We start from the raw sequence: 72089 nt of genomic DNA, 5'->3' as shown, positions 1-72089 counted from the left end.
GAAGATGGGCATAAGAGGTGGGCTGAGGAGGGCACAACCCACCAGGGGGTGCCTGGGGGCCCAGGCGCGCCCTGGTGTCTTGTGCTCACTAGGGTGGCTGCTACTTCTTGAGATTGCGTTGGTTTTTCTCTTGAAGAGGTAAGGGTGATGCTGCAAAGTAGAGATAAGTATTTCCCTCAGTTAGAGAACCAAGGTATCAATCATGTAGGAGGTACAAGCAAGTCCCCAATCGATGCACCTACACAAACAATCAAACATTTTCACCCAATGCGATAAAGGGGTTGTCAATCCCTTCACGGTCAATTGCAAAGGTGAGATCTAATAGAGATAGATAGAACTAAGAGGTAACTAAATATTTTTAGGTTTTTTGGTTTATAGATCTGAAAATAAAAGATTGCAAAATAGTAGATCGGAAACAAGTATGATGGAAAATAGACCCGGGGGCCATAGGTTTCACTAGAGGCTTCTCTCATGAAGGCAAATAATACGGTGGGTGAACAAATTACTGTCGAGCAATTGATAGAAAAGCGCAAAGTTATGACGATATCCAAGGCAATGATTATGAAATATAGGCATCACGTCCGTGTCAAGTAGACAGACTCCTACCTGCATCTACTACTATTACTCCACACATCGACCGCTATCCAGCATGCATCTAGAGTATTAAGTTCATAAAGAACGGAGTAACGCCTTAAGTAAGATGACATGATGTAGAGGAATTAACTCAAGCAATATGATGAAAACCCCATCTTTTTATCCTCGATGGCAACAATTCAATACGTGTCTTGCTACCCCTACTTTGTCACTGGGTGAAATCACGCAAGATTGAACCCAAAGCTAAGCACCTCTCCCATTGCAAGAAAAACCAATCTAGTTGGCCAAACCAAACCGATAATTCGAAGAGAAATACAAAGATACCAAATCATGCATATAAGAATTCAGAGAAGATTCAAATAATATTCATAGATAAGCTGATCATAAATCCATATTTCATCGGATCTCAACAAACACACCGCAAAAGAAGATTACATCGGATAGATCTCCAAGAACATCGAGGAGAACATGGTATTGAGAATCAAAGAGAGGGAAGAAGTCATCTAGCTACTAGCTATGGACCCGTAGGTCTAAGGTAAACTACTCACGCTTCATCGGAAGGGCAATAGGGTTGATGTAGAAGCCCTCCGTGACCGAATCCCCCTCCGGAAGAGTACCGGAAAAGGCCTCTAGATGGGATCTAACGAGGTCAGAGACCTGTGCGGTGGAAAGGTATTTTCGTGCCTCTCTCTGAGGGTTCTGGAATATACGTGAATATATAGGACGAAGAAGTAGGTCAGGGGATCCTCGAGGGGGCCACAAGGCAGGGGCGCCCCCCCTAGGGCGCACCCTCCACCCTTGCCGCCGCCTTGTGGCTCTTCTGGCTTGGACTCCAAGTCCTCTAGGTGTCTTCGGGTCCAAGAAAAATCATCGTGAAGTTTTATTCCATTTGGACTCCGTTTGATATTCCTTTTCTGTTAAACTTAAAAACAAGAAAAAAAAACAGAAACTGGCACTGGGCTCTAGGTTAATAGGTTAGTCCCAAAAATAATATAAAATAGCATAATAATGCATATAAAACATCTAAAACAGATAATATAATAGCATGGAAGAATAAAAAATTATAGATACCTTGGAGACGTATCAAGCATCCCCAAGCTTAATTCATGCTCGTCCTCGAGTAGGTAAATGATGAAAAGAGAATTTTTGATGTGGAATGCTACCTAACATATTTATCTGTGTAATTTTCTTCATTGTGGCATGAATGTTCAGATCCATATGATTCAAAACAAAAGTTTAATATTGACATAAAAAAATAATACTTCAAGCATACTAATAAAGCAATCATGTCTTCTCAAATTAACATGGCCAAAGAAAGTTATCCCTACAAAATCATATAGTCTGGCTATGCTCCATCTTCATCACACAAAGTATTAAATCATGCACAACCCCGGTTTTAGCCAAGCAATTGTTTCATACTTTAGTATTCTCAAACTTTTGCAACTTTCACGCAATACATGAGCGTGAGCAATGGACATAGCACTATTGGTGGAACAGAATATCGTGGTTGTGGAGAAGACAAAAAGAAGGAGATAGTCTCACATCAACTAGGCGTATCAACGGGCTATGGAGATGCCCATCAATAGATATCAACATGAGTACGCATCGGTCCTAAACAAACGGTTTTTAACCCCTTTTCGTGATGACATTTGGAACCGTCGCCAAGTGAGCGTGAGCGATAGGGGGGTCCTTCCCACACGACCCAGAAACCGCCGGGGATAGGGCCCCTACAGTACTCCTACTCGTTTCTGCTCGCATTGCCATCGCAGCCGGTATTCTGTGGTGCTACGTTTACGACACGCGGCCCATCACAAACGGTTTACTATTATATAATGTGTATGATGCGCGGCCCATCACAAATGGTTCACTGTTAAGAAGATTAGCTAATCGTCGTACGAGTGTCGGACAGGATTACGAAACGTCGGACCGTCGTACACGACAACTATCGCACATGCTATTCTATGGTGCAACGTTTACGATGCATACTTCATCAGAAACATTTCATGGTGGCGAATCGTGTACGATAAGGCAACTAACACAAACGTTTAGTTTGCCTGCACCGTTTGTGATATTGTCTGACATCGCACGCGCTTTGCAAACGACAACTGTGTGCATGCTTACACATGTTTCCTCTCTGTGAACTGTCTCGGACTATGGTGTATATCGCAAACGTTTGTGTTTTACCAACCGCGTGTGCCATAACAACCTGGAGAGCATAATTTCACCGTAATTTAATTGCTGCTATTTCAAATTGTACCGGATTTGAATTTGAATTTGAATGTATGCTACAGCTTTATTCATATCCATCAGGTTCAAACAACCAATGCATTATCCGATTCATAGGTACATATGTTCAAGAATTACATAAGAACCAAATAAAGAATGATGAACCACAGTTGTATACTTGTACTATTAAAGGCGGTAAATAAAGAGGTGGAATATATCTGGTTGCTGAACAAGGTGAAGCGGAATGCCCATATTGTGCCCTCCTCCATGCAGAAGGCACGCACGACGCAAGTCCAGCCCCTTGTGATGGCCGACTGCCCATCCTTCACGGTCTTCATGTGTGACGCCCGGATAATTAGGCTACAGTAATCCCACGTTAATGTCGCCATGTCACCTCGGTTACTATTGCTAATCTCGCGTTAGTTCGAATTCAAATTCAAATTCAAATTCAAAGTCAAACAAACCATAAAAGTTCTTCAAAAAATAAAACTAAAATGTTCGGAATGAACCAAATATTGCATAGGTAATTTTGGTGAAGAAGCCACACTTTTATGAAAGTGTAAAATACTCTAAAATGTTTTAAAAAGTAGCAAAAACAATTAGTTGAATGCCTTTTACAATAAATTAAATATTAAACTATGTTAATTAGTTGCCCAAACTTATGTGGAAGTAGCCTATTTATTAACACTAAAGTAGGGACTACTTTTATAGTTTATAAAACTAAGATAAAGTGAAACTAAAAATAAAACAGTAATAGAAAGATTAAGAAAAACAAAATAACAAAAAAAAGATAAAAAGGGAACCCCCCCTACTAGGCCACAGCTGGCCGCCCACTAGGCCGGCCCAGCTCCCCCTCCCTGGCCTATAACCCCCCAGCCAAACCCTAACCTAACCCGAACCCCACCCACTCTCCCCGATCCCCTCTCTCTCTCTCGCTCGCCCCCCGATCTGGATCGAGGGCGCACGCCGCTCGCCATCGACATCTTCACCGGACCGCCCCGCCTCACGCCCGCGCCCCGCCGCCACATTGACGTCGCCGCCACCGGATCGCCCTCGATGTCGTTTGCCGGGTCGCCCGCGACCTTGCCGGCGCCGCCTCCCCGCCGGACTGCGTCGTCCTCACCCCTGCCGCGCCGGACTGCCCCGTCCCCGCCTCTCCTTCGCCGGTCCTCCCCGCGCCTCGCCGCCCTCTTCTCTTCAACAGGGTGAGCTCCCCGTCGGGCCCCGTCCGTCTCCCCCCCTTCGAACATTGCGCCCCCACGCCGCCCCGTCGCCGCGCCTGCCTCTGCGTGGCGGCGCCATGTCGCGGCTTTCGCACGCCCGCGCGCGCCCAGGGCGCGCCTCGCCCCTCTGCACCCGCCGCATGGGCCGGCTCCCACCAGGTGCTGCTCTGTCGCTATGCTGCTACTGCTGCTTTCGCCGTCGCCGCATGACTCGTCTTGGCCATCGTCTCCGGCCCCCCACGACCCCCACGGGCTTGCCTAGATGTGAGCGAGCAAGGGCAACCTTCTGGTGCCCTTGACTCATCCCACTGCTGCCTCCAGCACTGCTCCGGCGAGCCTCCACCGCACATGGTGGCCATTGCCGTTTAGCCGCCGGCTAATCCACTGATTAGCCACTAATAACCCTGCTAATTACCACCCTGTGCCTATGACTAATGGAGCCCACGGTTAATTAATCTGGACGTTCATAGATAAATAAAACTGGTTTATAAACTACAGTCAATGCCATGTGGGGCCCCTGTTACTGTTCAAACCGATAAGATGAGTCCAGTCAGCAGCCTGCTGACTAAGCTCCCTTGCCCCACCAGTCAGCCTCTGCTGACTGGGTAGTTGACCCAGTCAACTGGGTCCACATGTCAGCCTGTGTTGTGCATTTCTGGGTGCACTTCTGTGTACCCACAACATTTAGTATTTAATATAATTTTGAATATAGTAAATTCCAGAAATTCAGAAAATGATTTAAAACTTTAAAAATTAATATAAAATAATCCATAGCTCAGATGAAAATACTTTGTACATGAAAGTTGCTCAGAACGATGAGACGAATCCGAATACGCAGCCCGTTCTCTCGCCACACATTCCTAACATAGCGAACACGCAACTTTCCCCCTCCGGTTCATCTGTCCGAAGACGCGAAACACCGGGGATACTTTCCCGGATGTTTTCCCCCTTCGCTAGTATCGCCTAGTACTGCGTTAGGTCACCCCTTGCACCGCGTATTGTCATGTTATGCTTTGTGATGCTTTGATTGCTCTGTTATTTATTGTGTTCCCCCTCCGTTACTTCTTTCCGGTAGACCCCGAGACCGCTGTCGGTACCCCTGTGATCGACAACATCAACGGCGAACCTTTCTTGCCAGAGCAACCAGGCAAGCCCCCCCCCCCCCGATCACCAGATATCGCCTACTCTTCTCTATACTGCTTGCATTAGAGTAGTGTAGCATGTTACTGCTTTCCGTTAATCCTATTCTGCTGCATAGCCTGTCATTGTTGCTACAGTTGTTACTCTTACCTGCAATCCTAAATGCTTAGTACAGGATGCTAGTATTCCATCAGTGGCCCTACACTCTTGTCCGTCTGCCATGCTATACTACTGGGCCGTGATCACTTCGGGGGTGATCACGGGCATATGCTATATACTTTATACTATTACATTACTTATGATACTGTTCGGAGATGGGGGCTGAAGGGGCAGGTGGCTCCATCCCGGTAGAGGTGGGCCTGGGTTCCCGACGGCCCCCGACTGTTACTTTGAGGCGGAGCGACAGGGCAGGTTGAGACCACCTAGGAGAGAGGTGCGCCTGGGCCTGGTCGGCATCCGCGGTTACTTCAAAATAACACGCTTAACGAGTTCTTGGTATTTGATCTGAGTCTGGCCATTTGGTCTATACGCACTAACCAACTACGCGGGAACAGTTATGGGCACTCGACGTCGTGGTATCAGCCGAAGCCCTCGTGACATCAGCGACTGAGCGGCGCGCGCCGGATTGGACTGGAACGCCTGCTAGGCTAGGTCTGCTTCCGGCCGCCCACGCAACATGCAGGTGTGCAATGGGCGATGGACCCAGACCCCTGCGCCATAGGATTTAGACCGGCGTGCTGACCTCTCTGTTGTGCCTAGGTAGGGCTGCGACGTGTTGATCTTCCGAGGCCGGGCATGACCCAGGAAAGTGTGTCCGGCCAAATGGGATCGAGCGTGTTGGGTTATGTGGTGCACCCCTGCAGGGAAGTTTATCTATTCGAATAGCTGTGTCCCTCGGTAAAAGGACGACCCGGAGTTGTACCTTGACCTTATGACAACTAGAACCGGATACTTAATAAAACACACCCTTCCAAGTGCCAGATATAACCCGGTGATCGCTCTCTAACAGGGCGACGAGGAGGGGATCGCCGGGTAGGTTTATGCTATGCGATGCTACTTGGTGAACTTACCATCTACTCTCTTCTACATGCTGCAAGATGGAGGTGGCCTGAAGCGTAGTCTTCGACAGGATTAGCTAACCCCCTCTTATTCTGGCATTCTGCAGTTCAGTCCATCGATATGGCCCTTTACACATATACCCATGCATATGTAGTGTAGATCCTTGCTTGCGAGTACTTTGGATGAGTACTCACGGTTGCTTTTCTCCCTCTTTTCCCCCTTTCCTTTCTCTCGGTTGTCGCAACCGGATGCTGGAGCCCAGGAGCCAGACGCCACCGTCGACGACGACTCCTACTACACCGGAGGTGCCTACTACTACGTGCAGCACGCTGACGATGACCAGGAGTAGTTAGGAGGATCCCAGGCAGGAGGCTTGCGCCTCTTTCGATCGGTATCCTAGTTTGTGCTAGCCATCTTATGGCAACTTGTTTAACTTATGTCTGTACTCAGATATTGTTGCTTCCGCTGACTCGTCTATGATCGAGCACTTGTATTCGAGCCCTCGAGACCCCTGGCTTGTATTATGATGCTTGTATGACTTATTTTATTTTTAGAGTTGTGTTGTGATATCTTCCCGTGAGTCCCTGATCTCGATCGTACACATTTGCGTGTATGATTAGTGTACGATTGAATCGGGGGCGTCACAAGTTGGTATCAGAGCCGACTACCTGTAGGAATCCCCCTTCCAAACTCCTTGGCCGAAGTTGAGTCTAGACATTGAAAAACCTTTTACTAACATGGTTGTGCGGCTTACGAGCCCACGTCGCCATTGGGTGGTATTAGGATCTTTTACTCCTCGTCTATACTCTGGGACTCTGATCTCTCTTCTATTCGGGTTAAATGATTTCACTAAATCTGACTCTAGGTTCTCGTAACTACTTTCTCCTGGAGAGCCCCTAATCACAGATGATCGCCTACTGCGTCAGAAGATTTCGAAGATACTCTAGGATGTTCTCCCGAGACACTTGTGCCCATCGCCTTTGCAAATTCCCTACCACTGTTATATCCTTATGGATAACTGCATGCACCTGCCATTCTTACATTCGATCCCATTGAGCTTGTTATTACAAGGTGCAACGAACTGCTCTTCGTTGTTCCGAGAATCCTTTGAGCTTTCTGCCTTACAACTCTTTGCCACAAGAATACCCATACGGATAATTCCTTGCACTTATCGAGTATCCGCTCCTTCTCAGTTGTTCAGGTGTTTCACATAAGTCTTCGAAATACCATTCGATCTTCCGAAAATCCTCAGTAGCCTATTGATCTTGATCTTCTTTACCTGCTTGCATAATGGTTACTTCCATATGTCTAGCAATATTCATTAAAATACTTTGTGATCGACATTCTGATCTTGTTGATTCAACATGTGTGGGAATGCACACAATCATCAGTTATTCCCTGAAAATTATCCTTCCAGCTCGGACATCATTTTGAACATGAGCTGGTTCTCGGCCAATCAAATTACCATCGATTGTACCCCTAAGTCTATTCAACTTATCCATCCTTGATCAGAGCGTTTGCTCCTGATCCCTTGATTTGAAAATCATAATTCCTTTGTTATTTAAACATTGAATTATTCAGATGTTCTATAAACCGATGCATTTGCATTCTTTCTTCCTCTGATTGGGTATCGATACTCACATCAGCTCCATTGTGGATCGCCATATCCACTGTTGGATTATTATCCGACAGTGTCCTTCATAATTAATCGCCTTGTGAGTTCTTTCTCTGATACATAATGCCTTTGGTAAATTGTATCCTCTCCTTTTGCCAACCATGCTCTGCTTTCGAGCTGGTGATATTTACTCTTGAAGCTTGTGGTATATGTTCCTAAGAAGCCCCGTTGGGTTGAACCTATGCCTTCACTAATCTGTGTGAACCCGAAAGTTATACGGGTTATACACTATTGCCGCTTTGTCAGATAACTTTCCAACACTACAACTTCAATAACGAGAAGTGAATGGATGGTCATGCATTGGAGAAGTGGGAGTCGACCTTGAACTTTGTCTTCATGCCCATGGACACGATGTAGAACTTATCATGAAAGCTTCTCTTAAATTAAGTATTCCCTTGGTATAAGTTCATCTTATATCTGGGATCTGACCTTTTGCAATCGTGGTTCTGACCATGTTCTCCTTTAAATACCATTTCTCGTGCAAGTTTAAGCACTTGTCTTCTGCAGAGCAATACCCAATCCAACCTCTATTTTGATCTGTCGTCGAGTATTACCCCTAGTATCTCTCGAGATTATCTTGGAACTGCATAACTTCTTATGAGTTCTTCATCAAGTACTACATTCTCACCGATTACAATTTTTGATGGGCTCTGAGTTATTAAACACTCAAAGACACCGATAACTGAACCGAGTCCGCACTACGGTTCAACAACTCTTAGTAATCTTCTTTAAGTACGAGTTTGTACCCGATCACGCCATTCCTGGCCTGTTTGGCTCTACCTTTATCGTGCAAAATTTTAACTGTGCCACATGGTCCTTCTTCCCGGAGCACAATTTTTTACGCTGAGCTAAGCTTACGTCGATCTTCCTCATCATACCATTTCGCTTTGGACAACGAGCTTTGTTTGGAGTTTGTGTCATACCCTTGGTTCCAATAACCTTTCGCTTCGTCATTCCTTTGACTTGATGTCATCGCCGATCGATTACATCTTCATGAAATCTCTTGACAAAGGTGTCGTGATCATCATCAACATTCTGGGATCTTCCGAGATATCTATCGAATTCATGATGAGAAATACCATCCTTGCCCCTCGATGATTTGTGTTATCATCGGCCACTTTATTGCCTTCCCTCCAACACAAACTTGTTCGTGTTTTGTGTTATACCTTGAGTTCCTTGCTATCCAGCGTATGTTATGTTTTACCTTGGAGTATTGCTATCTTTTATGTCAACACTGTCATGGGAAATTCACCGCCCTTAAGAATTCTTGATACAAGTGATACTTATTAACATCACCATTCTTTTCTTGGTCCCCGTGTTGTTTCTAACCGGAATACCGACAAATGGTCTGTGATGTGTAAATTCTAAACTTATAGCAACCCTATTGCTTTGAAGTTATTGGTCTATAGTTTCATTCTACGTCTATGGCTTATTGAATCATCATTCGGACATTGATTGTGCTACCTAGCCCATATTTCAGGTGCACATTTCAACAAATGTTTAATTGTGGAGGTTTTCCTCGAGCATACATCATTATACCATTTGATCTGGCAAATGTTATCTCCTTGTTCACATAATTGTGGAAATCCATCCTTTGGAAATCTTGATGGTTTGTCGCTGAGTCCATCAGCCACCTCCTCATCCTCTCCTTGGTTTACTGATGAACTCTTGTTTCGGAACTCACTTCCATAGTTCATTTCCGAGAATCTTATGATGTCTTCTCGTCAATTCGTGTCGCACCTTTTTGTCTCGGGATCCTGAGTCTGAGATATCCTAACACCAATCAGATATGAATCCCGGTCAGATATGATGGTTGGGACATATTTCCAAGAGTTATAACATTGGTCTTCACATGACCCGGTAAGGTGATGTCATGCCCGGTACACCTGGGCGGAGGACCTATCGTTATAGTTTCCTTTTCTGCAAGGTTATCCATTCTTTCATGAGGAAATTGTAAGACTTATTCTAAAATGGATCCTTTGTTTATCCAAGTCAGACCTTTGCTTGAAGACCATATCAATGCTATCTCGAAGCATGTCTGTGGTACTCCGATCTTCAATAAAAAAACATTTGAAGCACAATGCTAAATTTTCGTTATCAATTATTCAAACACCGTTGTATGGGTAATATCATGAAATTTCTCTCCTCTTACCTAAAGGGTTTTCTATGTTATATCCTGTCATGGAAATCATGCTCTGGTTGTCCTTGGGAAGGATATGGCCCTGAAATATGTGTTTAAACACATTTTCCTTTCCATTGATTTGTTTAACCTTTCTGGTGAACTATATGATCTAAACAGTAATATTCTTGTGCTTATGTAAACACCTAGGTGTACAGTCGTGTCGGTAAGACCCTGTTACTATTGTTGATGACATTCCGGTAGCCACCGATGGACGAGAACTTTGCCTATTGGTCCGCCTCGTTCAACGAGCATGAAAATGGTTCTCTTCGTCCCTCGCCCTTGGTACCGATGTTGTTGCCGACATAACTGACAGGCTATCCTCTGACATGCCTTGCTTACATGATCGTGCAAGACGTAACCCACAGTTCAACAGGATCGAAACCTGACTCTCCTGTACACCCTGTTGTCAAAGTTATTCCTCGCGCTTGACTTTGTAAGTAATTCACAGGCCACCTACCTAGTGATCTATTCTGGTATCTGATGCAATGCTTATTCACATTGCTCTAAACCCCTTCAACACTTCGTTTCAGGCAACGAATGATTGCCTATGCGATTGAAACTTCTATTTTGCACCTTCTTACTTTGCTCTCGATAATTTCTTAAGTTTCAATTCGAGAGTTACTTCCGCCACCTTCCCCGATGTTATCGATCAGATAGTCAACCTTACAAAGGTCCGTTCTCCCGGAATACCCACCCTTTATTCTTTCGTAAGTACGATGGAGTTCCCGAAGGAATGATGATGACTTCATTAGGATGACCTGAATCAGAGAAATGAAGCCATCAACGAAAGAGATGAACGTCTTCGGGAAGAGCAACCAAGACCGACAACACTCGTTAGAATTCATAACCAATTCTTTCCCCTTAACTCTACCTCTTAAATCTCGGGACGAGATTTCTTGTAGTGGAGGAGAATTGTGACGCTCGGATAATTAGGCTACAGTAATCCCACGTTAATGTCGCCACGTCAACTCGGTTACTATTGCTCATCTCGCGTTAGTTCGAAACTGATTCAAATTCAAATTCAAATTCAAAGTCAAACAAACCATAAAAGTTTTTCAAATAATAAAACTAAAATGTTCGGAGTGAACCAAATATTGCATAAGTAATTTTGGTGAAGAAGCCACACTTTTGTGAAAGTGTAAAATACTCTAAAATGTTTTAAAAAGTAGCAAAAACAATTAGCTGAATGCCTTTTACAATAAATTAAATATTAAACTATGTTAATTAGTTGCCCAAACTTATGTGGAAGTAGCCTATTTATTAACACTAAAGTAGGGACTACTTTTATAGTTTATAAAACTAAGATAAAGTGAAACTAAAAATAAAATAGTAATAGAAAGATTAAGAAAAACAAAATAACAAAAAAAATGGATAAAAAGGGAACCCCCCCTACTGGGCCACAGCTGGCCGCCCACTAGGCCGGCCCAGCTCCCCCTCCCTGGCCTATAACCCCCCAGCCAAACCCTAACCTAACCCGAACCCCACCCACTCTCCTCGATCCCCTCTCTCTCTCGCTCGCCCCCCCCCCCCCCCGATCTGGATCGGGGGCGCATGCCGCTCGCCACCGACATCGTCACCGGACCGCCCCGCCTCACGCCCGTGCCCCGCCGCCGCATCGACGTCGCCGCCACCGGATCGCCCTCGCTGTCGTTCGCCGGGTCGCCCGCGACCTTGCCGGCGCCGCCTCCCCGCCGGACTGCGTCGTCCTCACCCCTGCCGTGCCGGACTGCCCCGTCCCCGCCTCTCCTTCGCCGGTCCTCCCCGCGCCTCGCCGCCCTCTTCTCTTCAACGGGGGTGAGCTCCCTGTCGGGCCCCGTCCGTCTCCCCCCTTCGAACGCTACGCCCCCCACGCCGCCCCGTCGCCGCGCCTGCCTATGCGTGGCGGCGCCACGTCGCAGCTTCCGCACGCCCGCGCGCGCCCAGGGCGCGCCTCGCCCCTCTGCACCCGCCGCATGGGCCGCCTCCCACCAGCTGCTGCTCCGCCGCTATGCTGCTACTGCTGCTTTCGCCGTCGCCGCACGACTCGTCTTGGCCATCGTCTCCGGCCCCCCACGACCCCCACGGGCTTGCCTAGATGCGAGCGAGCAAGGGCAACCTTCTGGTGCCCTTGACTCATCCCACTGCTGCCTCCAGCACTGCTCCGGCAAGCCTCCACCGCACATGGTGGCCGTTGCCGTTTAGCCGCCGGCTAATCTACTGATTAGCCACTAATAAAACTGCTAATTACCCTCCTGTGCCTATTACTAATGGAGCCCACGGTTAATTAATCTGGACGTTCATAGATAAAGAAAACTGGTTTATAAACTACAGTCAATGCCATGTGGGGCCCCCTGTTACTGTTCAAACCGATAAGATGAGTCCAGTCAGCAGCCTGCTGACTAAGCTCCCTGGCCCCACCAATCAGCCTCTGCTGACTGGGTAGTTGACCCAGTCAACTGGGTCCACATGTCAGCCTGTGTTGTGCATTTCTGGGTACACTTCTGTGTACCCACAACATTTAGTATTTAATATAATTTCGAATTTAGTAAATTCCAGAAATTCAGAAAATGATTTAAAACTTTAAAAATTAATATAAAATAATCCATAGCTCGGATGAAAAACTTTGTACATGAAAGTTGCTCAGAACGATGAGACGAATCCGAATACGCAGCCCGTTCGCCCGCCACACATCCCTAACATAGCGAACACACAACTTTCCCCCTCCGGTTCATCTGTCCGAAAACGCGAAACACCGGGGATACTTTCCCGGATATTTTCCCCCTTCGCCAGTATCGCCTAGTACTGCGTTAGGTCACCCCTAGCACCGCGTATTGCCATGTTATGCTTTGTGATGCTTTGATTGCTCTGTTATTTATTGTGTTCCCCTCCGTTACTTCTTTCCGGTAGACCCCGAGACCGCTGCCGGTACCCCTGTGATCGACTACATCAACGGCGAACCTTGCTTGCCAGAGCAACCAGGCAAGCCCCCCCCCCTTGATCACCATATATCGCCTACTCTTCTCTATACTGCTTGCATTAGAGTAGTGTAGAATGTTACTGCTTTCCGTTAATCCTATTCTGCTGCATAGCCTGTCATTGTTGAAGTTGACGTTGGTGGAGCCTCAGGGGGCCCACGAGACAGGGGGCGCGCCCAGGAGGGTAGGCGCGCTCCCCACCCTCGTGGACAGGGTGTGGGCCCCCTGGTGTTGATTCTTTCGCTAGTATTTTTTATTAATTCCAAAAATATTCTCCGTGAAGTTTCAGGTCATTCCGAGAACTTTTATTTCTGCACAAAAATAACACCATGGCAATTCTGCTGAAAACAACGTCAGTCCAGGTTAGTTCCATTGAAATCATGCAAGTTAGAGTCCAAAACAAGGGCAAAAGTGTTTCGAAAAGTAGATACGATGGAGACGTATCAAACACTCTTTTATAATATGTATATATACATCCGTATGTGGTAGTCCATTTGAAATATCTAAAAAGACAAATATTTAGGAATGGATGGAGTATCTTATAACATCCAATATACTCACATATTAGATGAATTAACATCTTATATTATGGGCCGGAAGGAGTTTAGTGCATTCTTACAAATTATCGGCTGATTAACGGTTGCTGTATCCATGGGTTACAGTTAGTTTGACCTAGTTCGGGCTCAAATAACCCTAAAGTATATCTAAACATGAGGGCTAGTTTGAGCTAGTTGCATCTATAACCCACCCAAACAAACTATCCAACCCAAGAGGTGCTAATTGGAGCTAGTTCTCCTAGTGCATTTATTGTCAATCTAACCCTGCCATCCAAACAACTCTTTGGATGGAGTTAGTTCAGGGTTAGTAATGAGCTAGAAACTAACTCTAACCTCTAGCTAAGTTGAGTATCCAAACAGGGTTGTGTTGTTGTTGTTGCTGCTGCTCTTCTATGTATATCTAGACATCATTAGAACATTAATGTAACACTCTTCCTTGTTGCTATGTAGCCTAGGATTGCATATTTAGACATTAAGTACAGTGCATGTTGCTATGTAGCCTCAGATATATTACATATGGCCCTAGTAAACCTAACGATAAATGGGTTGTAGATATATTCAGTTAAAAGTCCGATTAACTGATTAGTCCCTTATCAGCCGCCGGCCTATATGGTACCAGCTACCGATATCCTAAACAGTGAGCAGATATAAGCCATGGGATGAAGCTAACCTCGATGGAAAACAGCAGTGGTTCCCAAAATTGTCCTCTGTAGGTACATCAAGAAGCATGTTAAGCACAACAGGCTAAACATCAACCAAAATTATACATGGCAGACAAAATAATCTCCAAAAGATAGCTTCAGTGTGCAGGTTTAAGCATGCTAGTAAAGCAAAACAAGTGGAAAGGTGTGCTAACTGCAACAGGCCTAACATTTAACAACAAGCAAACATAGTCATTCAAACTGGTATTGTGCCGGTCTAAGTACACTGGTTATTGTTAAATAAAAATGGAAAGGCGTGTTAACTACAAGATGCAGCAACCAAATGTAGTCATTCATAGTGGTATTGTTGAAACTGGTACTGATGAAATTGAACTGCACAGTTCATACTTGCACATATAGAACATCAAATTGTGAATAACTGGGATAACATTTGAAACTGGACATATGCTAACTACAAACAACCGAACAATCAAAAAACTTTAAAAGAGGCATATGCTAGCTATAACAGGCTTAACAGCAAGCAAATATATGCATTCCTATCGGTATGTTTAAAACTGGATTGATGAAATGTACTGCACAGTAAATAATTGCACATATAGAGCATCACATTGTGAACAACTGAAATAAACAAGGCATACTGCAAACAACCAGATATAGCAATTAAAACTGGACATATTCTCACTACACTACAAAAGGGACTCGACAAAACAAATCATGGGTTTCCCCCTGTGAAGAGGCACGGCAAAACAAATCATGGGTTTCCTCACTTGTCACAGATGGGCTCATTCCCGTGGGAAGAGCATGGACCCTGGATGCGCTCCATGTTGTTGCAGATGGGCTCCTTCCCCTTGGAAGAGCACGGCTGTAGGGTGCCCTCCCTGATGTCGCAGACGGGCGCTTTCCCCTTGGAAGAGCAGATGGGCTCTTTCCCCTTGGAAGAGCCGGAGAGGGTGCCCTCCTCGTGGTTGCCGTCGACGAGGTCTGACTTGGAAGATGTGGATCCCAAGCCAGCGTCGCAGACCGTGTCCTTCAGAAATGACAAAAGGGGCTCGATGGCGATGTAGAATGGAAAATTGTTGACAGCGAGCCAGAGGAGATCAGCGGTGGGGCCATGGAAGAGATCGACGGTGGTTGAACCCGAGGGGTTCGGGGTAGGCCACTTAACCTATGACATAGCCCGCCTCAGGCCGACGCTGTCGATGACCTCGATGTCATAGCCGGCGGCCGAGACATGCCCGCTGCTTGAGTGCCTGACGTCGGGCGAAGAGACCACTATAAGAATCTTTTGGGCCAGTCGCTCCTCGAGCTTCACGGGTAGCGTAGCCGGGCTTAGGCTGTGACGCTCTGGAGTGGGGGATGGGGATCTGTGGGAAAGGGGGCGTTTGGCAGGCGTCATCTAAGAAACTCAGGGCGGCCTGGGTATGGAGATCGGTGGGTAAGCTGCACGGGCAAACCGGCAGATGTTGACAATGGAGGCCTTGCGGCGGCGGCAGCGGCAGCGGCGGCGGGGACCTTGCTAGGGTTTCGAGCGAGGGAGGGGGTGTGTGTGTGCGCGCATGCCCGAGGAGGTTTTGGTGTGTGTCTTGTGTGTGTGTGTGTGTGTGTGTGTGTGTGTGGAGGGGGCGTGGGTTGTTTGAGGAAATGACGCGGGTACTGAAAATTTTACTACGTGGGAGTCAAACGCGAGAGTGAAATGCCGGGCTATTGAAAATTTTACCCAAAACATGAAAACTTCACAACACAAAACTCAACAGAAAAGTCATGAGATCCATTAGTATAAGAAAATAAATAACCATTTTTGGTACTGTTGTGAACTCATTCTTTATTTATATTGGTGTAATATCTAAAAAATTCAGATCAAAAGCACACTTCTGTGTATTATGAAAATTATTTTACTGGGCACAAAAGTTTCTGTTTTTCAGCAAGATCAAATCAACTATCACCGTAAGCCATCCCAAAGTTCGTACTTGGTTCAAACACTAATTAAAACACCAAAACACATCTAACCAGAGGCAAGATGATAAATTCATTGAAAAACAGGAACGAAAAAAGCAAGAACGAAAATAAAATTGGGTTGCCTCCCAACAAGTGCTATTGTTTAACGCCCCTAGCTAGGCATATTGCAATAGATCTAGGTATTAGCATAATATTAAGGGAGATCATCCATGCTCATCTCATACTCCCTTCTCTCAGTGGCAAGTTTCCTTTGCAGCAAGCAAAAATAATCAAAAGGGCTAAATTTAATAGGATAAGGATCCCTAAGATCGAGTGCGGGAGGAATAGGTTCCTCCTTCGGCCCCTTGTAGTTTATAATCAACTCATCATTATAGGCTTTCCTATGGTGAAACATCATAAGCTTATCTCCTAGCATGAACCCTAGCCCGTTGTTTTGTATAGCAAAATTATCATTAAGTTCAGAGATCTTATCAACCAAAACCTCGGTAGGGACTCTTTTTCTCAAGTTTTCATTATAGGCAGCATAATCAGGAGATTGCAATCTCATTATTTCCTGATTAAAAAGGATCTCCTATATGGGAGGACCAGGATTAATTTTGTAATGAGCAAAAATTTCGCTAGCTCTTTCATGATAAATTTAAACTCGTGAGCTAAAAATATAGTGGCGGCACGCTTAACATGAGAATGCTGAATATTAGAGAACTCTGGGAAAATCCTGTGTATGCAAGGGTGCATATGAACAAATTGTCTTTCAAGTTCAATTATGAGCAAAGTTATAGCATCCGCAAGACTATTAGTCTTATTAAGAATAGATCCTCCTAACGTAGGTAGTATGCCAGCACAAGTAAAGAAATCCTGAATAACACCTTTTCCAATAATATTACCGCTACCTATGCGGAATTTTTTTGTATGCATCATAGTAGGTTCCTCGTGAGGATCATTATTAGCAAGTCATCAAAATTTTCCTCAAGATTACTACTATCTTTTTTGATGAAAATCCCCTCAGATTCACACATGGTGGCAAAAACCAATCTAGCAAACGAGCAAACAAAAAGAAAACGAAAAGACGAACGGAAAAAGGGCGAATAAAAAGGCAAATCTTTTGTATTTTTCTAAAAATCATTTTAGAAGTGGGGGAGAGGAAAACGGGAGGCAAATGGCAAATAATGTAATGCAAGAGAGGAGATTTTATGATGGGTACTTGGTAGGTTGATGTAGACCTCCCCGACAACGGCGCTAGAAATTCTTCCTGCTACTTCTTGAGCTTGTGTTGGTTTTTCCCTTGAAGAGGAAAGGGTGATGCAGCAAAGTAGAGATAAGTATTTCCCTCAGTTAGAGAACCAAGGTATCAATCCAGTATGAGGTACAAGCAAGTCCCCAATCGATGTGCCTGCACAAACAATCAAACATTTGCACCCAACGCGATAAAGGGGTTGTCAATCCCTTCACGGTCAATTGCAAAGGTGAGATCTGATACAGATAGATAGAACTAAAAGGTAACTAAATAATTTTGGGTTTTTTGGTTTATAGATCTGAAAATAAAAGATTGCAAAATAGTAGATCGGAAACAAGTATGATGGAAAATAGACCCGGGGGCCATAGGTTTCACTAGAGGCTTCTCTCATGAAGGCAAATAATACGGTGGGTGAACAAATTACTGTCGAGCAATTGATAGAAAAGCGCAAAGTTATGACGATATCCAAGGCAATGATTATGAAATATAGGCATCACGTCCGTGTCAAGTAGACAGACTCCTACCTGCATCTACTACTATTACTCCACACATCGACCGCTATCCAGCATGCATCTAGAGTATTAAGTTCATAAAGAACGGAGTAACGCCTTAAGTAAGATGACATGATGTAGAGGAATTAACTCAAGCAATATGATGAAAACCCCATCTTTTTATCCTCGATGGCAACAATTCAATACGTGTCTTGCTACCCCTACTTTGTCACTGGGTGAAATCACGCAAGATTGAACCCAAAGCTAAGCACCTCTCCCATTGCAAGAAAAACCAATCTAGTTGGCCAAACCAAACCGATAATTCGAAGAGAAATACAAAGATACCAAATCATGCATATAAGAATTCAGAGAAGATTCAAATAATATTCATAGATAAGCTGATCATAAATCCATATTTCATCGGATCTCAACAAACACACCGCAAAAGAAGATTACATCGGATAGATCTCCAAGAACATCGAGGAGAACATGGTATTGAGAATCAAAGAGAGGGAAGAAGTCATCTAGCTACTAGCTATGGACCCGTAGGTCTAAGGTAAACTACTCACGCTTCATCGGAAGGGCAATAGGGTTGATGTAGAAGCCCTCCGTGACCGAATCCCCCTCCGGAAGAGTACCGGAAAAGGCCTCTAGATGGGATCTAACGAGGTCAGAGACCTGTGCGGTGGAAAGGTATTTTCGTGCCTCTCTCTGAGGGTTCTGGAATATACGTGAATATATAGGACGAAGAAGTAGGTCAGGGGATCCTCGAGGGGGCCACAAGGCAGGGGCGCCCCCCCTAGGGCGCACCCTCCACCCTTGCCGCCGCCTTGTGGCTCTTCTGGTTTTGACTCCAAGTCCTCTGGGTGTCTTCGGGTCCAAGAAAAATCATCGTGAAGTTTTATTCTGTTTGGACTCCGTTTGATATTCCTTTTCTGCGAAACTCAAAAACAAGGAAAAAACAAAAACTGGCATTGGGCTCTAGTTAATAGGTTAGTCCCAAAAATAATATAAAATAGCATAATAATGCATATAAAACATCCAAAACAGATAATATAATAGCATGGAACAATCAAAAATTATAGTTACGTTGGAGACGTATAAGTGGCCCCCTCCGGTACTTATTTGCTCCATTATTTTTCATATATTCCAAAACAATTCTCCGTAAATTTTCAGCTCATTTGGAGATGTGCAGAGTTGGTAACTTTGACGTAGCTTTTTCAGGTCCATAATTCCAGCTGCCGGCATGCTCCCTCTTTGTGTAAACCTTGCATATTATGAGAGAAAAGGCATTAGAATTACTCCAAAAAGCATTATTATGCATTAAAACATTGTAAATAACAGTAGGAAATCATGTTGCAAAATGGACGTATCAGTGAGGCCAGTGTAGATCCCAAGTGATAGCCAGGTGTCAGTCGTGGATGAAGCATTACACTGGTTATGTTCTATGTTCGCGAGTATGCTAGCCGACCGATTCTACCATTGTTGGCGAGGATGATAGAGCAAGAGGATGGTGCGACATTGCCGGAGCATTCCAAATTTGGATTTTGGCAGTGCTAGTGACCTTCCTCCTTCGTCAATCTTCATCGCATCCATGACTACAACCTTCGACGTTGACCTTCCTCCCTCGTTAAACTTCATCAGATGTGTGACAATGACCTTCGTCGTTCGCAGGCTTTGGTGGCCACCAGCTCTTGTGGTGGCTTGGCTATTTGCTTGTGCAAGCATTGTTTTCACCCGCGTGACATCTCACATCAAGACTATGCTACATATGTAGTTGGTCGGAGCGCAGAAAGTGGTGACAAAAACACATGATGACTTTGATTTCGTGGTGCTTTCTCGAGTACCTGGTCTTAATTTATAGGGTAAAACCATAGGTATGATCCTAACTTGTTATACTTGGCAGTATCAGTGTTTTCCCGTCGTTACCTTGTTGAGGGCACTGCGCAGATCTGAGCTTCAGGGTGAAAACTCAGGAACTGGCCTTTGGTGGTTGGATTCGGCGATGGTAGAGCTTGAGCGTCGTTCCCTTATTGAGATATTGATAGAGTAGCTTTCTCGTTGTTCTTGTGATGTCAAGAGATGGTTGGTGCGGATAGTCATTGTTGTTGTTTATCGATCACTATTTTGATCATTTTGGAGTTCTATTTTTGACCTACACATATATAGCTTCAATCTTACATGATTGCTCCTGTGTGATTTTTTGTGTATGTGTGCCTTATTTTTGCTTATGTGCATGGTGGTCATAAAGAGACCATGGCATGTGCTCATTATGTTTTGTATCCTTGATGTTTCATTTTAAGCCACTAACATGCATCCTTTTCCGAAAAAAGACAACAAGAACAATGAAGTCTTTAGTCCCAAACAAGTTGGGGTAGGCTAAAGCTGAAACCTATAAGATATCGCAACTGGTTCTGGTACATGGATAGCTAGCTTCCACGCACCCTCGTACATGACTAGTTCTTTGGTGATACTCCAGTCCTATAGATCTCTGTTTACGGAGTCCTCACATGTCAAGTTCGATCTACCTCGATCACTCTTGACATTATCACCACACTTTAGCATCTGCTATGCACTGAAGCTTTTGGAGGTCTGTGTAGAATATGCCCAATCCATCTCAGACGATGTTGGACAAGCTTCATTTCAATCGGTGCTACCCCAACTTTATCTTGTATATCATCATTCCGGGCCTGGTCCTTCCTTGTGTAACCTCACATCCATCTCACTCCTCTACACCTAACTGTTGAACATGCCGGCTTTTAGTCGGCCAATACTCAGCGCCATACAACATTGCGGGTCGAATCGATGTCCTATAGAACGTGCCTTTTAGCTTTTGTGGTACTCTCTTATCACGGAGAACATCAGAAGCTTTGCGCCACTTCCTCCATCAGACTTTGATTCGATGGTTCACATCTTCATTGATATCCTTTTGAAGCACCACCTGCCCATCAAGGCTAACATCCTCCTCCTCGTGCCTAGTGGTACCGAAGCCTCACCTCATGTACTTGGTTTTAGTTCCACTAAGACTAAAACCTTTAGATTCCAATGTTTGTCTCCATAGCTCTAACTTTCTATTAACTTCGTTCGACTATCATCGACTAGCACCACATCATCCGCAAAGAGCATACACCATGAGATATCTCCTTGCATATCCCTTGTGACCTCATCCATCGCCAAAGCAAAACAAATCAGGGCTCAACTGACTGATTTCCAATGATCACACACCCCCAATGATCAAAATCCTAGTGCTCAACTGACTGATTTTCGCTACGTCATCTGCCGTCCCGCGCACGTGTCCATGTGGGAGCTCAGCCTGGGATTGCAACATGGTCCATGTTGCAATCGCAACACGGGTCATGTTGTAATCACAGGATGAGCCCCAAATAGTCGGTTGATCACGGGGCTTCATTAGTTGTCTCTTCTATGTGACGCATATCCCATGCAGGCCTACCCACCATGCGGTGGCCTTATATCTTTCAAACGAAGCTTGTCCACAAGTTGTATCTCTAAAGCTTGTTCTTTCCCATGTTTTTCTCCAGTTTTCTCACATATCGCTCGCCGCCGAATGTTTTGGCGCCGCCCCCGTCACCGATGATGCCTGCTTCACCCGTCTCCACTGCCAGAGCTCTGCTACGAGTACCGCGCTGCAAGGGCTCCACTGCCACCACTCCCCACTAGTGCAAAGTCAAAGGCCGGCCACCACTCAGACAGCCCCTGCAAAGAGCGACGGCTTTGCAAGTGACGAACACCGATGCAGGGGAAATCCATCGGCATGGCAACCAGAGGTGTGTGCCAGTGTTGCAGTGGAGTTCGCCAGGGCTTTGTCGGTATGTGCTCGGCCAGTGTTGTAACGTCGCCATTGTTGAAGGTGGCCGGATTGCAACATCGCCAACATTTCTGAAACATCACCGGTGTGTCGGGAGCGGGTGTTGCAAGCTCGCTGAGTTTTCAATGTCCCCCGTGTTTTCAAAACATGGCCAGTGTTGCGGCGACGTTGTATTTTAGAAGCGGGGGAGGATCGCAACATCCTCGATGTTTCTGGAACATCTGCAGTGTTGTGATGCTTTGGATGCGAGGGGGGTGCTGCGCCGCTGGATTGTGACGCCTGTGAGGACGGCGGATAACTAGCACACCTGTCATCCGCCCGACTCGCGTGACACGGCGAAACCATGACCCCCTCGTCACTCCGCCGTACGGTACGCGCTTCTGCATGATGGGAAAGCAACCCGGCCACGTTTTCATCTCTCGCCATCAGATGATCTTTCAAAAAGAAACAGAAAAATCTCCCGCCCGGAGCAGCGCGCCTCGTGGCCTCGTTCAACGCCGGCCACGCACGCACGCACGCATGCCCGATCGACCCAAGAGCCGTCGTGACAGTGGCGCACGCGCGAGGCGTTGCCGGAAAGCCGGTGGGCGGCTTACCCGGAAGCAGCGGCGGCGCCTCCCATCTCGGCGCCGAGGAGCCACGTGGGCTGAGCGGCGGCAGGGCATATATAGGAGCGGCTCGGGGAGGTCCTCCTCAGGCCGCCGCGTGTTCCTTCGCTAGCTATCGCCGTCTTCCTCCCAATTCCCACTCCTCCAGCTCAAGCCAAGTGCAGCGGTACCGCGTACGGCCTATTCAGATCTGATGCTTCGTCAGGTGAGTGACCGAGCGAGCACACCGAGCGGGAGATTCTCTCCACCTCCTCAGTTTTTTCTTTCTACTTTCGTGAAGCGTATATAGCTCTGCTAATTCAGAAAAGAGCATTGGACAAATTCAGTATCACACACTTAAGTTAGGGTGAGGATAAAAACCTGGGATGGAAACAGAGACTATATTACCATGGAAAAGGTCAAGCTCACACAAGACCTGGCAACACCGTTGAGGGCGTAAAAAAGTTGTAAACATTTTTTTTGTTATGCTTCCATAATTCTCAAAAATGTTTTACAATTTCCTCAAAAAAAAAATGTTTTATAAAAGGAGATATACCCGCGATGCATGCAACCGTTTTATTAATTATTCACAAAGACCTTACAAAGTAATACACCAGTAAGCTTGAAGTCACCATCTTGGCAACACATATCGCTACTCCTAGCCACTCGATGAAGGGATGCCGAATGTCTGAGCCGAATACCAAGTAGACATCGCACCAAAGCCTAACATCTAAAGCCGGATGCCCCAGCCAAGCCACAATGTTGGGACCGGGTCACACACCGGTCCGCGCACTCTCAGAGGCTGCCGCTGCCGTCTTCCACCGATCCATCTCCAGAAGAGGTACTGACGCACCGACCTTGCCTGGACTGCCGTCGACGCCACCACGACGTCAGACAACGCCACCATCCTGCATTTAGCACCACTCCTCCTCTTGTCCCCTCCAGCCAGCACTTGTTTCAAAACGATGCTCCTGAAGGGAGAACGACACCAAAGGCGCCGCCATCGTGGGTTTCCCCCGGTACATCCTGACTGAGTTGACGTGACCTGCAACGACAATGCCTCGAGAAGTAAACGATGTCAGAGACGCCGCCATCGACCGCCAAGACCGCAGTCAGGCACGGTTTTCACCAGAAGTCACCCCGTCCTGATCTCGCAGCTGTCTGGAAGCGCGCGGAGCTTTGCCATAAAGACGTACGCCGCCGCCGGTACTACGGCGGAGATCCTCCATCCCTTCACCGGAGCCCTCATCGTGCCGCAACATCCACGTGAAGAATCGACAACGGATCTAGGTGGGATCCAGATCCGTGACTTCCACCATGCCCACCATCGCCAACACCACCAGCCATGGGGTCGTCGGTTGCCGATGCACAACGAGGGAGCCGCACTGGCCCCAGCGCGAAGCCCCCAGCCTGAGGTGCCCCAGCCGCCTCGAGGGGTTGTCGCCGCCTACTCCTGCCTCAACGCCTTAGCACCGGGCGCCGCCGCCACCGCGGCCAACGCCGGCGGCAGTGCCTTTCATTGTGGGTTGTGGAGCCGGCGGCACCGGGATCTGATCCCCCTGGCGTTGCCCTAGGGTGGCGGCGCGAGGGGGGCGGGAGGGTGAGGGGGAGGGGGCGATTCAAGAATTTCCTACCACGAAAGACTCTACATCCCATCATTCTCAATTATGGAATTGTAACTCTATATTTCCTTCTCTTGGTAGAAACAAAAACATAAAATGGCGAAGATGGTAGATCCTCCGAAGGGCAAGGGAAACCATGGGAAGCATTACTACATAATGTGCGAGACGATGTTTGAGATCGACACCAAGTACGTGCCGATCAAGCCCATCGGAAAGAGGAGCTTACGGGGTAGTTTGCTCATCCATGAACAAGGATACGAACGAGAAGGTCGTGATAAAAAAGATTAACAATGTCTTTGACACAACCACGAGGATGCACTGAGGACGCTGCGCGAGCTGAAGCTCCTTTGGCACTTGAGTCACGAGAATGTCATTGCTTTGAAGGATGTAATGATGCCAATACAAAGGAGGAACTTCAAGGATGTCTACCCGGTGTCCACTAGTAGGAAACTGGGCTTTGGTCACAGGGCAATATTCATATTAGTCCCGGTTCAGTCACGAACCGAGACTAATGTGAGCATTGGTCCTGGTTCGTGCGGCCAGGGGCCTGCCGAGCCTCGTGGGGGCATTGGTCCCGGTTCGTCCGGCCCCTTTGGTCCCGGTTGGTGGGACAAACCGGGACCAATGGGCCTCGCTCCTGGCCAACCACCATTGGTCCCGGTTGGTGGCTTGAACCGGGACCAGAGGCTCACCCTTTAGTCCCGGTTCATACCACAAATCGGGACTAAAGGGTTGGTCCTAGTTGCAGTCAAAGTTTAGTCCCACCTCGCCAACCGAAGGGCGCTCACACCAGTTTATAAGCCCGTCCCTCTCTGCCTTGCTGAGCTCCTCTCAAAGTGAAAATAGATGCCCTTATACAGGGAATTTGACCTAAATTCAGAGTAAATTTCTTTGAATTTCATAGAAATTTATTATGAATTTAGGTTGAATTTTCTCTATAGGCACATCTATGTTCATTTTTTATAGTAAATAAAATAAATAAACCTTAATAAACTAAATAAAATAAACTATAGTAAATAAAATAAATAAACCTTGAATAAAATAAATAAAAATAGCAGCAATAAAATAAATAAAAATAGCAGCAGTAAAATAAATATAAATAAAATAAATAAAGTAAAATACATAAGTAATTAGAAACAAAATGGAATAAAATAAATAAGTTTTTTGTTGTAAGTAGAAACAAAACAAAATAAATAAAGCAAAAGAGAAAACAAAAAACAGGGAAAAATTATGCCACCTACTGGGCCACCACGGCCTGAATACGACTTGAAACCCATCCATGGGCCAGGATTCAGGCCCGCAGAAGGCCCAGTAGGCCCCACTGGCAAAGAGAACGGTTAGGCCCGAAAGCCTGCAGTTGAGAGGAGCTCGAGAGGGTGGGCGCAGCAGCGCTTATAAACCACTCTCGAGCTCTCTCAATTAGCGAGGTGGGACTAAACTTTTGACGCGGGGCAGCACAAGGCCTTTGGTCCCGGTTGGTGCCACCAACCGGGACTAAAGGGGGCATTGGTCCCGGTTCGTGGCACAAACCGGGACCAGTCCCGGTTTGTGCCACGAACCGGGACCAATGAGTTGCCTATATATACCCCATCGCTACAGCAGAGCACTCCACAGTGCTCTGTTTTTTCTGGCCGGCGAGGGGAGGGCATTTGGGTGCTCTAGCTCACCTCCTATGCACACGAGGTGTTCGATGAAATGTCTGAGCCACACTAGTTAATCTTTCTCCTCTCGAAACTCGACCTCCGAGCTCCATTTTCCCCGAGATTTGTCTAGGTTTAGCAGTCCGTCACGTCCCGTCCCCATCTTCACCGCCGTCGATCGCCCACGCCGATCTCGTCGCCAGCACCACCGTGGTGAGCCTCTTGTTCTTATCTTCTTTCTGAAAGAAAAAAATTCTTACTTTAGATAGATACTTGTCTAATTTTGTTACTTTTATTATTCCTTCTTATTACATAGTGCGATGGTTTTGGTATCCGCCCCCGTCGGCCCTCGTCCTGTCTATGATTCGGATGTGGTATATATTATCTTTTTATAACTATTTGGTTCATTTATTGTTTATGACAAATATGCCGACCAACGTGACATAGATTTTATTTATCTAGGAGGTGGTTGACCGGAAATTCTAACCGACCCTATTGTCGAGAGGTTAAATTTAGTTGAAGAAGAAAACAATTACTTGAAGGAAAAAATAAAAAAAATTGAGGAGGAGAAGATGATATTGGAGTTGCATGTTGCGGATGTCGTCGATGATCACAAGATCAAGATGGATGCAATGCGCTTGAAGATTAGAAAGATTAGAAAATATGCCATTCATACCGAGGCTTGGTATCATTATGCCGTTGGATCAATTGTTACCTTGGCTGCGATTATGATCGCATTTGTTTTCGCATTGAAATGTTTTACATAGTTTCAGTGTATGGTTTAATTAATTAGATGCTCTGGAGAGCTATATATATATGTTGTTAGATGAAAACTATGTATGTACTTTGGTTTTAATGTGATGATGAACTTCTATTAATTTGGTCACTTAATTATCTATTCATGATGTTCTGTAATGGTTTTTGACACACTTAATTATATATAATGCACGCAGATGAACCGGCAATGGATGTACGGTGACAGACACACCTCCGAGTACATTAAGGGCGTGCATGATTTTCTCGAAGTGGCTGAGGCAAACAAGCAAAATGGTTTTATGTGTTGTCCATGCCCTATATGTGGGAATACGAAGTCTTACTCTGACCGGAAAATCCTTCACACCCACCTGCTTTACAAGGGTTTCATGCCACACTATAATGTTTGGACGAGGCATGGAGAAATAGGGGTTATGATGGAAGACGGCGAAGAAGAAGAGGACGATGACAACTATGTGCCCCCTGAATATGGTGATGCTGCAACGGGGGAAGCTGCTGAAGATCAAGAGGAACCAGACGATGTGCCCAATGATGCTGCAAGGGGGGAAGCTGCTGAAGATCAAGAGGAACCAGTGCCCGATGATGATGATCTCCGCCGGGTCATTGTCGATGCAAGGACGCAATGCGAAAGTCAAAAGGAGAAGCTGAAGTTCGGTCGCATGTTAGAGGATCACAAAAAAGGGTTGTACCCCAATTGCGAAGATGGCAACACAAAGCTCGGTACCGTACTGGAATTGCTGCAGTGGAAGGCAGATAATGCTGTGCCTGACAAAGGATTTGAGAAGCTATTGAAAATATTGAAGAAGAAGCTTCCAAAGGATAACGAATTGCCCGACAGTACATACGCAGCAAAGAAGGTCGTATGCCCTCTAGGATTGGAGGTGCAGAAGATACATGCATGCCCTAATGACTGCATCATCTACCGCGGTGCGTACAAGGATCTGAACGCATGCCCGGTATGCGGTGCATTGCAGTATAAGATCAGATGAGATGACCCTGGTGATGTTGACGGCGAGCCCCCCAGGAAGAGGGTTCCTGCGAAGGTGATGTGGTATGCTCCTATAATACCACGGTTGAAACGTCTGTTCAGAAACGAAGAGCATGCCAAGTTGATGCGATGGCACAGTGAGGACCGTAAGAAAGACGGGAAGTTGAGAGCACCCGCTGACGGGTCGCAGTGGAGAAAAATCAAGAGAAAGTACTGGGCTGAGTTTGCAGCTAACCCAAGGAACGTATGGTTTGGTTTAAGCGTGGATGGCATTAATCCTTTCGGGGAGCAGAGCAGCAATCACAGCACCTGGCCCGTGACTCTATGTATGTATAACCTTCCTCCTTGGATGTGCATGAAGCGGAAGTTCATTATGATGCCAATTCTCTTCCAAGGCCCTAAGCAACCCGGCAACGACATTGATGTGTACCTAAGGCCATTAGTTGAAGAACTTTTACAACTGTGGAATGGAAACGGTGTACGTACGTGGGATGAGCACAAACAGGAGGAATTTAACCTGCACGCGTTGCTATTTGTAACCATCAACGATTGGCCCGCTCTCAGTAACCTTTCAGGACATACAAACAAGCGATACCACACATGCACACACTATTTAGATGACACTGAAAGTATATACCTGAACAAATGCAGGAAGAATGTGTACCTGGGCCATCGTCGATTTCTTCTGACCAACCATCAATGTCGAAAGAAAGGCAAGCATTTCAAAGGCGAGGCAGATCACCGGAAGAAGCCCGCCATGCGTACCGGTGATCACGTACTTGCTATGGTCAATGATTTACACGTAATCTTTGGAAAGGGTCCCGGCGGACTAGCTGTTCCGAATGACGCTGAGGGACACGCACCCATGTGGAAGAAGAAATCTATATTTTGGGACCTACCCTACTGGAAAGAGCTAGAGGTCCGCTCTTCAATCGACGTGATGCACGTGACGAAGAACCTTTGCGTGAACCTGCTAGGCTTCTTGGGCGTGTATGGGAAGACAAAAGATACACCTGAGGCACGGGAGGACCTGCAACGTTTGCACGAAAAAGACGGCATGCCTCCGAAGCAGTATGAAGGTCCTGCCAGCTACGCTCTTACGAAAGAAGAGAAAGAAATCTTCTTTGAATGCCTGCTCAGTATGAAGGTCCCGACTGGCTTCTCGTCGAATATAAAGGGAATAATAAATATGCCAGAGAAAAAGTTCCAGAACCTAAAGTCTCATGACTGCCACGTGATTATGACGCAACTGCTTCCGGTTGCATTGAGGGGGCTTCTACCGGAAAACGTCCGATCAGCCATTGTGAAGCTATGTGCATTCCTCAATGCAATCTCTCAGAAGGTGATCGATCCAGAAATCATACCAAGGCTAAGGAGTGATGTGGCGCAATGTCTTGTCAGTTTCGAGCTGGTGTTCCCACCATCCTTCTTCAATATTATGACGCACGTCCTAGTTCATCTAGTCGACGAGATTGTCATTCTGGGGCCCGTATTTCTACACAATATGTTCCCCTTTGAGAGGTTCATGGGAGTCCTAAAGAAATATGTCCGTAACCGCGCTAGGCCAGAAGGAAGCATCTCCATGGGCCATCAAACAGAGGATGTCATTGGGTTTTGTGTTGACTTCATTCCTGGCCTTAAGAAGATAGGTCTCCCTAAATCGCGGTATGAGGGGAGACTGACTGGAAAAGGCACGCTTGGAGGGGACTCAATAATATGCAGGGACGGATATTCTTGGTCTCAAGCACACTACACAGTTCTACAGAACTCTACCTTGGTGACCCCGTATGTCGATGAACACAAGAACAGTCTGCGCTCCAAACACCCGGAGCAGTGTGACGACTGGATTACATGTGAACACATCAGGACTTTCAGCAGTTGGTTGGAAACACGTCTCAGAGGTGACACCACTGTTTGTGATGAGTTGTACTCGTTGTCCAGGGGACCATCTTCGACTGTATTGATTTACAAAGGATACGAGATAAATGGGAATACATTTTACACGATCGCCCAAGATCAAAAGAGCACCAACCAAAACAGCGGTGTCCGCTTTGATGCAGCAACCGAGAGGGGAAAGGACACATATTATGGTTACATAATGGACATATGGGAACTTGACTACGGACATGATTTTAAGGTCCCTTTGTTTAAGTGCAAATGGGTCAATCTGTCAGGAGGCGGGGTACAGGTAGACCCACAGTACGGAATGACAACAGTGGATCTGAACAATCTTGGGTACACTGACGAACCGTTCGTCCTAGCCAATGATGTGGCACAGGTTATCTATGTGAAGGACATGTCTACCAGACCGAGAAAAAGAAAAGATAAGGAAGCGAATACATCATACGATGAGCCAAAGCGCCACATAGTTCTTTCAGGAAAAAGGGACATTGTGGGAGTGGAGGGCAAGACAGACATGTCTGAAGATTATGAAAAGTTTCATGAAATTCCTCCCTTCAAAGTCAAGGCTGACCCAAGCATCCTGATAAACGATGAAGATTATCCATGGTTACGGCGCAATAAGCAAATGACACAAGCGAAGAAAAAGTGAAGACTTTCTCCCGCAACTATTATGATGATACCATGCCAACTTTGTAACAGACGAGTATGATACCATTGTCCGTTTTGTACACGAAGTGCATCTAGTTTTTGCCGTAACCCTCTCAACTTTCTTGCACATGCTATGTGGATGAAATGATGATACCATGCCAACTTTCAACCTTTTCAGAGTTCATTTGAAATGCTTTTCAATTTTAGGGTCTTATAGCTCAAAATAATTAGTAAATGTATGAAAAATAACAGGCCAAAAATTAAAAATTATGCCACCTACTGGGCCACCACGGCCTGAATACGATTAGAAACCCATCCATGGGCCAGGATTCAGGCCCGCAGAAGGCTCAGTAGGCCCACATGCATGTACAGAGAGGTTAGGCCCGTAAGCCTGCTTTAGAGAGGAGCTCGACAGCTCAGGCGCACCGCACCTTATAAACAGGTGTGGCTCTCTCTCAGCTAGCGAGGTGGGACTAAACTCCCACCACCACGCCGATGTGCAAGGCCATTGGTCCCGGTTGGTGGCACGAATCGGGACCAATTCCACCCTTTGGTCCCGGTTGGTGCCACGAACCGGTACTAATGAGGCTGTGGCCCCACGAGCACCTTTAGTACCGGTTTGTGGCACGAACCGGTACTAGAGTTTCTTACTAAGCAGTTTTTTAGTCACACCTCGCTAGCTGAGAGGCACTAGGAGCGGTTTATAAGCCCTGAGTGCAGAGACGATGAAGAAGAGGCGCAATGCTCACCTTCACGTTGCTTAGCTTCAAGCCTTGAGGAATAAGGTAGACTGCATGGAGCTATGCGCAGTGCAGTCTACACTATTCCGAAAGGCTTGAAGCTAATCAATGAGCATTGCGCCTCTTTTTTATTTTTAATAACTTATTACAACTCCGGACTTCTTGTGTTACGACAAAATAAAATAAACTTTAATAAAATTTATGAAACTAAAATTAACAAAGTATTTTCTGTTCAAAACATTATAAGAAACCTCTAGTATTATTGAAACTAAAATCATATAAAATTGATGCAACTAAAATTATCGAAGTATTTTCTGTTCAAAATCATTAAAAGCAAAAAGAATTTTCATAAAGAACTTTTTTGATAGAAACTTTAATAGCAAAAAATTATCATAAAGTAAAATAAATAAGTAATTAGAAATAAAATAAAATAAAATAAATAAGTTTTTTGTTGTAAGTAGAAACAAAACAAAATAAATAAAGCAAAAAAGAAAACAAAAAAACTAAATACAGCAAAAAGAATTTTCATAAAGAACTTTTTTTGATAGAAACTTTAATAGCAAAAAGAATTATCATAAAGTAAAATAAATAAGTAATTAGAAACAAAATAAAATAAAATAAATAAGTTTTTTGTTGTAAGTAGAAACAAAACAAAATAAATAAAGCAAAAAAGAAAACAAAAAAACTAAATACAGCAAAAAAATTGTTGGGGCGCTGCCCGCTGGGCCTTCCAACCCTCGGGTTTGCAAATACAGGCCCAGAAGGGCTAGAAGGCTCAACGGGCAGCGCGCCAAAGTTAGGCCCAGAAGCCTGCTATAGAGAGGAGTTCGAGACAGCAGCCGCGCCGGGGCTTTTAAACTAGTGCGGGCGCCCCTCGGCTAGCGAGGTGGGACTAAACTTTTGGCCGCGACGCGGGCAGCAAGAGGCCTTTGGTCCCGGTTGGTGCCACCAACCGGGACTAAAGGGGTGCATTGGTACCGGTTCGTGGCACCAACCGGGACCAATGCCCCCCCTTTAGTCCCGGTTGGTGCCACCAACCGAGACCAAAGGCCGCCGCTTCCCGCCCTTTGGGCTGCTGAAAAGAGGCCTATGGTCCTGGTTGGTGGCACCAACCGGGACTAAAGGGGGGCATTGGTCCCGGTTGGTGCCACGAACCGGTACCAAGGCTCTCAGTATATAAGAAAGCACTTAGCATTTTTCAGATTCATCTCTGCATCAGTTCCCCCGCCCCGACGACGCCGCCAGGCTGCCCGAGCTCGCCCCGTTGCCGCCCTCTGCTGCCTCGTCGACACGCAGCCGCCCCTTCCCCGAGCACGCCGCCGGCGGCCCGCCCCGACCACGCCGGCGCCCCTACCCCGACCACGTCGTCGTCGCCCCAGCTGCCCCGACCACGCCGCCGTCGCCTCTGCCTCGCCCTGCCCCGACCACGCCGCCGACGCCTCTGCCTCGCCCTGCCCCGACCACGCCACCGTTGCCTCTGCCCCTGCCCCGACGCGCCGTCGTCGCCTTGGTCAGGGCCGGCACTGCCCCCTTCCTCCCTGTCTTTTTTTTGCATTTTTATAAAAATGTATATATGTATGTATATATGTTCTCTGTGTATATATATGTTCTCTGTGTATATATATGTTCATGTATATATGCAAAAGATAGATTTTTAGAAAAGTTAGGATTTTTTTCTGTTCATAGATTTTTTTGGTGATATTAATTATTGTAGAATATGCAAATGTTTGTATATTCATATGAACAATGCATTAGGCAAAACCTTTACTTTTTTTTGAAATTTTCTATTTGAACATTTTTTTATGAATGAGAGGAAAAAGGAAAATAAGAAGAGGAAGAAAGGAGAAGAAGAGGAGAGGAGGAAGAGGAGAAATAAATAAGAAGAGGAAAAAAGAAGAAAAAGAAGAGGAGAAGAAGAAAGGAATAGAAGAGAAGAAGAAAAAATAGAAAAAATTCTTTCTTCTTCTCTCCTCTATTCCTTTCTTCTTCTCCTCTTTTTTTTCTTCTTTTTTTTCTTCGATCTTCTCCTCTATTCCTTTCTTCTTTTCCTCTTTTTGTTTCTTCTTCGTTTTCTTATGTTTTATCGGGTCTGTCATCGTTGATATACCCCTCTCCCGATAACTTCAACACGAGGGGGGGTCGATATACCCCCTCCCCGATAATATTATTTTCCCATGTACGTTCATTGTCGTTGTCGGTATAACCCCCTCCCGATAACTTCAACACGTGGGGGGGTCGATATACCCCCTCCCCGATAACATTATTTTCCCATGTATGTATGTCGTCGTTGTCGATATATATAACTCCCTCCCAGATAACTTCGACATGATGGACGGTCGATATTTATACCCCCTCTCGACCGTGATAACTTATACCACGGGAGCACCCCCGGGCCCTCTCGCTCGACCAAAACTCTCGAGGACACCCAAACCCTAGAGAAAAACGATGTCGGTCTCCTACCCCCTTCTGCCGCGCCCCTACCCTTGAAGCGTTGCCGAGGCCACCCCAAACCCGGAATAAGCTAGGTCTACGTTTGCACTAATATATCCACCTGCTGTCATGTTTGTGTAATAATTGCCATGTTGTAATATTTGCAGAAACAATGGAGCACGGACGAGACGAGCAAGCAGAAGAGGTGTTGGGGGACATAATCTCAGCCGGAGGTGATATCTTGTCGTATCTTAACGACAATGATGGTCTGGAAGAACAGGGTGAAGAAGCAGGCTACGGTGATCGAAGAGTGGAGGAAGAAAGACATGATTATGATGGCTCCGGTGACCCAATGCTGGTGCAAGAAGGAGCCTGTGGTGACGGCTCCGGTGACCGAACAGAGTCCGGCCAGGTAAATATATTAGTTAAGCCTATTCTGACTAGCTAATTGATGCATTCATTGTTTTGGTATATACACATATTAATTAACACTCGTTTTTCTTCTTTTTTCTAGCCCTCCGGATCGAGCACAACTTCGGTAAAGAGACGAGGCCCGAAGAGAAAGTTGCGCTCGGATGAAAGGTTTGAGATCACAGCAATCGCGCGCGACGGCCAACCGATTGAACCCATCCGGACAAAGGATGCATTTGCTGCTCAGTGTGGGGTTCTAGTTAGGGACAAGATCCCGATCAGCATCCAGCAATGGTATAAGCCTAAGAAGGAAGACCCTGAGGTGTCTTATGTCAATGATATGCAGAAAGATGATCTTTGGACTGAGCTGAAGGCAAATTTCACCCTACCGCCAGAGGAGGATCCGGAGAAGCCAGTTAAAGAGCAATTAATCAAGTCTCATGCTCTTAAGAAGATGGCAGACCTATTCAGGAGGTGGAAGAATGAGCTGAAAACGTTTGTCGACAAAGAAGAGACACCAGAATTCATCGGCCGGTATGAGAAGATCAGAGATCACTGGCCCGCATTTGTGGCCCACAAGACATCAGAAAAGAGTAAGAAGATGTCAGCGACAAACAAGAAGAATGCTGCGAAGAAGAAGCTTCACCATCGCACGGGGTCAGGTGGCTACCTCAAAGCCCGGCCTAAGTGGGCCAAAGCTGAGAATGATCTGCTTGAAAAAGGGATCGAACAACAGACAATGAACTGGACAGACTGTTGCCGGACTTGGTTCTTCGGGGCTGGCGGAACCTTGGACCCTGTATCAGGGAGGTGCGTTTGGACGAACGAGCTTTTGAGAATACCAGTCAAGAAGATTCAGCAATATATCGATGCAGCGCAGGAAGGGACGTTCGTTCCAGACAGAGAGAAAGACGAGCTCACAATGGCCCTCGGGAATCCTGAGCACCCTGGACGGACACGAGGCACGCCAGGCTCCGTTCCGTGGAAGGCTGGTTTTCCGGACGCGGGCGGTTACAAAAGCCAGGAGAGGAGGAAAAAAGTGGAGCAGATCCAAATTCAGAAGCTGCACGAAAGGGTTCAAGCGCTAGAGGAACGAGACGACAATCGACATGCCGAAACTACCCCCGAAGCTACACCGCCATCTCAGCGGAGAAGCAGCGTGGCTTCCACCGAGCTGCTTCAGCCGGAGCATGTCTTGACGGCTCCTGCTAGCTACCCCGTGGATGCTATCACGGAGTCTCAACATTGCCACCTTATGGCGCAATGGCAGAACTTCAAAGTCAAGGCGGTTGTTGGCTCTGTTTTACCTCCTGAACCCGGCGCAACCTACCACTGCTGGCCGATTTCAGAAGGATATGCTAGGGTGATGGTGGATGAAATAACGGAGGGATTTGAGGACCTCCAGCTTGACCACCCTACCGGTGAAGGGGAGACTTGGCTGGGTTCTGCTCTGAAGACTCCATGCCTATGGCGGAAGGAGCTCATCAACCTTCCGAACTGGACGGCTCCGGCGAGTAAGGGCACTCCGCCTCCTCCTCCGGCGAGTGATCAGGGCACTCGGCCTCCTTCTCCGGCGCGTGGCGGCACTCCGCCTCCTTCTTCGGCGAGTGATCAGGGCACTCAGCCTCCTTCTCCGGCGCATGGCGGCACTCCGCCTCCTTCTCCGCCTGCGCCGGCGCGCCAGAGCAGCCAGCCTCCTCCTTCTCCACCTCGTCAGCAAGGGCGGAAGAGACCCGCCGCCGCTCCGGCTGCTCCGGCGCGTCGTAGTCCTTCTCCTCCGCCTCGTAAGCAAGGAAAGAAGACAGCCGCAGCCGCTCCGTCTGCTCTGCCGGCGTCTAGCAGTACAGCTGCCAGAGACGGGAGGCAATACAGATTCGGTCCTTCTCTGAAGTCTCCAGAGAAGTTACCATACGAGAGGACCGAGGAGGAAACCAGGAAGATCGTGCGAGCCGAAGTGACAAACTTCTTTGAAGGGGTGAAAGCAAAGAAACATCCACCTCCGGAGGAGAAGGTAGATCCGGTGAAAGCAAAGCGCACTCTGGCTGCCCTGACAAAACCACCAAAGTCTCCGCCGAGAGGCAACTATGAGCGCATTCTTGCAAAGACATATGCCGAAGCGGAGCGGTCGGGAAGTACTGTCAGTGATCAAAGGTTAAAAGAACGACGAGCTGGGAAAAAAATTGCCCAGCTCGGCGAACAAGCGAACCAATCGTGCCCCCCGCTCAAGGTGTCAAAAGACATCGTCGCTAATGATCCGAGGATGGTGGCCGGTTATAGCAATCTTGGAGATTACCTGCCCGACGATGTACATTATGAAATCATGGAGGTGGACGAACACAAATACCATTACGGGAAGCCTCTCGTCAAAGATGAAAGATCTCTAACAACGATGATGCGAATATTACATGATTGGTACATGAAAACCTGCAGAGAGTCTGATGGGATGAATACTTTGACGCTGAGAGTTAAACCGGAGCATGACCTCGTTGGAATTGAACTGCTGAATGTTCCATTTGAGGATTTCTTCCAGTTTTTCAATCAAAAGGCCCTCGATAAAACAACGATCACTTGCTACTGTCTGTAAGTAGTACTACTTCTGTCATTAAGTCTCTCTATATAGGCCAGCTCTTTCATTGCATGTATTTATAATTATCCTCACTATATTATGCAGATTGAAGATCGCCGAATTGAAGAAAAGACAAATCGGTGATATTGGGTTCATTAACACAAATCTCAAAGATGCATATACGGTTGAAAAACATGCCAAAGAAGCCGAGGCCAACTTGCTACGATCGTTGGTATTAAATCAAAACAAAGATATAATACTCTTTACTTACAACTTCAAGTGAGTGTTACTGTCTTGTGCATATTCGGTTTCCCTTATTAGTCCAGGTTATGGTAATGTAATTGATGACTTATGCATGCATGTGCAGCTTCCACTATATTCTCCTAGAGATTAAGCTTGAGCAGGGAGTAGTAACCGTCTTAGACTCGAGACGAAAAGATCCCCAGGACTATGCGAACATGACTCAAATGCTCGAGAAGTAAGTTAAATCGATCATTATCTACCATATCAGCAACTTTGTTCATTTTCTAATATCAAGTAATTGTTTTCTTTGTCTGGCAGGGTTTGGAGAAAATTCACCACAAAAGCTCCGGGACTGCCGAAGAAGCTGCAATTTAGACACCCGAAAGTAAGTACTATAGTAGCTTGTTCCGCACATCTCCTAGTGATTCAAGCGCTAGTTTCATCAATACCATTTAGCATGCTTGCTTATCAGTTAGATTGACCTCTATTTCTTGTAAAGTGGTTGTGGCAGGAACAAGGGAATGATTTTTTAGGATACTACGTTTGCGAGTCTATCCGCCACATGACCTGTGAGCGGGGCTACTCTAACGAACAATATGAAGTGCGTAAGCAATAATATTCACAATTTTATTTTATTATCATCATTTGTGTCGAGTTTCATTTATTCATATATATATATATATATATATATATATATATATATATGTATTGACCCCCTTCTTCAAATTAGATCTTTCAGATGCGTGATGAACTCCTAGCACCAGATCGTATGCGAGGAATTCAAGAGGAATTGACGGCATTCTTCCTTGACCACGTGATCGCTGAAAACGGAGAATACTATGTGGACCCTGTGTTCTTACAATTTAATTAGGAGATTATATTGTAAGAGATAATTATTGTATATATGTAGCCGGTAGTGTCAAATAGATATACGAGAACTTGTTGTTCGACCAATCTCTCGGAGAAGGAGAGGTGGTCGATATCACTTCTCTCTGTATCCATATGTTCATGACGATCTTCTGTTTCCTTCATTTGCTTACTAGCTAGCGTGTCTAGTCCCCTCCATACGTATATAGTACGTAGCGTCGACCAAGCACGGAGATAAGAGAGGACACTTCTCTCTATTAATTAGCTAGCTAACACAATATATGAAACACCTAAATTAACCCCCCAAAACCCCCCAACCTCCCCCCCTTTTAAAAAAAACAAAAACCCCAGCCCCTGAAATGCTGACGCGTGGATGCCTATTGGTCCCGGTTGGTGGCACCAACCGGGACCAAAGGCCCCCCTGCCTGGGCTGGCAGCAGCGGCCACGTGGAGGACCTCCTGTCCCGGTTCGTGTAAGAACCGGGACTAAAGGGTTAGGGCTTTAGTAACGACCCTTTAGTCCCGGTTCGAAAACCGGGACAAAAGGCCCTTACAAACCGGGGTAAAAGCCCATTTTCCTACTAGTGGTCCGAACTCATGGACACGGATGTGCAGAAGATCATCAACTCGTCTATAATGCTTTCTAATGACCAATGCCAATATTTCCTTTTTCAGGTATGCGACAGTCACCTCTTCTTTTTCATTCTTTCTTTTTGCTTGACACTTGTCCAGTAATATTTCATATGTTCTCCATGATGTCATAAGTTAGTTCATTCACACCTCATGTTATATCTGTAAGTAATGTCTTTAGGCTTGCTTCGCTAGACATAGTCAATCACATGAGTTATTTGGATGTAATACCCATGGCCATTCTTCCTCCCGACACGAATCAAAAGGTCTGGTAGTGTTACAGCCTTCATCTAAGCTATGCCTAACTATTTAACTGGACATATATTCAATTCCAGATGCCTAGGTGCTGCCATTGGTGAGATCTTGTTTAATCGAGTAATGATGTTTGATTGTTCCAGGAAAGGTACTTGTATGGTAATATGTTTTTACCAATTTGCATTTAGTCCATGGTACATGTTAAGTTGTCAAGTTCCAACTTGTTAAGTTGCCAGAGAATGATCAGCTAATTTCTGGAAGAAGCACTAGTCAATTTCAATATCTGTAATGGTACTATGGTAGCTTCTATAGCTGCTCCCGGATAGCACTTGTGCGCTTAGGAATGATATGTCTTAAAAACAAAACAACTTGATACAAATCTTATTTGCACATGGGTATTTTCATGAACATATATGGCGTAAGCCTATGTGTAAATAATTTAAGAAAATTTACATGTATATATATACACCTTAACTTGAGCATTTTAACGGATACTTACCTACTCAATTTGTCTTACAGATTACTTTACTTTGTAATTACTGTGATACCTTTAGGTTTTCTGCCGACCATTTGGTGTTTTCTCTAATATTTGTCAATCAATCAATAGGCTAAGACGCCGCCTTTTATTGACTGTAGCTGCTCCGAGGGCTGAAGTATCTTCATTCAGCGGGGATACTGCATAGAGACCTGAAACCAGGAAACCTTCTGGTTAATGGAAAGTGTGATCTGAAGATCTGTGACTTTGGTCTTGCTCGCACAAATAACGCCAAAGGTCAGTTTATGACTGAATATGTTGTCACCCGCTGGTATAGAGCTCCGGAGCTGCTTCTCAGCTGCGACAACTATGGCACCTCCATAGATGTCTGGTCTGTTGGCTGCATCTTTGCTGAGCTACTTGGCCGCAAGTCGATCTTTCCAGGAACTGATTGCCTAAATCAGCTTAAGCTTATACTCAATGTTCTTGGCACCATGAGCGATGATGACCTGGAGTTCATTGGCAACATGAAAGCTCGCAAGTACATCAAATCCCTTTCATACACCGCCGGGATTCCCCTCACTAGAATGTACCCACAAGCGCACCCTCTCGCCATTGATCTATTGCAGAAGATGCTGGTCTTCGATCCTTCCAAAAGGATCAGTGTCACTGAGGCTCTGGAGCACCCCTATATGTCTGTGTTGTATGATCCCGGCGCAAACCCTCCTGCTCAGGCACCCATCGATCTCGATATAGATGAAAAACTCGGCGTGGAGATGATCCGAGAAATGTTGTGGCAGGAGATGCTCCAGTACCCCTGAGGCTGCCATGGCGGTGAATATGTGAGAAGCAGGAATGAACATGTGAAGAGCTATTTGCCACACTCCAACAGCAGGATCTTCACATGTCGTTTCAGTATAAAGCTTACTGCGATTATCACACCTATCAAGTTATCACAATGAACGTCTGGTGACCTGTTATGTAAGTAGGTGCACAATAAGACCGTCTATGAAATTTTTTTCTGTCGGTCGGTCACTACTTGTAGTATATACGCACTACTTTGTGGAAGTAGAGTTCGGTTACCAAGGATTCAGTTATAATGACGCTTGTGTAAATTGTAGTCCACCTCTTCTTTTTTTTTACTTGATTTCAAGTTTAAATCTAAGAGGCTGCTCTATGTATAGACACCACAACTTTCAAGTGGCCTTGATTTTCGTCTGTTTGCTTCAGAGTGATTACCTTCAAATCTGCCTTGTTTCTTCAAGAGCTAGAAACTGCCGTGTGTATGGTGCTTTCTGTTTGGCTAAAAGTGTATAAACTCTGAAGCTCTCTGTAATTTGCAAATTCAGTACCATCACGTTCATCTCTCAAGCTCCCACTGGAGTAATCAATATGTCGTTTCGCATACAGATCATGTATTCTATTGAGTTAGAGCACGGTACCGTTTCACATATGTGGGAGAGTAAAGCATGGTATGAGGAAATATTACCGACCAAAAGCACACTACTGTCCCATAAACATCTACCTTCTGACGGGATCGTCTTAGAGCAACTTTAGCAGATGCGTCATATGTGTCTGATCGCCATAATAACTGCTAGTATGGCGATCGGCACACAAAAAGTTCCCTCCTCCATGATAGAAAATAGTTTATTTCAACAGGTTCAGAACATCAGCAGTGATCAGCATTTGCTGCTGCAGAGGCTTTTGTATCCCCACCCCCGCGTCGCCTCTCTCTGGCGACACGGGGGGAACCCCGCCGGCGCCGCCACCTTCCCTCGTCCCTCCACCCCCTCACCTCGCCGCCGCCTGAGGAGACCGCTGGCGAAGCCCGGTCTGGTTCCAGGGAGGGTGGCGGCGGGGCATCTCTCTGCGAGGCGCGAGGGCGCATCTGGCGCATGGGCGCGGCGGGCTAGGTCGGGCGCGCGGGCGCGGCTCCGGCTGTCCATGGGCGGCGGTGCGCGTGCGCTTGGGCGCGGCTTCGAGCTGTGGGGTGCTGAGGCGGCAGCCTCGGCCCGGGCTATCGGCGCGGCCTGGGAGTGGACTGCGTGCGCGGCAGCGCGCGGCGGTGGCTGCGTGCGTTGGTCGCGGCGGCGCTCGGTGCTGGATGCGCGCGTGGCGCGTGGATCGACGGCTGGGTGTGGTGGCGGCTCGCGCAGGCTGGGTGCGGCCACCCGCAGGGCGTGGCGGGCGGCTTCTCTGGAGCACGTGGTGTGCTGCGGGTGCCCCTGCTCCTCCTCTGTTCTGCTGCTTCGGGAGAGTGGCTTCGATCTGGATCGGCGTGTCTCAGATCTTCTTGCTTCCTCTCGTGATGTGGCATGGGTGCTGCGGTGGTGGTGGTCGCGGTGGTGCTGCGGTGGTGGGTGGCGGCTACGGCTGGGGAGGTGGTGCGTGGCTGGTCGCGGTGGATCGAGGGATCCTGCGGCTGGAGTGAGGTTGCTCTCAGCAGGGGTGGTGGTTGGTGGGTGATGGTCGGTGGCGGCTGGTGGTCGGCGCAACTCCGGGAGAAATCCTTGCTCCGGTCTTCATCGGAGCTGGCGACGGCGGCGCCCGTAGGTGTCGTGGTCTTTCTTGGAAGCGTCGTCGTGGAGGTGCTCCTGCTACTCCCCATGGCTTTGGCTCCGGAGGGAAACCTCAGATCCGCTGGATCGGGCGATGGAGGCGTCTTCGCGTCTTTCTCCTCTTTGGGCGCATCGTCTCGAAACAGGCTACGACTGTGAGACTAGTGGATGACGGCATCTACGCCGTCGAGGGCGGCATCTTCGCCGCGTGGTTTGCTGAGGCGGGGCGCTGATTTCTGTTTGGCAACGATGATGGCGTCGATCGAAGCTTGGGCCGCGGCGTGGTCTTCGGTAGTCGGTTCTTCCTGGCGTGTCCGAGGTGCTCTTCCGTGGTTGCTGGTTGCTTTGAAGTCGGAGCTGCGTTGGAGCGAGTCCAGGTGGTGATGATGACATGCATTCGGTGGTCGTTTACGGGGGCACGGTCGGCGCAAGACCTACATATTTCCCTTGCGTTGCTCATCGTCAAAGTCGGAGCTGTCAGTTGCTTGCGCGTGTGGCCATCTATTGGCATGTGCCGTCGTGGCTTTTGTTCCATGTCGGTGGTCAGGTTGGCCGGTGGTGCCCATGTCATGTGGGCAGTGTTGTATCGGTTTTAGCCCGGTTTTCCGTCAATTAACTGGACAATTCTCTTCTTCTTAATCAATGAAAATGGCAAGTCTTTTGCCTCGTTTCAAAAAATCAGCATTTGCTGCAGCTAAGGTTTTTCGTCACATTTTTAGATGTATTGTTTTATTCACAAAAAACATCTATCAGTTGTTGTAGCTCTTCCTACAACCATGGAGCAAATCATGAAAGACGACAGATATGCTCGACTGAATCCAATAAAGACTTGAGAGTTCAAACTTACTTGTTTGCAACATTTAAGAATTCAACGTGTCAGCATAAGATGAGACTATGCAAACCTTCAGTTGTGTATTTCTTGCAACATTTAAGAAGTCAGTTTAGATTCCTGTGTATTAAATTTATCAAGAGGTGTATCATCATTGTGTGCTTGTACTGATTTAAGAAGTTCCCCGTTGTTGTGGTGGTGGTGGTTTTTTAACATGACACAGATGAAGAATCATCATCCACTTGCATCCCCGTTAGGATCAGGGAACGTTCACCGTTCAGAGAGGCAGGGAGTTGGGGACGGTGCAGCCCCCATGGCAAGGTTGTCTTGAGGAGGCAGGCATGCACGGCAGTGGGGGGATGGGACGCGCAGCGGAGGACGGGCGTGGGTGGGAGGTGAGCTGCGTTGCAGATGACGTGGTTCCCTGGGGGTGGATGAGCAACGGAGGTGCGCACCGGCGAGGTCTGGGTGGACGGCGGGGAGGTTGTGGCGGAGCGCCGCTGTTGCTGCTGTTCCTATTGCCATTCCAACGGACAGAGTATATGCGTCGCAAGAGACAGACACATCACGGAGTGTTTCCTATGTAAAGTTCCAGCCACCGTGGGATCTCAATCCCATGCCTCCCATTTATCTTCAACCTCCAGCCACCTGCCCTTCTTCCCAGCCCCACAACCGGCATCACCCTCAGCCGACCACCACCGCCGCCATCCCCTAACCTGCCACGCCCCATCCTGCGACTTTTTTGTGAAATAGGAAATCACAAGCGCCTGCGGTACAGCAAATGCGCTAGATCAAGCCCCATCAACCTGCTGACTAAACGTAGCAACATGCTCACCTTTTTCGAAAATACCTTTGAGCAGAATTACGGCTGAGCAAGATGGCAGCGCCGATAAAATGCAAGCAGAATTTCTACAGCCAACGAGTAACAAATTCTACCACTGTCGGAGAAGATTAACCAATTTGTTTGTTTTGTTCCGTTGAATTAATTTAAGGAAGCAACCCTCCATGATCCATCTATCCAAAGGCAAGAGAGAATATGCATGCAGAGTTGCACACAGGCAGACTGACTGGCTACTCCTAAACTGTTTGTCAAGGAGCATTACAGACAGACTCCCCATACGATGTACCAAGAAGCTAGGTAAAAAGTTTAACGACGGTACCATCCTTTTCCTGACTATATAATTACAAAGACAGTTTCTCCTCCTTCAGCAGCCTCCTCCTCTCCGCATATCGACATGACATGGTACTCTCTGATTCACTATATAGCCTGCGTCAACCCAGTCAATCAGTCGAATTGCATCCCAAGCTCGAAACGACAACAATTTTGTCTCAATACAACAAGTCAACTCATTCAATCATTATAGGCAGACCAGTGATTACATCACTCAAAACATAAGTGGAAATAAATGGTTTTGCCAAGTTAACATGGCATGTTTGAAAGAAACAGCATGCTGATGAAATGAGCCACGGGTATCAGGGATTGTCAAATACATAAATGCAGCGGGGATCCTCGAGGTTTCCCACTTTTCAGCAATGAGTTTAATGGAAACTACAACGTTAACATACTATCTTTCCAACCAAGAACCGGAAGTGCTTGGTTGGCTGGAAGCACTAATCAAGCACTCGTCCACCTGCATTCGAGACCCCGCCTAGGCAGGTGCTCACTTCTTTTAAAAATAAATAAATAAATGCCCTGGTGATAATGTCCATGGGTCAAGTTTTTTGTGTTCAAGAAAAAAAATATTTCCTAAAATGGCCACATATCTTCGCACATAGTAGCAAGTTTAATGGAAACTACAATGTTAACATATTATTTTTCCTACTGAGAACCGAGCACAGCAGTTACTCGGTGGGCTAGCAGCATGTGTGTGTGTCACATGCTCACCCACACGCGTTCAAGGACCCCCCCCCTCCGCAGGTGTTCGCTTCTTTTGTTAAATTAAATAAAAATATTTTCTTTCCTAAAATGGCCACACAGAACATTTATTCCTTCCCAATAGTTGCCAATAAGTAAATAAATAAACTAAAGCATTGTTCAACCAACGACAATATAAGTGTTTCACTGCAGAAGACAGTACCTACCTTGACAAATTAGGGCAATGTCGCTTCACTATGTTTATAAATAAGGCTCTCCATTCATGTACAAGAAAGCTAGAGTCCGGAGGTAACTGAAAAACAAAATTATATTACATTGCATACAACAGTGAGATGATTGCTCGATACACAGAAACAAAAACCAAAAATATTTGTAGTCAGGAAAAACATACCAAGCAAAATTTCACCTACCAATTTGGGACGCAGAAGGGAGACTTGGCCTTTTCTCTACTAGCTCATAATGGAGAACAAAGTTATCCTGCAGCAACACACATGCTCCACTATCATATGCAATAAGTGTGCAAGAGATGCTTGATATTCACCCAATGTAAGTACCTTATGCACTGTTTCCCAATTGGGTTGATGAAAGAAGGCATAAGACCCCTGTTCATATGAAGGAGTTTTGATGAGAGGCTCCATGTTAGGAATTCTTGTGAGCCATTGCCGCACTTCTTTATGGTAAAACCATCCACGATTATACCTGACGAAAACAATACACATGCATTACATATCTAAGAATTAGTATATACCAAAAAATAAACTGGCTAAAGCTCTGCTCAGTTGTGATGTGCGCACTAGGTCATGAGCAAGGGTTAAGACAAGATATTATTGCTAAAAATGGATAGCTTACAAGTCAGTTTGAACAATGCTCAGCAATGCTAACATAACTTGTGCAACTTAGCAAAAAAACATCGAAAATAAATAATAGAAAATATTGATATTTGATAGAGAAAACAAAGAAAATGGAAATGGAAACATTCACGCAGCTTCAGATGCTAAGCGGATCATGAATACATTCAAATGTTGCCGACTTAGTATTCATCCAGGAAGATGAATAAATCCACAAGGTTACTTAATTTCTTGTGATAGATCCATGACAGTCAATGGGCCTGGTCCACTATCTGACAGGTTACAGGTTAATATTTCTCTAGTGTTATGCGTTTGATCAGGACATAGCAGTATGTTCCCTTATCAAATGATACCGCAATAAGATCACATTTCTTGGTAAAAGATTCAGAACATGAACAAGCCGCATGCATGACGATTCAATTATTACATCTAATAAGATATTTAAATGAGATAACCAGTGAAACCATGCACTCACAGTTCATTGGCAGCACATATTTGAGCTTCATCCTTCGGCATGCTGAAAACCAAAGACAAAAGATCATAACCTTAAAATTTACCGAAACTAATGGCCGAACCTAATACATTCAAGTAGTGAAAGTACCTGTAGAATATGTAAAACAGTATGAGTGTCTGAAATTTCTGAAAATGCATAGGCTGCACCAAGACAGAACTTGTTACAAAATATTTATCATAAAATGAACCGGCTGCATCAAAGAAAGATTCTGGGACTTTCTTGAATATGGGTTTAAAACATCTCATTACACAGAAATAGCCTACAGATATTGGCAGCTACCTGTAGTGCTGGGGGTTGCTCGGCCACATAACAAGCTGGAGTAGGATATTCAGGATCTCCTTTTGCTGGCTCATTTGAAAATGGAGAGCCAAATGTCTTGTACAGATTGTCTGGTGAGTTCAAATTCAAACCCAACGTTGTCAAATCTATTCCCAGAGCAAGAGATGACAAATCAGGATCATTCATCCTTATAACCCCCAGCAATCCTAACAAGCCGTATGGATCAGGTGGTGTTCGGCCTCCCAGAATGGGCTTTAGACCATGATCCCCATATGACTGTGTGGCTGAAGACATCTGCTGCAACCCGAAAGGACTCTGAGCCTGCGGCTGCTGGTATTGCTGGAGCAGTTGCTCATATGATCCCAAACTAGAAGTTTGACTCAGAGAGTTTAGTGGTCTTAGTCCAATATTTTGGGGTCCGGCACTCTGAATCTGACATAACATAATGAAGATTATTCTATGTGTTAATGGGTAAGTATGAGCAGTAAATCTGAATATGACGTGCCAAAACAGAAACATATCAGAACCATGACAATGCAACAGATGTTAAATGTGTGATGATTATTTCAAGGGATTTCCAATATAACTTACTGAATTAGCACCCTGCTGATGTTGCTGACGATTTGGTTGGTAGCTACTTCCTAAATTGAACCCAACGGACCTTGCCATCTGTGTAAGTGTTCATAACGTGTCAAAATAAATGCTCGGAGAAACAAAAATTCAAAATTCAGAGACATGAACCCACAGGATATTGTTGTGCTTGCATTACAGGTACATTCTCGTGAATTTGTTCCTTGTGATGTAACTCCATGCCATAATCTGAACTGCTACCTGATAATTCAAAATGTCAATATTCTGTATAACTTGGCGGAATGGGGAAAAAGGAAGGTAGTGCAATGATCAGCCAAAAGATCTACTTCAGGAAAGAATTAAAAAGCCTCAAGAATGAAGAAACACTACCAAGGTCTTATTTTGTTTCGTGCATGTTTGTGGAGCATTAAAGCATAAGCATGTTGCACGTGGAAAGAATAGGTCAAAAAATCAGAAGATTTAAACCATGCAAAACATGTGGCACCATTAAAGGAGAATAGCACAAAAGTTGACCAAACAAATGACAAATTACATTTTATGGGAAGATGGTTCGTCAGCCTAAACTGTAACAATAGTAGTAAGATATTAAAAAACATTATAGTTACATTTGGGCCTAAAGGCATAAGTGCAACTATTTGTATTCATCCGTACAGCTGTCTTGATGCCCCGAAGCGGGCACAAGAAAACAAACAGTTTGAGATGCTTACCAAAGTTGAGGAGTAAATGTATGTGCGCAGATGGCCAAATTGGTAACTTCGGCAGCAATCTCTATTAAATGCTGCAGCTAATTTTCAGGACGTTCTTTTGATCCATATTGGTCCACACGGTGGGTCATGAATCTCATAGTTAACTTACTGCCATGGTAAGCTTAAATGAATTATAACCATGGTAAGCACCGGAATTAAATTGGCTTAACCACCTCCCAATGTTGCTATGCCTCAAATCATACCTAATATTTAGCTCACGTTTTATATGAAGAGTAGGACCCATGGAAAACACGATGGGTTAGGATGCCCTTCCATCTATGACCGTAAGTCATGGTATGAGAAGCTTACAATAAATTCTCTATATGAGTTCTCGCAGGAAAGACAAATTCATTATCTTCCCCTAAAGTAACTAATTCAAGAGCTCTATACCCATCTTGTGTATTACATTGCCCTACATGTCACGAATAAATACACACTTCCATTTCTTGCCAAAAATTAGGGCTACTTGTTACTTGTAGGCATCCGAATTGCAGCGCACGTAAGCATGTTGCAGTGAGACCTTTTTATCTAAATGTCGTTTGGCGCATTTTTTCTAGGTTGCCACCATATATTTTAATGATGATTCATGGTAATTTCAGTTCGAGCATCACATAATAATAATAAATATATTATTATTGCCAATAGATGGTGCATATATGCATCCTCGATTTGGCATATGTATATCTTATAAAGCACTACTACCTCTGCACCAAAATATAAGACATTTTGTAGGCTAAAACATCTTATATTTTGATACGAAGGGAGTACCAAATTAGTATTTATGAGATATTTTTCTAAATTCCCGCGAGGCCACGTCAGCTGCATGGTCTTGCCCCACTGGCCCTCTCATGAAATTGCTGCATCTTCGCCTTCCCACCTATATGATTGTATTCACAAAAATGGTGTGCTATAAATTCCGCTTCGACGAGCGCGACACCTTTTAGTTAGGTCAGTGAAAGGTGGCAAGAGAAGTAGAGAACACAAAAATACCCGTCAATATATAGAACAGTAGTAAGCATTCCTTGACTTGAGGAGAAGATCACCGCATTCCTACTACACGACTGAAAAAACAATAGGCTTTCTAACAGATAGAAGATTTTATGACAGGGTAATTTTGTTGGTAACTAAGCTGTTCAAATACTGAGGTTCAATCAGTACAGAGTAGCGGGGCTGTATAATAACTGGCATGCAGCCAATATTAGAACTTCAAGATCACAAAGTAACACAATTAAATAATCATGCACCACTGCACCGAAAGTATAATGAGAACAATCTCACTGAATCAACAGACAGGTTCTAGAATTAATTCAACTGTAACAACCTTTAAATCCTGGCAAAGCCGGGAAATCTTCATTCTGAATACTGAACTCGTGGTTTTGTTGAACAATGGAGTTAACACCAACTCCTTGCTTCCGTAGTGATCCTGCAATTTAGAGAGATTGGCCAAGAATCATCCAAAAATAGGGAGAAATATTTATGATTTTCCAGCAATGTTACCATATTGTCCCTGTGGACCACCAGCTGAATTAGGTCGACCAGTCAATTGGGGGAAATCATTGATGTCGAATGGAGTGCTGTCACTGGCGTCATGTAGCATCCCCATAGAACCTAGAGAATTGTTTCCTGGTTGCATTTGGTTCTGGGATACTGAACCTCCAGACGTTGGGTATGAACTTCCAATCATATTGATCAGTTGTGATGATCCTGGTGTTCGAGATAAATAAACAATAAACAATAAACTGAATGAGAACATGCAGTTCAACAGAAGAAAATAACACACTGTATGCTTCTTTATCATTCACCCTCATGAGACTATCACGATTGTATAAAATATAAACAAGCTTTTATCATAACCCAGCTACTTTCATAAATTAAATTGGTAATATCACAAAATAGAACAACATTAAGAAATAGGTACAGTAACAATCACTAAAAAAGCAAGAACAGACATATTCGAACAACCAACATATGCCTGCAAAAGAAAGAATATCGATGACAGGAATTCCAACAACGTTGGACTTCACTATTTAAGGTCTTAAATTCTAAAAGTTGGCTCCTAAATAGTGTCACACTTTCAAAAAAGAATTCTGCAATACACTATAGCATCACATGGTTCATAATTTATGAAGCATGAACACCAAGGCTACCTACTGTGTTTTCCAACAAAAATAAAGGTCCAACGAAACCTATATCATATGCTGACCACTTATTTCATATGCCCAACCTTTTTTTGGTAGGAAAGTCAAGGGGTGAGGACACAGCTCAAAGCAAAGGATATGGTAAGTAAACTCTGAACAGAGTATTAACATAGCAAAGGTTAAACATGCTTAAAAATATTATTTCGAGCTAAAACATGAAGCTTAGCGTAAATCTATGAAGTAAAAAAATCAACTGATGGTTAAATAAACTACCTTGCAGAATAAGGTCATTCATCATCCTGTTGGATCCTTGCACATTTAGTCTTCCACTTCCAGCATTGTTACTAAAATCGACGCGCGATGAGATACTCGGCACCGACAATCCACCAGAGCTTATATTTCTTCCAATGTTACTTCCGCCCACGATGTTTCCTGCGGAGCTTGTAATACGTGAACCCAAGTTTCCTAAAGCTGGAGATACTGACATGCCAGGAACAGAATTTCGATTCCCACTGGTCCCCAAATTTGAGTATAAACCTTGAATGGTACCACCCATATTCATGCCACTACTAAATGCTTGACCTCCACCAACATTCATTCCTCTACCACTGACACCTGAATGTGCATGAGGAATCTGCAAAAGAAACAATATAATACCAAAACAGTAAAAATCATCATCCTCCACATGAAACCACGGAAAGAATATGTTATATTTAACCCAACAAAATTGTTCCTTAGATTGCAAACCCATTAACATGCATGTTCGTGCTGTTCAAAGTATAAAAATAAAGATATTGCAAACCTACATAAAGGTGGGCATTCAAACCTGAGACATGGCAACTGGAAGGTTGTTTGAAGCAAATCTCCCAGAAATGCTCCCTCCATGTTGTTGAACCCCGGAGGACGGAAGGCCGCTCATCGCAGCATTCCTTTGTGCCAGTGATCCAGGCATATTTGGAAGACTGAAATTTCCATGAATGTTGCGCAGACCTGAAAAATGCAGAAAATGATAAGAGATAAAAAGGTGTAGACAATGGATGTTGCACTATGTCAATGGGCTAGCCTAGCTAGTGTACCATATGCTCACCAGAGTGATGGAAACCTTGAACTGATCCAGATTGACCAGAAAAGGATGTTGCAAATGGTCGTGCAGTTGAGTCTGGAAGATTCGATGCAGAACTGTTAATATTTGACTGCCAAGGGAGAAAGCATCAAGTTATCAAGACAAATAATAACAAAACATAGTAAACTGTTAAGATTGGCAGTAAACATAGTAAATGCATGGTAGTGCAGTTACAAGGATAAGCAAGTACATTCAGCAAGCCAGACATTGATGACAAGAGAAAAGCGAGTCAGCACTCAGGATCAAATGAAGATTGTCCACCAAAAATGCCTGAACCGGTGATTCCTGCCAATCTGAAACAGGAATGGGCACATCCGTTAGTAGCTTGTAAATTAAAGGACAAATTGCGCCTAATATTTAACTTGGTATAAAGTTGACATCTGAGCCATCCTTCCAACATAGGCCAAGGATCAAGTCAGAACAGTACAGAAATGTGCAGATTTCAGCAGTGAGGAAATGCAGCCATCCTAGGGGCCAGACATGGCATGTACATCTCTAAACTTGTGCCGATAATGCTCGAGTGCGAAACTAAAAGAAGGCTTAATTTCCAACCAACTGACTGTTTTTTTTAACACACCAACTGACTGTTGAGCAGCAAACGGAAGCAAACACTTGAATAAATACCAAGTAATTCAGTATTCAAAATTACTTTAGCATCATATGATTGTTTAAGAAAAAACAGAATGATGCAGAGAAACAAAAAAAAACATGGTTAGTGGAGCCACAAACCACATGACTGAGCGGTTAAGCTGATCACGGCAAACACGATGCCGATACACTATGCTCCACAGCGTACAGTCTGTCGTTTCATGGCTCTTTTAACCACGCAGCATATTTTCTTGCGTGCTGTTTTCAGGGTTTTAGAACAAAGAAAGAAAAACATCCAGGCGACAGTACCAGATCATGGATGCAGTAACAAAATGAAAAAGAAAAACAGGGCAATTTTGCCCTAGCCATGTACAGGATCGTTCCTGGAACAGTCCACGGGGGAGGGCCTATGCTCCCACCAACGGAATTCGGCAAATACGACGGACCGCGGACACATATGCAGGCATGATCTATGGTGATCCGCGGGGCGAGTAGTTGCATACCTACAAAATTCCGAGCACGCTCTAGTCCATTTCACCACTCGGGCAGTGCCAGATCGAAAAATTGTAGAGCGGGGTGAGGAGGGACGGGCGAAGAGGCGAGGAGCGCGCGGCGGGGAGCGACGGGGCAGCAATGGGGAGCGGAGAGGGTGGCGGGGCAGGGGCGGGCGGTGGGGCGGGAGGAGGCCGGAGGCGCGGCGGACGGCGGCGCTCGAGTCGCTTGCTGTGAGGGTGGGGGTGTGGGCTGTGGGGGGGAAGAGACGGATCTTTTTTTTTTTTTTGAGAACTAGAGACAGATCTAGGAAATGTGTTTTTTTTTTTGAGAGAGAGAGAGAGAGAGAAATCTAGGAAATGTGTGAATAGTAGAAACTGCCAAACCGGTAACGGTCGCGCGTACTGGGCCTCGATGTCGCATGAGCCTAGCGTGAAGCAGCCCGTCTAGCCCAGCATCATTGTGGGCGGACATTTCCGTAGACGGCCCTTATCTCAGGGACGGGCGACCCCTTTTTTTCGTTTTCGTTTTCTTCTCCTTTTTTTGGCTTCATTAGAAGATGAATTCATGAAGATTTTTTCTTTTTCTTTTTTCTCATTTTCGTGTTACCTTTCCTTTTTAGTTACTTTTTATTTTCCTTTTTTTACTTCTCCTTTTTTTCTTTCCCTGTTTCCTATTTTACTTTTATTTTCATTTTGCGAACATTTTTCAAATTCATGAAAATCTTCAGGATTTCAAACAAAAAACAAAATTCAAACATCTTCATGAATTCAAAAAATGGTATTGAATTCAGAAAATGTCTGTGAGTTTGGAAAAAAAATCTTGGGTTTTAAAAATGTTCATGAATTCAAAAATATTCCCGTGTTTGATAAAATGTTCGCAAATTCCAAACGGATTTCAAAAAAATCTTGAAACTCAAAAAAAAAATTGTGATTCTGGAAAGTGTTCATGATTTCAAAGTACGTTCATGACTTGTAAAAATGTTCATGATTTCAAAAAAGTTCACTAATTAGTATAAAAGTTAACTATTTCAAGAAATGTCGTAAATTTGTAAAAAAAATGTTCGTGTTGTTGAGAAAAGTTCATGATTTCAAAAAATATTCACGATTTCAAAATAATTGTGAATAGGGGTCGTTGACCAAAAAATGCAGTGATGGGGAGCAGGGTGGGTGCACGGTTGCCAGCTTTAACCGCGGAGCAGTCAAAAAAATTGGCCGGATCATTCGACTTCGTGGGCATCAATCACTAGCTCATTGTTCGCGCGCAAGCCGACAAGAGTGCCTTCGATTTGAAGCACAGGGATTACTACAACAATGCAGCCGTCATCGCAAGTAAGCTGCTGCCGTTACAATCCAACTTTGTGATCCAAACGGAGCATCACTGTTAGTTAATGCAAATTCAGCCTCACTAACATGCATTGTTTTCTTCATTGCCTGGCGACATGGCGCATAATTATGGTAGTATACAAAGCAGTGAAGCGGAAAATCTCAGCAAAACATGGCGCATCATCTGTGCGACTGCGGTGGTGTCCTTACTTTGGTTCTGAAACAACCATAAGATGTGTAAATTTGATTAGTGTGACATGTGCAGGGCCACGCCGAGTCTGCTTCCTGGGCTCTAGGGAAGCTGCTGGACCACCTGAGATTGACGTACAGAAATCCTCCAGTCATGATCCATGAAAATGGCAGGCCAAAGGAAAACAGAACTAGCTTGCATATAGTGTCATGTTTCCTGAACATGAGTTGACACTGTAAATGGTCGCCAGTTTGGTTTGAACTGAAAAACGAAACATGCTAACCTGTCCATACGGTGAGTTTTTTTTTATCTCCCTGTGTATACATCGTGTTTGTTTATCATGATCAAAATGTCTTTCATGAACTCCAACCATGGCCATATCAAGAAAACCAACATCATAAGAGTTCTGTCGAATCTCTTGAGTACAAGTCTCCAAGAAACAGATAAGGGATTAGTTCAAGTAAACCTTGGTGTTGTGCTTGCAGGAACGGGTCGGATGCGCGGGGATACTTCGTGTGGTCTTTCCTCGACGTGTTTGAGTTCATTTTCGGCTACCGGTCGCGCTTCGGCCTGTGCGGCTCGACATGAACGCGGTATGTGAGGAATTCTGCCCGATGGTACTCTGGCTTTCTCAAAGGTGGCGAGCTGCGGCCGACGTCATCGTCGGGGAAAGCCTATGTTGCCGCGTGACTTGGGTTCTTTGATCGACGCTGACAGTGTTATTCCATTTTTCTCATGATGATCTGCTCAAGTTGGTCGTCGTTCAAGCTATGTTGCTAGTGCGACTTGGTTGTTCAATCACTCTTTTCTATCTCAATATTTCTGGGTGTAACATTTTGTACTCCCTCCAATCCAAAAAAAAGTGTCACTGCTACAAAATAAGGTTAGTTCAATTTTAGTTCAAAGCTGCGACACTTATTTTGGATCGAAGGGAGTAGCATTTAAGCCGAGATCTTTCCAATTGCTGTGAAATTGGATATATAATTTTTAAATATTGTGTAGAACATTCATTCGGTCTTTCCAATTTAAACTACTTGAGAAATATCTGCATAAATAAAAAATTTCTTGACATGAAGAGTTGTGCATGTCACAGTTAAATGCAATGTGATGTAAAACCCACTTTAAATGCACCATGCATGTTCCATGGTAGAGAATTCTCATGCGATCCAACCGAACGGATACTAATGGACCAGGCTAGTAAATCTACCAACTGCGGTAATTTTGTTGATGTGGAAGCACACAATCTAAGATAATTAGATATGGTAGAGATCAGGCTGCAGGTGGGCACGGGCTGGCTGTAGTATATGTTGAGCAGTTGGTGATACCTTCTTTTAGTGATCCGGTAATGGAACAGAAAAGTAACCCGCACTTATTTTCCTAGAGGTGGCACTGGGTTATCGAACCCACGAGAGAAAGATTTCCTTGAAGCGATGGTCTCTAACAAGCTATTGTTAAAGGATCAATTTCAGCTTTTGACCAGATCAATCAAGCAAACGATGATTCAAACACTATAATAAAAATAGGTACGGGTATCGGGTCTTAATGCTTACAACCATGTTTTGTGTTGGGACCAGATATGATCTTAATTTGTGCGCTGGAAGTCCCCATCGAGATGTGCTTGTTACGAAGCAAAGTGGGGATGTGTCCAAATAACATCTTGACCGGCATGAGTCCTGCATCAAGAATCAGTTGTTCTACTGCAGGCCCTATCCGTCGCGCGGGGTTGCCTCGATAATTAAGATTATAAATAATCAGACAAGAGCTTTGGGCGTTTAATGACTACACCTCATGAATTCCCAAGGATTGGATCCGTGTTACCGTACTAAACCCTTCTGTCACTGGTGTTCAGAATAACACTTCATGCTCTCCCTGCACTTAGCCTCACCGTTGTTCGATCTCCATGATCCTGGGTACCTTCAAGGATGAAGATCACGGACAAGACAAGAGACATCTACGGAAACTTGATCACGTATAGGGTGATGACTAGCAACTTCACATCTACTCTGTTTTTGCAGCAATACTCCTTGATGGCTTTCCGCAATAGCTCAACAATTTGAAAAACTTGGGACAATGAAGGTCCTTTGTTCTGAATGCCTTGAACTTCATTTATACCTCTTCATCATCAGAATCTGGTGCCCATACGTCATCACCCTCTGATTCATATAACTCATCTTCAAGATCATAACCTGCTGCTTTATCTCCATCTTTCTCATTTGCTTTCATTGATTCTTTTTCTTTTTGTAGCTTTTGCTTCCCTTTCTTCTTTATCTCTACAGGCTCATCCATGTCTACATTATCAGCATATAAATCATCATCACCATCACTCTGTACACTATTGAAGGAAATATGCCCTAGAGGCAATAATAAAGTTATTATTTTATTTCCTTATATCATGATAAATGTTTATTATTCATGCTAGAATTGTATTAACCGGAAACTTGATACATGTGTGAATACATAGACAAAACAAAGTGTCCCTAGTATGCATCTACTAGACTACCTCGTTAATCAAAGATGGTTAAGTTTCCTGACCATAGACATGTGTTGTCATTTGATGAACGGGATCACATCATTAGGAGAATGATGTGATGGAAAAGACCCATCCGTTATCTTAGCATAATGATCGTTAAGTTTTATTGCTATTGCTTTCTTCATGACTTATACATGTTCCTCTGACTATGAGATTATGCAACTCCCGAATACCAGAGGAACACCTTGTGTGCTATCAAACGTCACAACGTAACTGGGTGATTATAAAGATGCTCTACAGGTGTCTCCGAAGGTGTTTGTTGGGTTGGCATAGATCAAGATTAGGATTTGTCACTCCGTGTATCGGAGAGGTATCTCTGGGCCCTCTCGGTAATGCACATCACTATAAGCCAGCAATGTGACTAATGAGTTAGTTTCGGGATGATGCATTACAGAACGAATAAAGAGACTTGCCGGTAACGAGATTGAACTAGGTGTGATGATACCGACGATCGAATCTCGGGCAAGTAACATACCGATGACAAAGGGAACAACGTATGTTCTTATGCGGTTTGACCGATAAAGATCTTCGTAGAAAATGTAGGAACCAATATGAGCATCCAGGTTCCGCTATTGGTTATTGACCGGAGATGTGTCTCAGTCATGTCTACATAGTTCTCAAACCCGTAGGGTCCCCACGCTTAACGTTCGATGACGATTTGTATTATGAGTTATGTGATTTGATGACCGAAGTTTGTTCGGAGTCCCGGATGAGATCACGGACTTGACGAGGAGTCTCGAAATGGTCGAGACATAAAGATTGATATATTGGACGATATTTGGACACCGGATGAGTTCCGAGAGGTACCCGATAATTATCGGAGTGCCGGAGGGTTATCGGAACCCCCCGGGGGAACTAATGGACCTCGATGGGCCTTAGTGGGAAGAGAGGAAGGGCCAGGAGGGGCTGGCCGCGCCCCCCTGGGTCCGAATTGGACTAGGGGAAGGGGGCGGCGCCCCCCTTTCCTTCCCTTCCCCCTCTTCCTTCCTTATCTCCCCTCTTCCTTAGGTGGAAACCTACTAGGACTTGGAGTCCTAGTAGGATTCCCTCTCCTGGCGCGCCCTAGGAGGGCCAGCCGGCCTCCCCTCCCCTCCTTTATATACGGGGGCAGGGGGCACCCTAGAAGACACAAGTTTCTCTAAACCGTGTGCGGTGCCCCCCTCCACAGTTACACACCTCGATCATATCGTCGTAGTGCTTAGGCGAAGCCCTGCGTCGGTAACTTCATCATCACCGTCCCCACGCCGTCGTGCTGACGGAACTCTCCCTCGGCCTCAACTGGATCAAGAGCTCGAGGGACGTCATCAAGCTGAATGTGTGCTGAACGCGGAGGTGCCGTACGTTCGGTGCTTGGATCGGTTGGATCGCGAAGACGTTCGACTACATCAACCACGTTACTAAACGCTTCCGCTTTCGGTCTACAAGGGTACGTAGACACACTCTCCCCGCTCGTTGCTATGCATCCATAGATAGATCTTGCGTGATCGTTGGTAAATTTTTTGAAATACTGCGTTCCCCAACAACTATGGCCGCAGGATCAAAGGCAGAGTCATGTGAATCACTATCAACTTCTTCCATGTCATGGGGTGTGCAATTCTGTCTGGTTTTCATTTTGCACACTCCTGATGTTCCACCTTCATCAGTACCCTGTTGTTGTGTTTCCTGCATCACAACTGGAGCTTCAACATTTTCATCCTAGTTGCCAAAAGAACACTTCCTTCTTGCAAACACATAATTGCTCACATCAACATCTGAGCTCTCAGGATACACAACTTGTATAGGTATTGGGTTTGCTTCACCTTCATGCTCTGCACCTTCAGCAAGATGACCATCTGTCTCTGCATTTATAGCCTCATTGCCTTCTGCCCGATCAACTCTTGCCTTAGAAGGACTAAACACTGGAGGTAGCTGGCCTCTTGGGAAATTGACCACATCATCATCATTCAAGTTTGAATTCAAACTGTCATCATGGTCTAGGTAAAGACTGAATGAGTGGTGACCAAGGTCCACAAAAGTTATCCTCTGATCCTGTGTCTCCATCTCCTCTAATTTCTCTCAAGCCATTTCCTTGCATGGACAGGATTGGAATGCAGTAGTACACCTTGAGCTTTCCTGCTATCTCCCAACCAATCTCCTCAACTAGGTGTTCAACCATGATTGGAGATCATGTTACTGTATCTAAGTCATCATACCACATCACATGACCATTGACATAAGAATGGTTGCTATCTTTGCCAAGGAAATATCCACCGTGGTTAAATTAAACTAAAAATTTGCTGCTGCGTGCTCCTACAGACATAAAAATAGAGTATAAATGCGTCAAAATATCCTACAAGTAACCACCTCTGCTAACCTGAAACCCTAACAACCCTAACAACCCTAACATTATGTACAAAATTGATGACAATGCTCATTCAAACATCTAAACATACTACAATTGCATCAGAATGCCCTACAAGCAACCACCTTTGAGAACCCCCGAATTGTCAGGCAAAAACCCTACATCGAAACCCCAAATTGGCAGGTAAAAACCCTAGCTTAATCTTGGAAAATAAAGCGGGCAAAACTATCCTACAAACTCCATATGTGCAATGCGAAACCCTAAATCACCGAATCACATACCACAAACAAAAATCATGGCGCGTGTAGGTGGGGACTTAGTGTAGTTCCGTGGAGGAGCACCATTTGGTCGATGAACAGGCACCATCCTGACGAGATGCGGCGCCCCTCCGCGGTGAGTTTGGCCCTTCCCGAAGCATTATCACCAGAGATGGTGCGCTGCCGCCGACGATTGCCTCCCTGCCACCGCTCTCCTCCTCCCCTCTCGTTATGATCGAAGTCGAACAGGGAAGCAGCTTTCCACCAAACCCAAGAGAACCAGGGGTTACTCTGCAAAAACACCACGCAACCGCCTGCTTAATGCCACCTAGCATCTCAGAATGGTCAACACGTGGTCAAATCGAGCGGCGACGAGTGGCATACACGAAACCGTGACCGTACAAAAACAACTTGTCGTATTTGGCGACTGTATTTCTAAGTGCAGTGACCAAAGTGAGCTTTCTTCGTAAGTTAAGTGACTGCCAGTGCATTTTACTCTTGATATAAAACCATATGTTACTCCGCAATGAGCCTCCCTCACCATCCTCCACCGCCACTGTAATAGAGATAGACTGCAAGTGCATTGGACGTCTCAAAGCAAAAAAAGTAAAATGAGATTTGAGCCTATATTTAGATTCTTATGTAATATCATAATATGGAATGGAGGGTATATGGATGAATTCCATGGAAATTTGATGAACCCATTACTAGGACCCAAAGGGCTTTAACAGAAAAAGTTCCTACGAATTGACCTACAAATAGGAGTACATACTCTTTCCTCGAGAAACTCACATTCTTTTTTTAGAGGAAAGGCTTACGCCCGACTTTATAAATAAAGACACCAGGTAGAGTACACCATAACCAAACATAAGGAAAGACTCGGCCACAACCACAAACAAAGTACGAAGGTACATGGCCGCAGGCCAGAGACAAGCGGCGCACAGGCCGAAATTAACCAAACCAAGCAACACACAAACCACCAGCTAGTACCAAAAGACGACTCCCAAGACGACTACCCATTTGGGTCCTGCTGTGAGATAGAAGAAGCTGAAGCCCGTATTTTAGCACACAGGAGGTCAAAAGCAAGCATCATGGTCGGTAGCCTTAGTCAATGATCTCCACTGCTGCATAAACAAACATATTTTAAATAAGCAATCAATAGGCTTAGAAAGAAAAGTATGCTCGATGGTAAATGTGTTCCTAGTCGTCTATAAGGCCCAACAAATCACAGCTAGGCCGAGCCAAAACGTGTGTTTAGTGACCCCAATGAGGCCATTAGCCAAAATCCTGAGCTCAGAGAATGAGGAGGGATTCCAGGAGGCCCCTAGCCATGATCTAATACAGCACCAGACCACCTTGGCCAAGACACAATGGAAGAAGATATGGTTTGTGTCCTCCAGGCCCCGCACAAAGTGCATCTGTCCGAGCCAGGACCATTGCGCTTACGAATCAGCAGCAGGCAGGCGACCTTTAAAGCTTGCCACATGAAAATCTCGATTTTAGGAGGGATCCGAGCACGCCAGATCGGTCTAAACTTTGAAGTGGGCGTCCTAGAAATTAACCTAGCATACAAGGACTTAACAGTAAATCGACCGGAAGCAGAATGGGGCCACGCAACCGAGTCCACATTCTCCGAGAGCACGGGGATGAAGACAACAAGACGCTGCCAATCATCAAACGCTTCAGGAGATAGAGAGCGCCGGAGCCAGGTCCCAATTATTAGCGGAGAGCTCAAAGATAGAGATCTTCGGGTTCGGGCAGTAAGAAAAAAGCGTACGGAAAGCCACAACTAGAGTAGTCTCACCACACCACCAATCACACCAAAATTGAATGGACTTACCGTTACCCACCACAAATTTAACATGATCTTTAAAAATAGGTCAAACTTTGACAAGATCTTTCCAGAACTGGGAACCACCCAGAGATGATGCAAACATAGGGCTAGAGTTAGGGAAATACTTAGCTTTAAGGATGAAAAACCACAGGGAGGCTCCCATTAGTCATGATCTTTCACTACCATTTAATAATAGGATATTTGTTTATGCCAGCAGTGTTTAAAATGCCCAACCCCCCAAGGTTTTTGGGCGTGCAAATTGATTTCCATTCTTCTTTGGCGAGCAATATGGCAGCGAGCTTGCTCTGGTGTCAGGCTAGTTCAGTAAGCATGGCTCAAGATTCAGTTATCGCTGTAGCGTTTCCGGCAAATACCGATTCAGTAGAGGGACGGCTACGATGGCGACCTCCTATCCCAGTCGATCACCACCGTTGGATGGCCGTGACCATTAATGTTACTTTTCTTGCCTTTTCCATTAGTGAGCTATCCTTGCTCTGCCTATAACAGTTGGGTTGTGGCTGGCAAGAGATCATGATGAATTGCTGAATGCTTTGATCGGGGCTAGAACCCTAACATGGTGCCTCCCTTTTATACACTCCATATACCTCAGATCTGAGACAATTTCGCGAGTTAGTTCCCAGAATTACTAAATCATACCCTATAATCCACTCGGGCCTGACAAATTGGTATCATGAGCCATCGATTCTCGGCAGCGGCGCTCCGGAGGGGCAAAAATTTTCGAGATCAGTGAGTCCCACCCTTCTTCTAGCGCGATCTCCTGGCGCGAGTTGTAGTCGACGTTGGCGGCGGGGTTGGCGCGGTGTTTCTGGCGGCGGTGAGAATTCGGGCGCAGATCGGCCGAGCTGAGACGGTTGTTTGAGCACACTGCTCGATCGGTAAAATCCCATGCTCTATGCTCCGATCCGTGTGCCTAGGTGGCGACTAGGTAGGCGGCGGAAGGATCTATGGTCGAGGGAAGGGTTGCTGAAGATTCAGTAGTAAAATTCCTCACCCTGACTTCAGATCAAGGAGATGGGGCGTGCCAAACCGATGGATGATTCAGATCTTCAGGAAGTACTGGCAATGCGTGAGGATGTTGGAGTACTCCAGATGGACAGCGCTCGAATGCAATCACATGTGTCCAAGTTGCAAGAGGACGTTCAGGCAATTGGCTCTAAACAGGGAGAAATTTCGTCAACTGTGGGTTCAGTGGAACAAGTGGTGCTGGATCTGGGCAAGCAACTGTCAGCAATCAGCATTGTTTTGCAGACATTGGTTAAAACCACTCAACAAGTTCCACATCTGGATAGACCTTCAACATCTCAGACAGTGCCCAAGTCTCCAACCCTGAACCCAGATCAAGTGCCTGATCAGGAAACCAGAATTGAACAGTTAAGAAAGCAACTGGCAGCAGAGAAAGAAAAATCTAAACAGTTGGAAGAAGTGCACTTACAGAATCTACCTCCCATTCGAACAAACAGAGCAAATGGTCCTCCTGGCTTTGGAAATCAAGAAAGACAGGAAACTTACAGCCCAGTGGGTACTCCAGTAACAGCAAGACATGCTGAACATACACCTGTTTTCAATCAGCACTTTCAGCAGAACAGAGAAAGGCAGTTGTGGCAAGGATATCACAGGACTTATGAACAGGACATGCAAGCACAATTCATGAGATCTCTGACTAAGGGCCCCAAGATGGATTTCCCTAGATTTTCAGGTGAGGATCCAGTTGGTTGGTTGAGGCAATGTAACAAGTATTTCCATATGGCAGCTGCTCCTGTAGAGTATAAAATACCATTAGCTCAGCTATATATAATTGATGAAGCTGATGTTTGGCTCAGAAGATCTGGACTCCTGAAGAAAAAGTTGACATGGAAGCAGTTTGGAGCAGAAGTGGTCAAGAGATTTTCTCAACAGGCTCTTATGACCTTACTGAAAAGTTCAATTCACTGAAACAAGACAACAACACAGTGATTGAATATACCAAACTGTTTGAAGATCTGATGGCAGAAGTCATGGAAGAAAATCCTGAACTGGGAAAAACATGGTTTGTCAGGTGTTATGTAAATGGTCTCAGAGAGGGGATTAAATTTCAAGTGAGACCATTGAGGCCACAATCATTAATTGATGCCTTTTGTTTGGCCAAAGAGATTGAACCCAACTTTCCTCCTAGTACTACAGCCAATAAGAAGAGCAGTAGCAGCTATGTCAATTTTTATCAGAAAAACAGTGGTGTATACCAGACTAAAACCAACAACTCCAACACTACTGCACAGCAGAATGTTCAGAGTAAACAAACTGATGCAAACAACACTACATTCTAGAAAATGAGGAAATTAGGTGAGTGTTGGAGGTGTGGTGATAAGTGGGTGCATGGCCACAAATGCAAGTTAATTCCACATGTGCATTTAATGCAACAAGAACAAGCTAAGCAAGAAGTGGGAGCAGAAGAATTACAGCAAGAGCAAGAAGAAATACCTGAGGAGGGAGAGCAAGTTATGTTCATCACTGCCCATGCAATGGGACAAAAACTGGCAGTTCCCACTCCTACTGTAATTATTCACATCAATGGAAAGAGAGCAACATCACTGCTGGACTCAGGAAGTTCCTCTTCTTTTATCAGTCAGGACTTTGCTATAAAGGATGGTTGCCACTTATTACCAGTGCAGCCTAAGATGGTTACTGTTGCAGGAGGAGGCAAATTAATATCTAAAGCAGTAGTCCCTAACTGTAATTTTCAGTTAGCAAAACATGCTCTGCAGTATAACTTCAGAGTTCTACCACTGCCTGGCCATGATGTGATATTGGGTTATGACTGGTTTACACTTATGAGCCCAGTGGCTTTCAATATTCCAGAAAACTCTTTCAGTTTCACTATGCAAGGAAAGACAACAGTCACTGCTGCAATATTTAACACTCCAGAGAAAGTGAAAGAGGTCCCTGCTGAAACAATGAACAAGTTACTTGAAAAAGGAGCTGAAGCATTTCTCTTGCAAGTACACAATATAATCCTACAGGCTCCTGCTGGGTTCAAAACACCTCCCCAAATACAGAAACTGCTCATGTAGTTGCTACCTCTTGAGCACTGCATTGGTTTTCCCTTGAAGAGGAAAGGGTGATGCAGCAAAGTAGCGTAAGTATTTCCCTCAGTTTTTGAGAACCAAGGTATCAATCCAGTGGGAGGCTACGCGCGAGTCCCTCGCACTTACACAAACAAATAAATCCTCGCAACCAACGCGATAAGGGGTTGTCAATCCCTACACGGTCACTTACGAGAGTGAGATCTGATAGATATGATAGGATAATATTTTTGGTATTTTTATGATAAAGATGCAAAGTAAAATAAAAGCAACGGAAATAACTAAGTATTGGAAGATTAATATGATGGAAAATAGACCCGGGGGCCATAGGTTTCACTAGTGGCTTCTCTCAAGAGCATAAGTATTTCACGGTGGGTGAACAAATTACTGTTGAGCAATTGACAGAATTGAGCATAGTTATGAGAATATCTAGGTATGATCATGTATATAGGCATCACGTCCGAGACAAGTAGACCGACTCCTGCCTGCATCTACTACTATTACTCCACACATCGACCGCTATCCAGCATGCATCTAGAGTATTAAGTTCATAAGAACAGAGTAACGCTTTAAGCAAGATGACATGATGTAGAGGGAAAAATTCATGCAATATGATAAAAACCCCATCTTGTTATCCTCGATGGCAACAATACAATACGTGCCTTGCTGCCCCTACTGTCACTCGGAAAGGACACCGCAAGATTGAACCCAAAGCTAAGCACTTCTCCCATTGCAAGAAAGATCAATCTAGTAGGCCAAACCAAACTGATAATTCGAAGAGACTTGCAAAGATAACCAATCATACATAAAAGAATTCAGAAGATTCAAATATTGTTCATAGATAAACTTGATCATAAACCCACAATTCATCGGTCTCAACAAACACACCGCAAAAGAAGATTACATCGAATAGATCTCCACAAGAGAGGGGGAGAACATTGTATTGAGATCCAAAAAGAGAGAGGAAGCCATCTAGCTAATAACTATGGACCCGAAATTCTGAGGTAAACTACTCACACTTCATCGGAGAGGCTATGGTGTTGATGTAGAAGCCCTCCGTGATTGATGCCCCCTCTGGCGGAGCTCCGGAACAGGCCCCAAGATGGGATCTCGTGGGTACAGAAGGTTGCGGCGGTGGAATTAGGTTTTTGGCTCCATATCTGATCGTTTGGGGGTACGTAGGTATATATAGGAGGAAGGAGTACGTCGGTGGAGCAACATGGGGCCCACGAGGGTGGAGGGCGCGCCCAGGGGGTAGGCGCGCCCCCTACCTCGTGGCTTCCTGGTAGCTTTCTTGACGTAGGGTCCAAGTCCTCTGGATCATGTTCGTTCCGAAAATCACGTTCCCGAAGGTTTCATTCCGTTTGGACTCCGTTTGATATTCTTTTTCTGCGAAACTCTGAAATAGGCAAAAAACAGCAATTCTGGGCTGGGCCTCCGGTTAATAGGTTAGTCCCAAAAATAATATAGAAGTGAATAATAAAGCCCAATAATGTCCAAAACAGAAGATAATATAGCATGGAGCAATCAAAAATTATAGATACGTTGGAGACGTATCAAGCATCCCCAAGCTTAATTCCTGCTCATCCTCGAGTAGGTAAATGATAAAAACAGAATTTTTGATGTGGAATGCTACTTGGCATAATTTCAATGTAATTCTTCTTAATTGTGGTATGAATATTCAGATCCGAAAGATTCAAGATAAAAGTTCAATATTGACATAAAAATAATAATACTTCAAGCATACTAACTAAGCAATTATGTCCTCTCAAAATAACATGGCCAAAGAAAGTTCATCCCTACAAAATCATATAGTTTAGTCATGATCCATTTTCGTCACACAAGAATGCTCTCATCATGCACAACCCCGATGACAAGCCAAACAATTGTTTCATACTTTAGTAATCTCAAACTTTTCAACCTTCACGCAATACATGAGCGTGAGCCATGGATATAGCACTATGGGTGGAATAGAATATGATGATGGGGGTTATGTGGAGAAGACAAAAAAGGAGAAAGTCTCACATCAACGAGGCTAATCAATGAGCTATGGAGATGCCCATCGATTGATGTTAATGCAAGGAGTAGGGATTGCCATGCAACGGATGCACTAGCGCTATGAAAGCTCAACAAAAGAAACTAAGTGGGTGTGCATCCAACTTGCTTGCTCACGAAGACCTAGGGCACTTGAGGAGGCCCATTGTTGGAATATACAAGCCAAGTTCTATAATGAAAAAAATTCCCACTAGTATATGAAAGTGACAAAACAAGAGACTCTCTATCATGAAGATTATGGTGCTACTTTGAAGCACAAGTGTGGTAAAGGATAGTAACATTGTCCCTTCTCTCTTTTTTCTCTCATTTTTTTGGGCCTTCTCTTTTTTTATGGCCTTTCTCTCTTTTTTTTATTCCTCACTTGGGACAATGCTCTAGAAAATGATGATCATCACACTTCTATTTATTTACAACTCAATGATTACAACTCGATACTAGAACAAAGTATGACTATATGAATGCCTCCGGCGGTGTACCGGGATATGCAATGAACCAAGAGTGACATGTATGAAAGAATTATGAATGGTGGCTTTGCCACAAATACTATGTCAACTACATGATCATGCAAAGCAATATGACAATGATGAGCGTGTCATGATAAACGGAATGGTGGAAAGTTGCATGGCAATATATCTCGGAATGGCTATGGAAATGCCATAATAGGTAGGTATGGTGGCTGTTTTGAGGAAGATATAAGGAGGTTTATGTGTGAAAGAGCGTATCATATCACGGGGTTTGGATGCACCGGCGAAGTTTGCACCAACTCTCAATGTGAGAAAGGGCAATGCACGGTACCGAAGAGGCTAGCAATGATGGAAAGGTGAGAGTGCGTATAATCCATGGACTCAACATTAGTCATAAAGAACTCACATACTTATTGCAAAAATCTACAAGTCATCCAAAACCAAGCACTACGCGCATGCTCCTAGGGGGATAGATTGGTAGGAAAAGACCATCGCTCGTCCCCGACCGCCACTCATAAGGAGGACAATCAAAGAACACCTCATGTTTCAAATTTGTTACATAACGTTTACCATACGTGCATGCTACGGGACTTGCAAACTTCAACACAAGTATTTCTCAAATTCACAACTAATCAACTAGCACAACTTTGATATCACTACCTCCATATCTCAAAACAATCATCAAGCATCAAACTTCTCTTAGTATTCAACACACTCATAAGAAAGTTTTTACTAATCTTGAATACCTACCATATTAGGATTATTTAAGCAAATTACCATGCCATTTAAGACTCTCAAAATAATCTAAGTGAAGCATGAGAGATCAATAGTTTCTATAAAACAAATCCACCACCGTGCTCTAAAAGATATAAGTGAAGTACTAGAGCAAAAACTATATAACTCAAAAGATATAAGTGAAGCACATAGAGTATTCTAATAATTTCCGAATCATGTGTGTGTCTCTCAAAAGGTGTGTACAGCAAGGATGATTGTGGTAAACTAAAAAGCAAAGACTCAAATCATACAAGACGCTCCAAGCAAAACACATATCATGTGGTGAATAAAAATATAGCTCCAAGTAAAGTTACCGATGGAAGTAGACGAAAGAGGGGATGCCTTCCGGGGCATCCCCAAGATTTGGCTTTTTGGTGTCCTTAGATTATCTTGGGGTGCCATGGGCATCCCCAAGCTTAGGCTCTTGCCACTCCTTGTTCCATAATCCATCAAATCTTTTACCCAAAACTTGAAAACTTCACAACACAAAACTTAACAGAAAATCCCGTGAGCTCCGTTAGCGAAAGAAAACAAAAGACCACTTCAAGGTACTGTAATGAACTCATTCTTTATTTATATTGGTGTTAAACCTACTGTATTCCAACTTCTCTATGGTTTATAAACTATTTTACTAGCCATAGATTCATCAAAATAAGCAAACAACACAGGAAAAGCAGAATCTGTCAAAAACAGAACAGTCTGTAATAATCTGTAACTAACGCAAACTTCTGGAACTCCAAAACATCAGCCAAAATAGGAAGACCTAGAAAATTTGTTTATTGATCAGCAGCAATTGGAATCAATATTTTATCACGTTCTGGTGATTTTTAACAATTATTTTCGTGAACAGAAAGTTTCTGGAAATTTCTGCAAGATCAAATAACTATCATCCAAGAATATCCTATAGGTTTAACTTGGCACAAACACTAATTAAAACATAAAAACACATCTAACCAGAGGCTAGAACAAAAATTTATTCCTAAACAGAAGCAAAAAGCAAAAAATTAAAAATAAAATTGGGTTGCCTTCCAACAAGCGCTATCGTTTAACGCCCCTAGCTAGGCATAAAAGCAAGGATAGATCTATGTATTGCCATCTTTGGTAGGCAATCCATAAGTGGCTCTCATAATAGATTCATAAGGTAATTTAACTTTCTTTCTAGGGAAGTGTTCCATGCCTTTCTTTAATGGAAATTGGAATCTAATATTTCCTTCCTTCATATCAATAATTGCACCAATCGTTCTAAGGAAAGGCCTACCAAGAATAATAGGACATGAAGGATTGCAATCTATATCAAGAACAATAAAATCTACGGGCACATAGTTCCTATTTGCAACAATAAGAACATCATTAATTCTTCCCATAGGTTTCTTAATGGTGGAATCCACAAGGTGCAAGTTTAAAGAGCAATCATCAAAATCACGGAAACCTAACAAATCGCACAAAGTTTTGGGAATAGTGGAAACACTAGCACCCAAATCACACAAAGCATATAGCATTCATGATCTTTAATCTTAATTTTAATAGTAGGTTCCCACTCATCATAAAGTTTTCTAGGGATAGAGACTTCCAACTCAAGCTTTTCTTCATAAGATTGCATCAAAGCATCAACGATATGTTTGGTAAAAGCTTTATTTTGACTATAAGCATGAGGAGAATTTAGCACGGATTGCAACAAGGAAATACAATCTATCAAAGAGCAATTATCATAATTAAATTCCTTGAAATCCAAAATAGTGGGTTTATTAACATCTAATGTTTTGATTTCTTCAATCCCACTTTTATCAATTTTAGCATCAAGATCTAAAAACTCAGAATTTTTTGAACGCCTTCTAGGTAAAGGTGGATCATATTCAGTCCCATCATTATCAAGATTCATATTGCAAAACAAAGATTTAATAGGGGACACATCAATAACTTTTAGATCTTCATCTTTATTTTCATAGAAATTTGAAGAACACGCTTTCATAAAGCAATCTTTCTTAGCACGCATCCTAGCGGTTCTTTCTTTGCACTCATCAATGGAAATTCCCATGGCTTTGAGAGACTCATTGATATCATGCTTAGGAGGAATATATCTAAGTTTTAAAGAATCAACATCAAGAGAAATTCTATCAACGTTCCTAGCCAATTCATCAACTTTAAGCAATTTCTCTTCAAGCAAAGCATTGAAATTCTTTTGCGAATTCATAAATTCCTTAACACTAGTCTCAAATTCAGAGGGCATCTTATTAAAATTTCCATAAGAATTGTTGTAGGAATTACCATAATTATTAGAGGAATTACTAGGATAAGGCCTAGGATTAAAGTTTCCTCTATACGCGTTGTTACCAAAATTATTCCTACCAACAAAATTCACATCCATAGATTCATTATTATTCTCAATCAAAGTAGACAAAGGCATATCATTAGGATCAGAAGAAACACTCTTAGTAGCAAATAATTTCATAAGTTCATCCATCTTTCCACTCAAAACATTAATTTCTTCTATCGCATGCACTTTTTTATTAGTAGATCTTTCAGTGTGCCATTGAGAATAATTAACCATAATATTATCTAGGAGTTTAGTAGCTTCTCCTAAAGTGATTTCCATAAAAGTGCCTCCAGCGGCCGAATCTAAAAGATTTCTAGAAGCAAAATTCAATCCGGCATAAATTTTTTGTATAATCATCCACAAATTCAAACCATGCGTGGGGCAATTACGTATCATTAATTTCATCCTCTCCCAAGCTTGTGCAACATGTTCACGATCAAGTCGCTTAAAGTTCATAATATCGTTTCTAAGAGAGATAATCTTAGCGGGAGGAAAATACTTAGAGATAAAAGCATCTTTGCACTTATTCCAAGAATCAATACTATTTTTAGGCAAAGATGAAAACCAAGCTTTAGCACGATCTCTAAGCGAAAAAGGAAATAGCTTCAATTTAACAATATCATTGTCAACATCTTCCTTCTTTTGCATATCACACAAATCAACGAAGTTGTTTAGATGAGTAGCGGCATCTTCACTAGGAAGGCCGGCGAATTGATCTTTCATGAAAAGATTCAACAAGGCAGCATTGATTTCACAAGATTCAGTATCGGTAAGAGGAGCAATCGGAGTGCTAAGGAAATCATTATTGTTGGTATTGGTAAAGTCACATAATTTGGTATTATCTTGAGCCATTGTGACAAGCAAACAATCCAACACACGAGCAAACAAAAAGCAAGCGGAAAAGAGGCGAACGAAAAAGAGAGGGCGAATAAAATGGCAAGGGTGAAGTGGGGGAGAGGAAAACGAGAGGCAAATGGCAAATAATGTAATGCGGGAGATAAGGGTTTGTGATGGGTACTTGGTATGTTGACTTTTGCGTAGAGCTCCCCGGCAACGGCGCCAGAAATCCTTCTTGCTACCTCTTGAGCACTGCATTGGTTTTCCCTTGAAGAGGAAAGGGTGATGCAGCAAAGTAGCGTAAGTATTTCCCTTAGTTTTTGAGAACCAAGGTATCAATCCAGTAGGAGGCTACGCGCGAGTCCCTCGCACCTACACAAACAAATAAATCCTCGCAACCAACGCGATAAGGGGTTGTCAATCCCTACACGGTCACTTACGAGAGTAAGATCTGATAGATATGATAGGATAATATTTTTGGTATTTTTATGATAAAGATGCAAAGTAAAATAAAAGCAACGGAAATAACTAAGTATTGGAAGATTAATATGATGGAAAATAGACCCGGGGGCCATAGGTTTCACTAGTGGCTTCTCTCAAGAGCATAAGTATTTTACGGTGGGTGAACAAATTACTATTGAGCAATTGACAGAATTGAGCATAGTTATGAGAATATCTAGGTATGATCATGTATATAGGCATCACGTCCGAGACAAGTAGACCGACTCATGCCTGCATCTACTACTATTACTCCACACATCGACCGCTATCCAGCATGCATCTAGAGTATTAAGTTCATAAGAACAGAGTAACGCTTTAAGCAAGATGACATGATGTAGAGGGAAAAATTCATGCAATATGATAAAAAACCCCATCTTGTTATCCTCGATGGCAACAATACAATACGTGCCTTGCTGCCCCTACTGTCACTCGGAAAGGACACCGCAAGATTGAACTCAAAGCTAAGCACTTCTCCCACTGCAAGAAAGATCAATCTAGTAGGCCAAACCAAACTGATAATTCGAAGAGACTTGCAAATATAACCAATCATACATAAAAGAATTCAGAAGATTCAAATATTGTTCATAGATAAACTTGATCATAAACCCACAATTCATCGGTCTCAACAAACACACCGCAAAAGAAGATTACATCGAATAGATCTCCACAAGAGAGGGGGAGAACATTGTATTGAGATCCAAAAAGAGAGAGGAAAGCCATCTAGCTAATAACTATGGACCCGAAGGTCTGAGGTAAACTACTCACACTTCATCGAAGAGGCTATGGTGTTGATGTAGAAGCCCCCCGTGATCGATGCCCCCTCCGGCGGAGCTCCGAAACAGGCCCCAAGATGGGACCTCGTGGGTACAGAAGGTTGCGGCGGTGGAATTAGGTTTTTGGCTCCATATCTGATCGTTTGCGGGTACGTAGGTATATATAGGATGAAGGAGTACGTCGGTGGAGCAACGTGGGGCCCACGAGGGTGGAGGGCGCGCCCAGGGGGTAGGCGCGCCCCCTACCTCGTGGCTTCCTGGTAGCTTTCTTGACGTAGGGTCCAAGTCCTCTGGATCATGTTCGTTCCGAAAATCACGTCCCCGAAGGTTTCATTCCGTTTGGACTCCGTTTGATATTCTTTTTCTGCGAAACTCTGAAATAGGCAAAAAACAACAATTCTGGGCTGGGCCTCCAGTTAATAGGTTAGTCCCAAAAATAATATAAAAGTGAATAATAAAGCCCAATAATGTCCAAAACAGAAGATAATATAGCATGGAGTAATAAAAAATTATAGATACGTTGGAGACGTATCAGCAGTATGCTGACCTATTTGAGGAACCTAACACATTACCCCCACAGAGGAATGTGATCATACTGTTCCTTTAAAACCTGGAATTGAACCTCCTCATTCTAGGCCCTACAGAGTTCCTTTGCACCAGAAAAAGGAGATGGAAGAACAGATCAAGAAGTTACTGGCAGCTCACTTCATTAGACACAGTCAGAGTCCTTATGCTGCACGAGTGATTTTAGTTAAGAAAAAGGACAATTCCATGAGACTGTGTACTGATTTCAGAAAACTCAACTCAGTGGCAATTAAAAACAAGTTTCCCATTTCCAGTGATAGAGGATCTACTGGATGAATTGCAAGGGGCCAAATACTTCTCCAAATTGGATTTAAGGGCAGGGTATCATCAGATCAGGATGCACCCTGATGATATACACAAAACTGCTTTTAGGACATTTCTGGGTCACTTTGAGTACTTAGTAATGCCTTTTGGCTTATCCAATGCCCCTGGCACATTTCAAGCCTTGATGAACAAGATCTTTGGCCCTTACTTGAGGAAATTTGTCCTTGTTTTCTTTGATGATATACTCATCTACAGTAAAACACTAGAGGAGCACATGGAACATATAGAAGCTGTACTCAAATTCCTTAAGGAAAACCAGTTATCAGCAAAATTATCCAAGTGTGTGTTTGCAGTCCAGCAAGTGGAGTACTTGGGCCATGTGATATCTGCTGAAGGAGTAGCAACCGACCCACAAAAAATCAAAGCTATTGCAGAATGGCCAGTGCCTGATAATGTGACAAAACTGAGAAGCTTCCTAGGTTTGGCAGGATACTACAGGAGATTCATAAAGAATTATGGACTGATTTGCAGACCCTTGCATAATTTGCTTAAGAAGGGACAGTTTCAATGGATAAAGGTACAGGATGCAGCCTTTCAGCAACTACAACAAGCTCTTATTACAGCTCCTGTACTAGCTCTCCCCAATTTTTCTCTACCTTTCACCTTGGAGACTGATGCTTCTAGCAAGGGTATTGGAGCAGTACTGATGCTTCTAGCAAGGGTATTGGAGCAGTACTGATGCAACAGGGCAGGCCATTAGCTTATTACAGTTCTTCCCTCTATCCTAGGAATGCGGCACTTTCAACTTATGAAAAAGAAGCTCTAG

At 44.5% G+C, this 72089-nt stretch overlaps 1 protein-coding gene, 1 non-coding gene and 1 pseudogene across 3 annotated transcripts; 2 read left to right on the top strand and 1 right to left on the bottom strand.

The window, feature by feature from the left end:
• Window positions 1–24084: 24084 nt before the first annotated feature.
• LOC109762072 (mitogen-activated protein kinase 4-like) lies at window positions 24085–39403 on the top strand (annotated as a pseudogene).
• Window positions 39404–42895: 3492 nt separating this feature from the next.
• Window positions 42896–51456, bottom strand: LOC109762062 (probable NOT transcription complex subunit VIP2). 2 transcript variants are annotated; one of them, XM_020320878.4, is made up of 16 exons: window positions 51151–51456; window positions 50250–50352; window positions 50024–50129; window positions 49763–49926; window positions 49210–49570; window positions 48296–48502; window positions 48120–48221; window positions 46207–46292; window positions 46053–46130; window positions 45462–45893; window positions 45270–45322; window positions 45144–45185; window positions 44375–44519; window positions 44231–44297; window positions 44027–44112; window positions 42896–43211 (listed from the first exon to the last, which is right to left on the bottom strand). In XM_020320878.4, exons 2-15 carry the CDS (start codon window positions 50265–50267, stop codon window positions 44096–44098), a joined length of 1878 nt encoding a protein of 625 aa, XP_020176467.1. In that variant the 5' UTR covers window positions 50268–50352; window positions 51151–51456; the 3' UTR covers window positions 42896–43211; window positions 44027–44095. The 2 variants fall into 2 exon arrangements, with proteins under 2 accessions (XP_020176467.1, XP_020176468.1); XM_020320879.4 differs by having other exon boundaries at window positions 44212–44297; window positions 51151–51447.
• Window positions 50024–50101, top strand: LOC120965753 (small nucleolar RNA snoR35). Its single transcript, XR_005758777.1, has one exon. It is a non-coding gene; the product is annotated as a small nucleolar RNA snoR35 (small nucleolar RNA).
• Window positions 51457–72089: the final 20633 nt, after the last annotated feature.

This window comes from Aegilops tauschii, chromosome 5 (assembly GCF_002575655.3).
Source record: "Aegilops tauschii subsp. strangulata cultivar AL8/78 chromosome 5, Aet v6.0, whole genome shotgun sequence".
In the NCBI taxonomy this organism is placed as follows: domain Eukaryota; kingdom Viridiplantae; phylum Streptophyta; class Magnoliopsida; order Poales; family Poaceae; genus Aegilops; species Aegilops tauschii.
The sequence above is the reverse complement of the archived record's forward strand: the minus strand, read 5'-3'. Positions and strand labels throughout refer to the sequence as shown.

Excerpts from the sequence above, each read along its gene's own strand:
- LOC109762062 (XM_020320878.4), bottom strand. Across the intron at positions 48,222-48,295 it reads TGGTCCACAGGGACAATATG|GATCACTACGGAAGCAAGGA; the intron begins GTAACATTGCTG and ends TCTAAATTGCAG. Across the intron at positions 45,323-45,461 it reads AGCAACCCCCAGCACTACAG|CCTATGCATTTTCAGAAATT; the intron begins GTAGCTGCCAAT and ends GTCTTGGTGCAG.